The sequence below is a fragment of the Oncorhynchus gorbuscha genome, linkage group LG01 (assembly GCF_021184085.1).
Source record: "Oncorhynchus gorbuscha isolate QuinsamMale2020 ecotype Even-year linkage group LG01, OgorEven_v1.0, whole genome shotgun sequence".
NCBI lineage: Eukaryota > Metazoa > Chordata > Actinopteri > Salmoniformes > Salmonidae > Oncorhynchus > Oncorhynchus gorbuscha.
This window is the reverse complement of record NC_060173.1, coordinates 72,592,328-72,664,416: the sequence shown is the minus strand read 5'-3', so window position 1 is coordinate 72,664,416 and position 72,089 is coordinate 72,592,328. Positions and strand designations below refer to the sequence as shown.

The 72,089-nt window shown below is 44.0% G+C and overlaps 1 protein-coding gene across 2 annotated transcripts; it reads right to left on the bottom strand.

The window, feature by feature from the left end:
* Positions 1–36,520: 36,520 nt before the first annotated feature.
* Positions 36,521–44,698, bottom strand: LOC124041671 (gap junction gamma-1 protein-like). Of its 2 annotated transcripts, none has more exons than XM_046359539.1 (3): positions 44,490–44,698; positions 38,921–40,094; positions 36,521–38,730 (listed from the first exon to the last, which is right to left on the bottom strand). In XM_046359539.1, the coding sequence occupies exons 2-3, from the start codon at positions 40,056–40,058 to the stop codon at positions 38,717–38,719; spliced, it is 1,152 nt and encodes a 383-aa protein (XP_046215495.1). In that variant the 5' UTR covers positions 40,059–40,094; positions 44,490–44,698; the 3' UTR covers positions 36,521–38,716. The 2 variants fall into 2 exon arrangements, with proteins under 2 accessions (XP_046215495.1, XP_046215485.1); XM_046359529.1 differs by having other exon boundaries at positions 44,474–44,694.
* Between the last annotated feature and the right edge of the window lie 27,391 nt (positions 44,699–72,089).

Genomic DNA, 72,089 nt, shown 5'->3' with positions numbered 1-72,089 from the left:
AGATGCTCATTCACATGGGTAACATGTATGTGTACATATACGCTCGCCCACGCAACGTTGCCGGTGTGGTTTGCGTGTTAGGCAACGCGGCAGTGTTAATATGGGTAAAACAGTGATTTACTCACTGAGCTATATGTTCAATTGGATTGACCTCACCACACAGTTAGCTACGCTAGTTGTGGCTAGTCAGCCAGCCAAACTTGTATAGTTAGCGAGCAACTGCTACTTGCTCGCTAACTACACTCTTTTTGTAACGCAGCCGTGCACGTCTCTAGCATCAAAGTGGTGTCCCAGCTGTGTTGCCATTTCACCTATCCACTTCATCAGAATAATATAGCTATTTTCTTACCCACCGTTTCACCGACGTCAGCCCATACCACATCTCCCAACAGTCGAAGTGCATTGCAGACACATTAAACCACAGTACCAACAGGTTGTAAACAGCAAGGAACCCACCCGTGTTAGGTCTAACATGTTTGTAGGTAGGTGGTTACAAATAAACTAAAGCCAGCCCTATAGCTGACACATAAATCAGAAATAACTTAGCTACACATCATTGACACTGATTTCCACAAAGTTCCCACTTTGGATTTCTCACTTCAAGCCCAAATATATCATACTTTGACTAAAATGATGACTTATACTGACTTAAATCGTTGTGCAACATCATGGGTAAGCTTTTGGTGATTTTTTTGCGGGTGTGGCGTGAAAGGCTTTACATTTTGATCGCCCTGTCCCAGCTGGAATCATTCTTCCAGTATCATGTTGCCATTAATGAAGTGAAAATATTCCTGCTCGGTTTGAGGCTATCATTCCGTGTCCCACCCCACACCATTCCTTTACAATAATGTTTTCCTGCTCTAGCATTTTAAGTGGCAAGACCTCTGCCTCTTTCCTGGAAAGGGAGTTTGTGAGACATCCAGCTCTGCACAGGGAGCTAATAGAAACAAACTCTCATACAACCCCTCACTGCTCTGCACACTTATCTTAAAGAGATTGTATAAGATATGTACTACAACTACTACTATTTTGCATGGTTTACCAACTTGAAACCTACAATTCAATAATAGCAACATATTCAATGTAAAAAAAAGAGAAACCAATGTGATATTGGAAGAAAATCATCCTGTCATGTTTTTGCAAAAATTAGGCATCAAGCAATTGATGCCTATGTCAATACACTGCATTCAATGGGAAAAGATGAGAGTCACAGTGTTGACGCTTATGTTAACAGAGTCCAATTAATGGAAAAATATGAAAAGATGAGACTCAGACAGAAAGACATGTCTCTCTATTCTCTCTCTCCCTTCCTCCCCATCTCTCTCTACTTATTTTTGCCTCCCTTTGTCTCTTTCTCTCTATCTCCTCTTTAACCCCCTTCCTCTTCTCTTTCCCTCCCCCTTCTTTCACCCCTCCACCCTCTCTCTCTCTCTCGACTCTCTCTCAACTCTCTCTCTCTCTCTCTCTCTCTCTCTCTCTCTCTCTCTCTCTCTCTCTCTCTCTCTCTCTCTCTCTCTCTCTCTCGACTCTCTCTCTCGACTCTCTCCCTCCCTCCCTCTTCTTTCACCCCTCCACCCTCTTTCTCTCTCTCTCTCTCTCTCTCTCTCTCTCTCTCTCTCTCTCTCTCTCTCTCTCTCTCTCTCTCTCTCTCTCTCTCGACTCTCTCCCTCCTTCACCTTCTCCATTTCTCTCTCCCCTCCCTCACTCTACCCCTTTTCTCTCCATCCCCCATTCTCTCTCCCCCTCCCTCACTCTCCCCCTTTTCTCTCCATCCCCCATTCTCTCTCCTTTCTTATTTTCCTCCCTCCCCCTCTTCTCATCTCTCTTTCCCTCCTCTCTTCCACCTCCACAGAAAGGATATTGACACACAAAGATGTGTCAATTGCATTCAAGGCAAGGAGGTTGGTGATACAGCTGCAATGGGCAGGCAGGCAGGCAGGCAGGCACAGTCTGTGGCGGAGGGAGAGAGATGAGAAGGAGGGAGGGAGGGAAAAAAGGAGCGAGAAAGAATAGTGGGGGGAGAGAGAGAGAAAGAGAAAGTTGAAGGAGGGAGGGGGAACGAGAGAGATGGGAGGAGAGAGAGTCAATAGACAGAGATGTGGGAGAGAGGAGGGAGAGAGAAAGAGAGGAGACAACTTCCTGGACAAAACGTTTCACTGTAATAGTGAAGTTGGTAGTAGAAAACCTAAACCTCTCAGCTTTCCTATCAAAAAAAAATGTCAAGCAGAAAACATAAGAAAATTAACCACTTCTGGAAAAATGGTAAAACACTAAACAAACAACACAAAGAGTTATCTATCCAAAACGGAGATGTAAACAGTTCTCCAAACTGTTTGGCCCTATTTATTTATTTCGTTTTTTTATTTCACCTTTATTTAACCAGGTAAGCCAGTTGAGAACCAGTTCTCATTTACAATTGCTACCTGGCCAAGATAAAGCAAAGCAGTTACACATGGGATAAACAAACGTACAGTCAATAACATAATAGAAAAATATATGTACAGTGTGTGCAAATGTAGTAAGGTTAAGGAGGTAAGGCAATAAATAGGCCATAGTGGAGAAATAATTACAATTTAACATTAACACTGGAGTGATATATGTGAAGATGATGATGTGCAAGTAGAGATACTGGGGTGGAAAAGAGCAAAAAATAAATAACAATATGGGGATGAGGTAGTTGGGTGTGCTATTTACAGATGGGCTGTGTACAGTTACAGTAAGCTGCTCTGACAGCTGATGCTTAAAGTTAGTGAAGGAGATATGTCGCCAGTTTCAGTGATTTTTGCAATTCATCCCAGTCATTGGCAGCACATAACTGGAAGGAAAGGTGGCCAAAGGAGGTGTTGGCTTTGGGGATGACCAGTGAAATATACCTGCTGGAGCGCGTGCTACGGGTGGGTGTTGCTATGGTGACCAGTGAGCTGAGATAAGGCAGGGCTTTACCTAGCAAAGACTTATATATGACCTGGAGCCAGTGGGTTTGGCGACGAATATGTAGCGAGGGCCAGCCAACGAGAACATACAGGGTGCAGTGGTGGGTAGTATATGGGGCTTTGGTGACAAAACGGATGGCACTGTGATAGACTACATCCAATTTGCTGAGTAGAGTGTTGGAGACTATTTTGTAGATGACATCGCCAAAGTCTAAGATCGGTAGAATAGTCAGTTTTACGAGGGTATGTTTGGCAGCATGAGTGAAGGAGGCTTTGTTTGCGAAATAGAAGCCAATTCTAGATTTAATTCTGGATTGGAGATGTTTATTGTGAGTCTGGAGGGAGAGTTTACTGTCTAACCAGACACCTCGGTATTTGTCAGAACCGTCCAGAGTAGTGATGCTGGACGGGCGGGCAGGTGAGGGCAGCGAACGATTGAAGAGCCTGCATTTAGTTTTACTTGCATTTAAGAGCAGTTGGAGGCCAGGGAAGGAGAGTTGTATGTCATTGAAGCTCATCTGGAGGTTAGTTAAAAGAAGGGCCAGAGGTACACAGAATGGTGTCAATAAAGCCCTTTAATTGAAATTGAACTGAGAGATAGGAGGGGAAAGAGATAGAGGTAGGGAGAGAAAGAGAGAGAAGGAGAGAGAGAGAGAGAGAGAGAGAGGGGGGAGAGTGTGGAGGGGGTCAAAGAAAGGAGAGGGAGAGAAAAGAGGAGGGGGTATAAGAAGGAGAGCGAATATGGGAGGGAGAGAGAACTTTTTTTTAAACCTTTGACTGCCATGTATTGACATAAGCTTCAACACTTTTGACACTCATCTTTTCCCATTGAATGCAATGTATTGGCATAAGCGTCAACCCAGTGACACTCATATTTTCTATTGACTGCAACATATTGACATAAGCATCAATTGGTTGACGATCATCTTTTTCCATTGCCACCACAAAGCTTACTGGGAGCACGGCCAGTTGACATAAGCATCAATAGGTGATGGCTAACTTTTAGCAAAAACATGACAGGGTGTTTTGAGGCTGGTAATGGGCTGGAGAAACAGTGGCATGTCCATGAGAAACAGTGTGCTTTGCGTGCTTGTGAAGCAGTTAGCTGTTAGGCAAAGAGGAGTGCCAACTAGGGAGCAATGCTGGCATGTGGCAGTTACATTGAGCATTTTATTAAAACCACAAAACAAGAGCTATTTTCATCTTCCTAGTTGATGCAAGTGTCACACCTGGGGTAGAATGGTGGCAGGTTTTTTTGTGTACAGTTGCCCTGTGTGGCTGCCCTAATGATTTAACATTGTGTCACTGAAGAGCATTCAGGTATTTTCAACCAAAATACTGACCAGTAGAAATGCAAACAAAGTTTGTCAGTGGCATGAATCTATTATCTTAGCCAGGGGAGTTTGAAAAGATCCCTAGAGTTATGAAAACAATTGGGTAAATCTTAAATGTCACAAAATATGACAGGAAGAATAGCACCCAAGATTCTTCATGATACGAAACACTTCCTTACCACAGACTTCCATGTCATATCAGGTAAGAGCACGTTTCCCCTACGTTTTCCAAAGCCAATCTGATAAGAGGTGAATTGCATCTCCCTGGAGCTATGGTGTGTGTGCAGTAATCTGAGCCTTTCCAATCCACAGCACATAATAACTGATGTAACACTGCCACTTACTGGACGACTGATGACAATGACCATAGATGTGAAAAATGCTACAAAGCTTAGCATTTACATCAGAGGAGGTCGGTGGAAGGAGCTATAGGAGGACGGGCTCATTGTAATGGCTGGAAAGGAATCAATGGAACAGAGTCAATAGCGCTGTTTCCGTGTGTTTGGTACCATTCCATTGATACCATTCCAGCCACTACAATGAGCCCATCCTAACATAGCTCCTCCCATCAGCCTCCTCTGCTTTAAATCCCATGTATGATACAAAGTGACGGTGCTGCACTACAAATTGGTGGAGTAGTTAGCCACCATGCCCAAAATAGTGGAGGGTTGCGTGGTTTTCTATTGGGCACGGGAAGGTAGTGCATTTTTCCCTGTTTCAATTCTTTCTTTTTCAGGTTTTACTATACAATTTCTTCCATCCTAGCCTCATTTCCTCATCTACTTGCATGCACCATCTCTATATCAAGGTGTATCCTACCTCGACTACCCTACAACACCACAATGCACAATACAATCCTGTTTTCAAGTGAATACAAAATTCTAGTTTAGGCTGTCATTTGTGTAATGGCGCAAAAGCCCTGTGATTTGAATGTTTCATTCCATTTGGATCAGTTGTGGGTCTACTCTCCACAGTTCAGTAGGTCTAGATAGGGACAGTAGCAGGCCAGTCTGGATGTATTTTTACTTCTGATATTAAGCGCTGTCTGTTGCAGATCATCATTCTCCCAAGTCGTCCTATAATAGTGTGGCAACATATGCTCCCAGCAGGCTCAGTTATTTAGGAAAGTTTAAGGAGCACTCTGCCTACTCTCCAATTTGAGCAGCTATTCCTTGCTCACCTATAGTTGCAGTCAGAAGTTTACATACACTTAGGTTGGAGTCATTAAAACTTGTTTTTCAACCACTCCACAAATTTCTTGATAACAAACTATAGTTTTGGCAAGTCGGTTAGGACATATTCTTTGTGCATGACGCAAGTAATTTTTCCAACAATTGTTAAGACAGATTATTTCACTTATAATTCAGTGTATCACAATTCCGGTGGTTCAGAAGTTTACATACACGAAGTTGACTGCCTTTAAACAGCTTGAAAATTCCAGAAAATGATGTCATGGCTTTAGAAGCTTCTGAAAGGCTAATTGTCATCATTTGAGTCAATTGGAGGTGAACCTGTGGATGTATTTCAAGGCCTACCTTCAAATTCATTGCCTCTTTGCTTGACATCATGGGAATATCAAAAGAAATCAGCCAAGACCTCAGAAAAATAATCGTAGTCCTCCACAAGTATGGTTCATCTTTGGGAGCAATTTCCAAATGCCTGAAGGTACCACTTTCATCTGTACAAACAATAGTATGCAAGTATAAACACCATGGGACCACGCAGCCATCATACCGCTCAGGAAGGAGACGCGTTCTGTCTCCTAGAGATGAACATACTTTGGTGCGAAAAGTGCAAATCAATCCCAGAACAACAGCAAAGGACCTTGTGAAGATGCTGGAGGTACAAAAGTATCTATATCCACAGTAAAACGAGTCCTATATCGACATAACCTGAAAGGCTGCTCAGCAAGGAAGAAGCCACTGCTCCAAAACCGCCATAAAAAAGCTAGACTACGGTTTGCAACTGCACATGGAGAAATGTCCTCTGGTCTGATTAAACAAAAATATAACTGTTTGGCAAGAATGGTGTCGTCGTTATGTTTGGAGGAAAAAGGGGGAGGCTTACTCACAAGGCAGGCAATACGCTCGACCTCATCTTTACTAGATGCTGTTCTTCCACTAACCTCATTGCAACTCCCCTCCAAGTCTCCGACCACTACCTTGTATCCTTTTCCCTCTCGCTCTCATCCAACACTTCCCACACTGCCCCTACTCGGATGGTATCGCGCCGTCCCAACCTTCGCTCTCTCTCCCCCGCTACTCTCTCCTCTTCCATACTATCATCTCTTCCCTCTGCTCAAACCTTCTCCAACCTATCTCCTGATTCTGCCTCCTCAACCCTCCTCTCCTTCCTTTCTGCATCCTTTGACTCTCTATGTCCCCTATCTTCCAGGCCGGCTCAGTCCTCCCCTCCCGCTCCGTGGCTTGACGACTCATTGCGAGCTCACAGAACAGGGCTCCGGGCAGCCGAGCGGAAATGGAGGAAAACTCGCCTCCCTGCGGACCTGGCATCCTTTCACTCCCTCCTCTCTACATTTTCCTCCTCTGTCTCTGCTGCTAAAGCCACTTTCTACCACTCTAAATTTCAAACATCTGCCTCTAACCCTAGGAAGCTCTTTGCCACCTTCTCCTCCCTCCTGAATCCTCCCCCCCCCCCTCCTCCCTCTCTGCAGATGACTTCGTCAACCATTTTGAAAAGAAGGTCGACGACATCCGATCCTCATTTGCTAAGTCAAACGACACCGCTGGTTCTGCTCACACTGCCCTACCCTGTGCTCTGACCTCTTTCTCCCCTCTCTCTCCAGATGAAATCTCGCGTCTTGTGACGGCCGGCCGCCCAACAACCTGCCCGCTCGACCCTATCCCCTCCTCTCTTCTCCAGACCATTTCCGGAGACCTTCTCCCTTACCTCACCTCGCTCATCAACTTATCCCTGACCGCTGGCTACGTCCCTTCCGTCTTCAAGAGAGCGAGAGTTGCACCCCTTCTGAAAAAACCTACACTCGATCCCTCCGATGTTAACAACTACAGACCAGTATCCCTTCTTTCTTTTCTCTCCAAAACTCTTGAACGTGCCGTCCTTGGTCAGCTCTCCCGCTATCTCTCTCAGAATGACCTTCTTGATCCAAATCAGTCAGGTTTCAAGACTAGTCATTCAACTGAGACTGCTCTTCTCTGTATCACGGAGGCGCTCCGCACCGCTAAAGCTAACTCTCTCTCCTCTGCTCTCATCCTTCTAGACCTATCGGCTGCCTTCGATACTGTGAACCATCAGATCCTCCTCTCCACCCTCTCCGAGTTGGGCATCTCCGGCGCGGCCCACGCTTGGATTGCGTCCTACCTGACAGGTCGCTCCTACCAGGTGGCGTGGCGAGAATCTGTCTCCTCATCACGCGCTCTCACCACTGGTGTCCCCCAGGGCTCTGTTCTAGGCCCTCTCATATTCTCGCTATACACCAAGTCACTTGGCTCTGTCATAACCTCACATGGTCTCTCCTATCATTGCTATGCAGACGACACACAATTAATCTTCTCCTTTCCCCCTTCTGATGACCAGGTGGCGAATCGCATCTCTGCATGTCTGGCAGACATATCAGTGTGGATGACGGATCACCACCTCAAGCTGAACTTCGGCAAGACGGAGCTGCTCTTCCTCCCGGGGAAGGACTGCCCGTTCCATGATCTCGCCATCACGGTTGACAACTCCATTGTGTCCTCCTCCCAGAGCGCTAAGAACCTTGGCGTGATCCTGGACAACACCCTGTCGTTCTCAACTAACATCAAGGCGGTGGCCCGTTCCTGTAGGTTCATGCTCTACAACATCCGCAGAGTACGACCCTGCCTCACACAGGAAGCGCGCAGGTCCTAATCCAGGCACTTGTCATCTCCCGTCTGGATTACTGCAACTCGCTGTTGGCTGGGCTCCCTGCCTGTGCCATTAAACCCCTACAACTCATCCAGAACGCCGCAGCCCGTCTAGTGTTCAACCTTCCCAAGTTCTCTCACGTCACCCCACTCCTCCGCTCTCTCCACTGGCTTCCAGTTGAAGCTCGCATCCGCTACAAGACCATGGTGCTTGCCTACGGAGCTGTGAGGGGAACGGCACCTCAGTACCTCCAGGCTCTGATCAGGCCCTACACCCAAATAAGGGCACTGCGTTCATCCACCTCTGACCTGCTCGCCTCCCTACCACTGAGGAAGTACAGTTCCCGCTCAGCCCAGTCAAAACTGTTCGCTGCTCTGGCTCCCCAATGGTGGAACAAACTCCCTCACGACGCCAGGACAGCGGAGTCAATCACCACCTTCCGGAGACACCTGAAACCCCATCTCTTTAAGGAATACTTAGGATAGGATAAAGTAATCCTTCTCACCCCCCCTTAAAATATTTAGATGCACTATTGTAAAGTGGCTGTTCCACTGGATGTCATAAGGTGAATGCACCAATTTGTAAGTCGCTCTGGATAAGAGCGTCTGCTAAATGACTTAAATGTAAATGTAAATGCTTGCAAGCCAAAGAAAACCATCCCAACTGTGAAGCACGGTGGTGGCAGCATCATGTTGTGGGGGTGCTTTGCTGCAGGAGGGACAGGTGCACTTCACAAAATAGATGGCATCATGAGGACGGAACATTATGTGGATATATTGAAGCAACATCTCAACACATCAGTTAAAGCTTGGTCGCAAATGGGTCTTCCAAATGGGTCTTCCAAATGGACAATGACCCCAAGCATACTTCCAAATGGGTCTTCCAAATGGACAATGACCCCAAGCATACTTCCAAATGGACAATGACCCCAAGCATACTTCCAAATGTGTCTTCCAAATGGACAATGACCCCAAGCATACTTCCAAATGTGTCTTCCAATGGACAATGACCCCAAGCATACTTCCAAATGGGTCTTCCAAATGGACAATGTCCCCAAGCATACTTCCAAATGGGTCTTCCAAATGGACAATGATCCCAAGCATACTTCCAAATGGGTCTTCCAAATGGACAATGATCCCAAGCAGGTCTCAAATCAAATCAAATTTTATTGGAGTGGTATTGGAGTGGCCATCACAAGGCCCTGACCTGAATCCTATGGACAATTTGTGGGCAGAACTGAAAAAGTGTGTGCGAGCAAGGAGGCCTACAAACCTGACTCAGTTACATCAGCTCTGTCAGGAGGAATGGGTCAAATTCACCAAACTTATTGTGGGAAGCTTGTGGAAGGCTACCCAAAACATTTAACGCAAGTTAAACAATTTAAAGGCAATGCTATCAAATACTAATTGAGCGTATGTAAACTTCTGACCCACTGGGAATGTGATGAAATTAAACCTGAAATAAATCATTCTCTCTGCTATTATTCTGACATTTCACATTCTTAAAATAAAGTGGTGATCCTAACTGACCTAAGACAGGGAATTTTTGGCTAAGGTGTATGTAAACTTCTGACTTCAACTGTAAATATATATATACATATATATATATATATTTTTTACCCCCTTTTTCTCCCCAATTGTTAGTAGTTACTGTCTTGTCTCATCACTACTCCCGTACGGGCTCGGGAGAGATGAAGGTTGAGAGTCATGCGTCCTCCGGAACCCAACCCAACCAAGCCGCACTGCTTCTTAACACAGCTTGCATCCAACCCGGAAGCCAGCCGCACCAATGTGTTGGAGGAAACACCGTACACCGAGCGACCTGGTCAGCATGCACTGCGCCCGGCCCGCCACAGGAGTCGCTAGTGTGCGATGAGACAAGGATATCCCTACAGGCCAAACCCTCCCGAACCCGGACGACGTTAGGCCAATTGTGCGTCGCCCCATGGCCCTCCCAGTCGCAGCCGGCTGTGACAGAGCCTGAGCTTGAACCCAGAGTCTCTGGTGGCACAGCTTGCACTGCGATGCAGTGCCTTTGACCACTGCGATACCCGGGAGGCCCAAATATTAATACTTTTAAAATGTATTACCTTTTATATGTGGCATAAACACAACCAGTCACAATGTTTTGTTATCATGGGAAAAAATGTTAAGACATCATGGGAAAGCTTGCAGTTTATTAACCTACAGATTAAATAAATGATCAACTTCACAGGGTGCTGAAAGTGCACAGTGATGAGCTTGATGCTCCTTTCAATAAAAATTGAGGGTCTTACGCTGGTGACATGATGATCAATGATTGGCTACCTTTCGACAAATAAAAGTAATCTCTCACTTTTGTTTATAATAATCTCATCATGTATAGGCTATACCCGCACTATATCTATTAGCCGTTGGCTAGAACACACCAGAGTGGGCATATTCGCTACACCTACAGTATGCAGCATTTTTTGTGACAAAACCATCACTAGGCCTAGATGTTGAAAATATGATGGAAACCCATTTATTCAGCACAAGGGAATTTTACTGCAGAAGTCAATTGTGTGTGTGCTACGTATTTACGCACAGACTTTTATCCTAACAAGTCAATTTGATGAAACACAAATCTGTTGTGTTTTTATACCAATTTTTGAATATTCACATGGAAATCTGTTGCCAATTGGATGGTAACCAACTATAGACACATTAAAGACTGGCTCTGTTGCATGGTAACCTAACTATAGACACATTAAAGACTGGCTCTGTTGCATGGTAACCTAACTATAGACACATTAAAGACTGGCTCTGTTGCATGGTAACCTAACTATAGACACATTAAAGACTGGCTCTGTTGCATGGTAACCTAACTATAGACACATTAAAGACTGGCTCTGTTGCATGGTAACCTAACTATAGACACATTAAAGACTGGCTCTGTTGCATGGTAACCTAACTATAGACACATTAAAGACTGGCTCTGTTGCATGGTAACCTAACTATAGACACATTAAAGACTGGCTCTGTTGCATGGTAACCTAACTATAGACACATTAAAGACTGGCTCTGTTGCATGGTAACCTAACTATAGACACATTAAAGACTGGCTCTGTTGCATGGTAACCTAACTATAGACACATTAAAGACTGGCTCTGTTGCATGGTAACCTAACTATAGACACATTAAAGACTGGCTCTGTTGCATGGTAACCTAACTATAGACACATTAAAGACTGGCTCTGTTGCATGGTAACCTAACTATAGACACATTAAAGACTGGCTCTGTTGCATGGTAACCTAACTATAGACACATTAAAGACTGGCTCTGTTGCATGGTAACCTAACTATAGACACATTAAAGACTGGCTCTGTTGCATGGTAACCTAACTATAGACACATTAAAGACTGGCTCTGTGTCATGTTTTGTCTTATATTGTCTTGTCATTTTGCTTTTCCTTCTGTTCGTTTTCCCCCTGCTGGTCTTTTTAGGTTCGTTCCCCTTTTTCTCTCTCCCTTCCTCTCTCTCTTCTCTCTATCGTTCCGTTCCTGCTCCCAGCTGTTCCTATTCCCCTAATCAATCATTTAGTCTTCCCACACCTGTTCCCTATCTTTTCCCCTGATTAGAGTCCCTATTTCTCCCCATGTTTTCCGTTTCTGTCCTGTCGGATCCTTGTATATTGTTCACCGTGCTGTGTCTTTGTATCGCCCTGTCGTGTCGTGTTTCCCTCAGATGCTGCGTGGTGAGCAGGTGTCTGAGTCTGCTACGGTCAAGTGCCTTCCCGAGGCAACCTGCAGTTTATGATCGAGTCTCCAGTCTGTTCTCGTCATTACGAGTGGAATTGTTCTTTATGCTTTATTTACCGCTCCGATTTGTCTAGGAGTATTGAATATTTACTTTACTGGATTAAAGACTCTGTTTTCGCCAAGTCGCTTTTGGGTCCTCATTCACCTGCATAACACTCTGTTGCATGATAACCTAACTATAGACACATTAAAGACTGGCAAGTGCTCTGTTGCATGGTAACCTAACTATAGACACATTAAAGACTGGCAAGTGCTCTGTTGCATGGTAACCTAACTATAGACACATTAAAGACTGGCTCTGTTGCATGGTAACCTAACTATAGACACATTAAAGACTGGCTCTGTTGCATGGTAACCTAACTATAGACACATTAAAGACTGGCTCTGTTGCATGGTAACCTAACTATAGACACATTAAAGACTGGCTCTGTTGCATGGTAACCTAACTATAGACACATTAAAGACTGGCTCTGTTGCATGGTAACCTAACTATAGACACATTAAAGACTGGCTCTGTTGCATGGTAACCTAACTATAGACACATTAAAGACTGGCTCTGTTGCATGGTAACCTAACTATAGACACATTAAAGACTGGCTCTGTTGCATGGTAACCTAACTATAGACACATTAAAGACTGGCTCTGTTGGATGGTAACCTAACTATAGACACATTAAAGACTGGCTCTGTTGGATGGTAACCAACTATAGACACATTAAAGACTGGCTCTGTTGCATGGTAACCTAACTATAGACACATTAAAGACTGGCTCTGTTGCATGGTAACCTAACTATAGACACATTAAAGACTGGCTCTGTTGCATGGTAACCTAACTATAGACACATTAAAGACTGGCTCTGTTGCATGGTAACCTAACTATAGACACATTAAAGACTGGCTCTGTTGGATGGTAACCTAACTATAGACACATTAAAGACTGGCTCTGTTGCATGGTAACCTAACTATAGACACATTAAAGACTGGCTCTGTTGCATGGTAACCTAACTATAGACACATTAAAGACTGGCTCTGTTGCATGGTAACCTAACTATAGACACATTAAAGACTGGCTCTGTTGCATGGTAACCTAACTATAGACACATTAAAGACTGGCTCTGTTGCATGGTAACCTAACTATAGACACATTAAAGACTGGCAAGTGCTCTGTTGCATGGTAACCTAACTATAGACACATTAAAGACTGGCTCTGTTGCATGGTAACCTAACTATAGACACATTAAAGACTGGCTCTGTTGCATGGTAACCTAACTATAGACACATTAAAGACTGGCTCTGTTGCATGGTAACCTAACTATAGACACATTAAAGACTGGCTCTGTTGCATGGTAACCTAACTATAGACACATTAAAGACTGGCAAGTGCTCTGTTGCATGGTAACCTAACTATAGACACATTAAAGACTGGCTCTGTTGCATGGTAACCTAACTATAGACACATTAAAGACTGGCAAGTGCTCTGTTGCATGGTAACCTAACTATAGACACATTAAAGACTGGCAAGTGCTCTGTTGCATGGTAACCTAACTATAGACACATTAAAGACTGGCAAGTGCTCTGTTGCATGGTAACCTAACTATAGACACATTAAAGACTGGCAAGTGCTCTGTTGCATGGTAACCTAACTATAGACACATTAAAGACTGGCAAGTGCTCTGTTGCATGGTAACCTAACTATAGACACATTAAAGACTGGCAAGTGCTCTGTTGCATGGTAACCTAACTATAGACACATTAAAGACTGGCAAGTGCTCTGTTGCATGGTAACCTAACTATAGATGTAAATGTATAGACACATTAAAGACTGGCAAGTGCTCTGTTGCATGGTAACCTAACTATAGACACATTAAAGACTGGCAAGTGCTCTGTTGCATGGTAACCTAACTATAGACACATTAAAGACTGGCAAGTGCTCTGTTGCATGGTAACCTAACTATAGACACATTAAAGACTGGCAAGTGCTCTGTTGCATGGTAACCTAACTATAGACACATTAAAGACTGGCAAGTGCTCTGTTGCATGGTAACCTAACTATAGACACATTAAAGACTGGCAAGTGCTCTGTTGCATGGTAACCTAACTATAGACACATTAAAGACTGGCAAGTGCTCTGTTGCATGGTAACCTAACTATAGACACATTAAAGACTGGCAAGTGCTCTGTTGCATGGTAACCTAACTATAGACACATTAAAGACTGGCAAGTGCTCTGTTGCATGGTAACCTAACTATAGACACATTAAAGACTGGCAAGTGCTCTGTTGCATGGTAACCTAACTATAGACACATTAAAGACTGGCAAGTGCTCTGTTGCATGGTAACCTAACTATAGACACATTAAAGACTGGCAAGTGCTCTGTTGCATGGTAACCTAACTATAGACACATTAAAGACTGGCAAGTGCTCTGTTGCATGGTAACCTAACTATAGACACATTAAAGACTGGCAAGTGCTCTGTTGCATGGTAACCTAACTATAGACACATTAAAGACTGGCAAGTGCTCTGTTGCATGGTAACCTAACTATAGACACATTAAAGACTGGCAAGTGCTCTGTTGCATGGTAACCTAACTATAGACACATTAAAGACTGGCAAGTGCTCTGTTGCATGGTAACCTAACTATAGACACATTAAAGACTGGCAAGTGCTCTGTTGCATGGTAACCTAACTATAGACACATTAAAGACTGGCAAGTGCTCTGTTGCATGGTAACCTAACTATAGACACATTAAAGACTGGCAAGTGCTCTGTTGCATGGTAACCTAACTATAGACACATTAAAGACTGGCAAGTGCTCTGTTGCATGGTAACCTAACTATAGACACATTAAAGACTGGCAAGTGCTCTGTTGCATGCCTGCAAGTCTTATTGAATGTATTCAAACAAGTTACAATTTTGCGACTGTTATATTTTTCACACATCATGATACAAGATTGCGAAAGGAAAATGCACATTTGCGAATTGTACTTTAAACCACAAATCTCAGTGCGACCACGAAATGTAACATAGAGTCTTGTGTATCGACATACAAACGAGCATACTTTAGAAACAAACTTGATCTTTTTTATGTTTGGGGCTGCTGGTCTCACTGAGATTTGTGGTTTAAAGTACAATTCGCAAATGTGGAATTGAATTTCGCAGTCTTGTATCATGATGTGTGAAAAATAGAATGGTCACAAAATTGTAACTTGTTATTTGAATACATTCAATACAACTTGCAGGCATGCAACTCAATTTGAGGAAGAATGTAACTAAATTACTAAACCTGCACCTGGTGTAAAAATACATACAGTTACAACTTGTAACTTGTGCCAAAATGGTTGTAGTTGTAAATCTGGGGTTATCTGTGCTTGTGTCTTCATGCAAGATGGCTCTGGTGTGGGCAGGGCTTTTTCTTCCGACCAATCACGTGAGCGCATTGCCTTTTCTTCTGACCAATCAGGTGAGGGGTTGTCATTCTGCACCTGAGTTTCAACCAATTATGGACATAAACTCTGAATTGCTGATGCTATGTATTACCCATTGAGAGACTTTGAAGCTACCGGTTGGCCATATTGGCACTCCCCAGTGGGAGCAGTCCTCCATAGGAATGAATGGAATTCTACAGTATTTAAATTAATGGGACAAAATTATTAATATTTTCCTTAAAAGTATGTTTTTTTTCATGTTTAACTTACATAATAGAATTTAAAAGTATGCATTAAGGTGTCTGTAATAGAATAAACATGCCAAAAAGTAATGTAGACATTGGCTTCCAAAACCTTTTTTACAATGGAGGAGGTCCAAGATGGCTGCGTGGTGACTTCAATACAGCGCCCCCTGTCAGTCAACTTGGAGACAGATGGGGAAAAAAAGCATGGATGATCAAGATCCATCTCTCCTGCCTCTGCGGAGTTTCTGACATAATAATAAGTATTTTAGTTCATTGGAATGTGAATATGCAACACAAGCAGATTGTGAATGTGGCTACTCGACTTTGTCTCAGGATGGTAAGTTGGTGGTTGAAGATATCCCTCTAGTGGTGTGGGGGCTGTGCTTTGGGAAAGTGGGTGGGGTTATATCCTGCCTGTTTGGCCCTGTCCGGGGGTATCATCAGATGGGGCCACAGTGTCTCCTGACCCCTCCTGTCTCAGCTTCCAGTATTTATGCTGCAGTATTTTGTGTTGGGGTCTAGGGTCAGTCTGTTATATCTGGAGTATTTCTCCTGTCTTATCCGGTGTCCTGTGTGAATTTAAGTATGCTCTCTCTAATTCTTCCTTTCTCTCTTTCTTTCTCTCCCACGGAGGACCTGAGCCTCAGGACTACCTGGCATGATGACTCCTTGCTGTCCCCAGTCTACCTGGTCGTGCTGCTGCTCCAGTTTCAACTATTCTGCCTGCGGCTATGGAACCCTGACCTGTTCACCGGACGTGCTACCTGTCCCAGACCTGCTGTTTTCAATTCTCTAGAGACAGCAGGAGTGGTAGAGATACTCCTAATGATCAGCTATGAAAAGCCAACTGACATTTACTCCTGAGGTGCTGACTTGCAGCACCCTCGACAACTAATGTGATTATTATTATTTGACCATGCTGGTCATTTATGAACATTTGAACATCTTAGCCATGTTCTGTTATAATCTCCACCCGGCACAGCCAGAAGAGGACTGGCCACCCCTCATAGCCTGGTTCCTCTCTAGGTTTCTTCCTAGGTTTTGGCCTTTCTAGGGAGTTTTTCCTAACCACCGTGCTTCTCCACCTGCATTACTAGCTGTTGGTTTTTTTTGGCTGGGTTTCTGTATAGCACTTTGAGATATCAGCTGATGTAAGAAGGGCTATATAAATACATTTGATTTGATTCGTAAATCAAGACCTTTCTTGAGTTGGGCTCTGGGATGGTGCAGCTGTTGAGAATGTGAGTCTATGGTTGTTGTGGGGGAATGGGGTTGAGTGTGTATGAGTGTGTGGGTGTGTGTGTATCCCACAACTGTTGCAAGGGAGTAAAAGATGTTAGGGACAATATAGGATGATTCACAATAATTGTTTGCTAATATAACAATTGCTTGCCATAATGTAATTTTGGAAATGGCGAGACTGCTGAGGTAAAAATCCTTTGCATAAATTGCCTACATTACTTCAGATATTAATAGCTAATTATGGGGGGAAAAAATTAACAGGATAAAAAAAAATATATATATATATATATATATATATATATATATATATATATATATATATATATATATATATATATATATATATATATATATGTATATATATAGATAGATTCTTTTTGAATGGCTATATACAATTGAAGTCGGAAGTTTACATACACTTAGGTTGGAGTCATTAAAAATAGTTTTTCAACCACTCCAACCACTTCAACCACTCTTCTTAACCAATTATAGTTTTGACAAGTCTGTTAGGACATCTACTTCGTGCATTACACAAATCATTTTTCCAACAATTGTTTACAGACAGATTATTTCACTTATAATTCACTGTATCACAATTCCAGTGGGTCAGAAGTTTACATACACTAAGTTGACTGTGCCTTTAAACCGCTTGGAAAATTCCTGAAAATTATGTCATTGCTTTAGAAGCTTCTGATAGGCTAATTGACAACATTTGAGTCAATTGGAGGTGTACCTGTGGATGTATTTCAAGGCCTACCTTCAAACTCAGTGGCTCTTTGCTTGACATCATGGGAAAATCAAAAGAAATCAGCCAAGAACTCAGAAAAACATTGTAGACCTCCACAAGTCTGGTTCATCCTTGGAAGCAATTTCCAAACGCCTGAAGGTACCACGTTCATCTGTACAAACAATAGTACGCACATTCTGTCTCCTAGAGATGAACGTAATTTGGTGCGAAAAGTGCAAATCAATCACAGACCAACAGCAAAGGAACCTTGTGAAGATGCTGGAGGAAACAGGTACAAAAGTATCTATATCCACAGTAAAACAAGTACTATATCGACATAACCTGAAAGGCCCCTCAGCAGAGTAGAAGCCACTGCTCCAAAGCCACCATTAAAAAAGCCAGACAAAGGTTTGCAACTGCACATGTGGACAAATATCGTACTTTTTGGAGGAATGTCCTCTGGTCTGATGAAAGAAAAATAGAACTGCTTGGCCATAATGACCATTGTTTTGTTTGGAGGAAAAAGGGGGAGGCTTGCAAGTCGAAGAACACCATCCCAACCCCGTGAAGCACGGGGTTGCAGCATCATGTTGTGTTGGTGCTTTGCTGCAGGAGGGACTGGTGCACTTCATAAAATAGATAGCATCATGAGGACGGACAATTGTGTGGATATATTGAAGCAACATCTTGGTCGCAAATGGGTCTGGACAATGACCCCAAGCATACTTCCAAAGTTGTGGCAAAATGGCTTAAGGACAACAATGTCAAGGTATTGGAGTGGCCATCACAAAGCCCTGACCTCAATCCTTTAGAGAATTTCTGGGCAGAAGTGAAAAAGCGTGTGCGAGCAAGGAGGCCTACAAACTTGACTCAGTTACACCAGCACTGTCAGGAGGAATGGGCCAAAATTCACCCAACTTATTGTGGGAAGCTTGTGGAAGGCTACCCGTAACATTTGACCCAAGTTAAATAATTTAAAGGCAATGTTACCAAATACTAATTGAGTGTATGTAAACTTCTGACCCACTGGGAATGTGATGAAAAAAAAAACTACATTAAATAAATAATTATCTCTTTTATTATTCTGACATTTCAGAATAAAATAAAATAAAGTGGTGATCCTAACTGACCTAAGACAGGGAATTCTTACGAGGATTAAATGTCAGGAATTGTGAAAAACTGAGTTTAAATGTATTTGGCTAAGGTGTATGTAAAACTTCTGACTTCAACAATCCCTGCTGGAGCGCGTGCTACGGGTGGGTGTTGCTAGAGTGACTTGTGAGCTGAGATAAGGCAGGGCTTTACCTAGCAAAGAATTATAGATGACCTGACGCCAGTGGGTTTGGAGACAAATATGAAGCGAGGTCCAGCCAACGAGAGCAAACAGGTCGCAGTGGTGGGTAGTCTATGGGGCTTTGGTAACAAAACGGATGGCACTGTGATAGACTACATCCAATTTGCTGAGTAGAGTGTTGGATGCTGTTTTTAAATGACATCGCCAAAGTCAGGGTACGGTAAAGATAGTCAGTTTTACGAGGGTATGTTTAGCAGCATGAGTGAAGGAGGCTTTGTTGCGAAACAGGAAGCCGATTCTAGATTAAATTTTTGATTGGAGATATTTAATGTGAGTCTGGAAGGAGAGTTTACAGTCTAACCAGACTATTTGTAGTTGTCCACATATTCCAAGTCAGAACCGGGTGTGGGCAGCGATCGGTTGAAAAGCGTGCATTTAATTTTACTAGCATTTAAGAGCATTGGAGGCCACGGAAGGAGTGTTGTATGGCATTGAAGCTCGTCTGGAGGTTTGTTAACACAGTGTCCAAAGAATGGCCAGATGTATACAGAATGGTTTCGTCTGCGTAGAGGTGGATCAGAGAATCACCAGCAGCAAGAGCGACATCATTGATATACACAGAGAAAAGAGTCGGCCCGAGAATTGAACCCTGTGGCACCTCCATAGAGAATGACACACTGAACTCTATCTGAGAAGTAGTTGGTGAACCAGGCGAGGGAGTCATTTGAGAAACCAAGGCTGTTGAGACTGCCGGTAAAAATGAGGTGATTGACAGTGTCGAAAGCCTTGGCCAGGTCGATGAAGACGGCTGCACAGTACTGACTTTTATTGATGGCGGTTATGATATCGTTCAGGAACTTGAGCGTGGCTGAGGTGCACTCATGACCAGCTCGGAAACCAGATTGCATTGCGGAGAAGGTACGGTGGGATTCAAAATGGTCGGTGATCTATTTATAAACTTGGCTTTCGAAGACTATAGAAAGGCAGGGAATGATGGATATAGATCTATAACAGTTTGGGTCTAGAGTGTCCCTCCTTTGAAGAGGGGGATGACCGCAGCAGCTTTCCAATCTTTAGGGATCTCAGACGATACAAAAGAGAGGTTGAACAGGCTAGTAATAGTGTCACGCTCTGATCGTAGATTGCTTTGTATGTTTCTATTTTTAGTTTGGTCAGGGTGTGATGTGGGTGGGTATTCTATGTTGTAGGTCTAGGTTTTCTTTTTCTGGTTTTGGCCTGGTTTGGTCCTCAATCAGAGGCAGCTGTCATTCGTTGTCTCTGATTGAGAACCATACTTAGACAGCCTGTTTTCCCACTAGGGGTGGTGGGTAGTTGTTTTCTGTGTCTGTTTTTTTCCATACAGAACATTCTCTTATTATTTTTGTTTTTGTGTTCAGTTTAAATAAATACATTATGGACACTTACCACGCTGTGCATTGGTCCGATATTTCATACTCCTCATCAGAGGAAGAAGAAAATCGTTACAGAATCACCCACCAAGAAAGGACCAAGCAGCGTGGTAACGAGAGGCAACGAGATCTGGACTATGAGGCAACTTGAGAGGAGATAGAAAGGTGGTCGGTCGACTCAGGGAGAGTGCTGGAGCCCACCTGGGATTCTCTGGAACAGTGCGAGGAGGGTTACAGGAGAATGGAGTGTGCGACACCAATAAGGCAGCGCAACAGGCACGAGAGGCACACGGGAAGATTGGCAAAGTCAGGTAAGAGACCTGAGCCAACACCCCGTGCTTACCACGGCGAGAAAGTGACCGGGCAGGCACTGTGTTATGCAGTCAAGCGCACAGTGTCCCCAGTGCGCATGCATAGCCCGGTGTGCTACATCGCAGCCCCCCGCAAGTGCCATGCAAGAGTGGACATCCAGCCAGGGTGTTTGGTCTCCGGTACGCCGTTTCGGCCCAGGGTATCCTGCGCCGGCTCTGTGTGCTGTGTTTCCGAGGCGCTGGGAGGGTGCAGTGCGTCCTATGCCTGCGCTCTGCCCGTGCCGGGCAAATGTGGGTATTGAGCCTAAGGGAGAGGTGCGAGTAGTATGCACCAGATATCCAATGCTCACCTACAGCCTGGTTCAACCTGTGCCTGCACTTTGGAGGGTCCGGGCTAAAGGGAGCCTGAAGGAGTGGTGCCAAGGCTGCGCACCAGAGCTCCAGAGCTCCCCTACACCCTGTCGATCTGGTACCTCCTCCACGCACCAGGCCTACTGTAGGTCTCCCCAGCCTGGTGGGTCAGGCTGTCTCTCCGTCTCCTCCCTCCAGGTTCTCCCGTCTGTCCGGAGCTGCCAGAGCCGCCCGTCAGTCAGGAGCTGCCAGAGCCGCCCGTCTGTCAGGAGCTGCCAGAGCCGCCCTTCACTCTGCCGCTGCCAGAGGCACAGCCGGAGTCTCCCGTCTATTCGGGGCACGCTGCAAGGGTCCCCAGTCTGAGATCGGTAGCAAGGGTCGCCACTCCAAAGGCGCCACTTAAGTGGGCCAAGACTATGGTGGAGTGGGGGGGGGGGGGGGGGGGGGTACTGTCACGCCCTGACCGTAGATTGCTTTGTATGTTTCTATTTTTAGTTTGGTCAGGGTGGGATGTGGGTGGGTATTCTAAGTTGTAGGTCTAGGTTTTCTTTTTCTATGTGTTCGGCCTGGTATGGTTCTCAATCAGAGGCAGCTGTCTATCATTGTCTCTGATTGAGAACCATTCTTAGGTAGCCTGTTTTACCCTTTTTGAGTTGGGGGTAATTATTTTCTGGTTAGTGTTTGTTGCACCTGTCAGAACTGTTAATTTATAGTCTTGTTGTTTTTGTTTGTGTATTCATTTTTGATTAAAAGTATTATGGATATGAACCACGCTGCACTTTGGTCCTCTTCACGTTCTTCCACCAACGGAAATCGTTACAAATAGGGGTTGCAACAATTGCGGAGGATCATTTTTGAAAGAGAGGGTCCAGATTGTCTAGCTCAGCTGATTTGTATGGGTCCAGATATTGCAGTCCTGGATTTGGGTGAAGGAGAAGCGGGGGGGGCTTGGGTAAGTTGCTGCGGGGGATGCAGAGCTGTTGGCTGGGGTAGGAGTAGCCAGGTGGAAAGCAAGGCCAGCCGTAGAAAAATGCTTCTTGAAATTCTCGATTATTGTGGATTTATCAGTCGTGACAGTGTTTCCTAGCCTCGGTGCAGTGGGCAGCTGGGAGGAGGTGCTCTTATTCTCCATGGACTTTACAGTGTCCCCAAACCTTTTGTAATTTGTGCTACAGGATGCAAATTTCAGTTTGAAAAAGCTAGCCTTTGCTTTCCTAACTGACTGTGTATATTGGTTCCTAACTTCCCTGAGAAGTTGCATATTGCAGGGGCTATTCGATGCTAATGCAGTACGCCACAGGATGTTTTTGTGCTGGTCAAGGGCAGCCAAGTCTGGAGTGAACCAAGGGCTATATCTGGTCTTAGTTCTACATTTTTTGAACGGGGCATGCTTATTTATGATGGTGAGGAAATAACTTTTAAAGAATAAACAGGCATCCTGTACTGACGAGATGAGGTCAATATCATTCCAGGATACCCGGGGCAGGTCGATTAGAAAGGCCTGTTCGCTAAAGTGTTTTAGGGAGCATTTGACAGTGATGAGGGGTGGTCGTTTGACCGCGGACCCATTACGGACGCAGGCAATGAGGCAGTGATCGCTGAGATCCTGGTTGAAGACAGCAGAGGTGTATTTAGAGGGCAAGTTGGTCAGGATGATATCTATGAGGGTGTTTACAGATTTGGGGTTGTACCTGGTAGGTTCCTTGAGAATTCATGTGAGATTGAGGGCATCTAGCTTAGATTGTAGGATGGCTGCGGTGTTAAGCATATCCCAGTTTAGGATATCCTAAGGGGGGTCGATAGCAAGCGGCAACAGTGAGAGTATTATTTCTGGAAAGGTAGATTTTTAGAAGTAGAAGCTCAAACTGTTTGGGCACAGACCTGGATAGCATGACAAAACTCTGCAGACTATCTCTGCAGTAGATTGCGAACCTGTCCCCTTTGGCAGTTCTATCATGATGTAAAATTTTGTAGTTGGGGATGGATATTTCAGAATTTTTAGTGGCCTTCCTAAGCCAGGATTCAGACATGGCTAGGACATCAGGGTTGGGGGAGTGTGCTAAAGTAGTTTATAAAACAAACTTAGGGAGGAGGCTTCTGATGTTAACATGCATGAAACCAAGGCCTTTACGGTTACAGAAGTCAACAAATGATAGCGCCAGGGGAATGGATGTGGTACTGGGGTCTACAGAGCCTGGGTTAACCTCTACATCACCAGAGGAACAGAGGAGGAGTAGGATAAGGGTACGGCTAAAGGCTAAATGCTATAAGAACTGGTCGTCTTGTGCGTTGGCAACAGAGAATAAAAGGAGCAGATTTCTGGGTGTGGTAGAATAGATTCAGGGCATAATGTACCGACAAGGGTATGGTAGAATGTGAGTACAGTGGAGATAAACCTAGGCGTTGAGTGACGATGAGAGAGGTTTCGTCTCTGGTGGGACCAGTTAAGCCAGGTGAGGTCTCCACATGTGTGGGGGTGGGACAGAAGAGCTATCTAAGGCAAGGTGAGTGGGACTGAAGGCTCTACAGTCAAATAAAACAAAGACTAGCCGAGATGGCAGTAGACAAGGCATATTGACATTAGAGAGAGGCATAAAGCAATCACAAGTGTTGATCGGGAGAGCTAAGACAACAACGGGTAAATGGTAATGAATGAGCAGAGAAGGTCAGTTAGGTACATACAGGACTTGAGTTCGAGGCTGGGCCCGACAGATAAATAAAATGATGTACCGTGCTATTGAAACAGTCCAGGGGACATCAGCTATGTAGCCGAGTGATAATACAGTCCAAAGAACAGCAATAGGTGAGTCAGGGAGCCGTTCAGTAGTCAGTACTGAGCCCACAAATGCTGATGCTCCAGATACTGCCTTTCTTTCAAAAACAAGGAGATTTCAAGGTGACGAAAGGCTCTTCAGAAACGTCAGGTCAGCAGGAACAGTAGACAAGACCTATAGGCAGCAGAGTCTGCTGGAAGACGGAAGGAAACGTCTCGAGTATGGCTTTCAGCCATCTGGATGTGCTCAGGAGAGCAAGAGGGCGACAGCTGAAGAGAAAAATAGGGCAAGGCTCAAGCATGCTGCAAAACAGAGCAAGCGGGCACTTGAAATACTTGTCCAGGCTAAGAAAAACAAGTAGGGACAGCCCCTCTACCCAGCCATTTCCTTCTGTCCAGTTGTTAAGGGATTTTTTAAATCAATAATGACTAATTATGTATACATTTCAATCAGGACTGAATAATCAGAATACACTTATGTTACTGTATATAGATGTATGAATTTTCTTGTAATCCTAGTACTGAATATAATGTGTGTAAATATAATCAAGAATTAGAACAATGACTGTCTGTTCCTTGGTAGAAATGAATGAACTTATTGTCAGACTGGCTCGAATGCTTATCTACACAGGGAGACCTTGGCTCGGTCATAAATTATCTAAATTGGTGGACGAACTATACTGCCATTGTACCAGGGTGGAGAAGAGACGGGACAGTTCGAAAACTAATGACGTCATTTTCAGTTTATAACCTGTGGTAAACTGTATCGTGTTCAGTACTCTCGAGAATAAATGCTACTGATTGATTTTGAGACTGATCTCTGTCCATTTTATGGAAATAAGGGTCTTACAAATTCTTAGGATTGGACAGAGTGTTGAATTGAATTAGTTAAATAAACCATAAAGGAATTTAATTCCTGTAACACCAGTCCTCTCCCTCTGTCTAATAAATCCCTGTTTGTTCTTAGCCTTGGACACAGCAGCATCTCAGAGGCCTGTTTTCTACTTCCATTGACCTTAATTTGATGGACTATGTTTTATGTTAGCAATGAATATATTATTTAAAGTGTTGTAAAAATGTATGTGTGTGTATAGAAAAGGAGAAAGTTCTACTTGGGTTTAACTTTCCCTCTGAAATCTATTACTTTTATTACTATTATTGTCTGTTTATAAAACATTTTTTCTACTTGACTTTTCTGTTCTGTTGGTCAGTACAGCATCACAGCATCACAGCATCACAGCATCACATGTATTGACTCGACTACATCAACCAGTATAAAACTAAGCTTTCTGAATCAACCAAAACACCCCAAAAGTTACTGTATAGGTGGCTCTTACTTTTTGGTGGGTTGAACTTGATATACTGTAACTTGATATACTGTTTGAGTGAGGGGGGGATTATTTAATTTTTTACTCAGTGGACGTTATTTTTGCACACATGTAGCCTTGAGCATTTACATTACATTTACATTTAAGTCATTTAGCAGACGCTCTTATCCAGAGCGACTTACAAATTGGTGCATTCACCTTATGACATCCAGTGGAACAGTCACTTTACAATAGTGCATCTAAATCTTAAAGGGGGGGAGGGGGGGGTGAGAATGATTACTTATCCTATCCTAGGTATTCCTTAAAGAGGTGGGGTTTCAGGTGTCTCCGGAAGGTGGTGATTGACTCCGCTGTCCTGGCGTCGTGAGGAAGTTTGTTCCACCATTGGGGGGGCCAGAGCAGCAAACAGTTTTGACTGGGCTGAGCGGGAACTGTACTTCCTCAGTGGTAGGGAGGCGAGCAGGCCAGAGGTGGATGAACGCAGTGCCCTTGTTTGGGTGTAGGGCCTGATCAGAGCCTGGAGGTACTGAGGTGCCGTTCCCCTCACAGCTCCGTAGGAAAGCACCATGGTCTTGTAGCGGATGCGAGCTTCAACTGGAAGCCAGTGGAGAGAGCGGAGGAGCGGGGTGACGTGAGAGAACTTAGGAAGGTTGAACACCAGACGGGCTGCGGCGTTCTGGATGAGTTGTAGGGGTTTAATGGCACAGGCAGGGAGCCCAGCCAAAAGCGAGTTAAGCACTTGGTCGATGTCTACTATAGTGGCCACTATAATCGTAGCCACTATAATAGTTTCATTCTATTTCTGTGACAGTCAAAACTGTTCGCTGCCCTGGCCCCCCAATGGTGGAACAAACTCCCTCACGACGCCAGGACAGCGGAGTCAATCACCACCTTCCGGAGACACCTGAAACCCCACCTCTTTAAGGAATACCTAGGATAGGTTAAGTAATCCCTCTCACCCCACCCCCCCTAAGTTTTAGATGCACTATTGTTAAGTGACTGTCCCACTGGATGTCATAAGGTGAATGCACCAATTTGTAAGTCGCTCTGGATAAGAGCGTCTGCTAAATGACTTAAATGTAATGTAATGTAAATGTAATTTCTACTTGAAGATGTTTTTTTTCCCAAGTGCAATATTTAGATGTGTGGTCACTAGCGTTCTATTATAAAGGCTGTCATGGCTAACTGTAATATCAATGTATTGTTTATTCTGTGGACTTGAGTGGCATTTATAGTAAAGTCTAGGCAACAAATAATATTGGACTGCTTTCCTAAAACTGTTAATCTATGAGTTAGGTTCACATGAACCCCTTTTACACAGAGACCGATCATGTCGATCATATTCTTTGTTGTTTAATTAGTACACAGTTTATACCTGTATTTCAAGAATGGATCCAGCCTAAAATTAACTAGAAATGAGCATTTTAAAGCGGATATATAGAACCAGTCAAAAGTTTGGGCACACCTCATTCAAGGGTTTTTCTTTATTTCTACTATTTTCTACATTGAGATGAGTTGGACTGCAGAGTGAAGGAAAGGCAGCCAAAAAGTGCTCAGCACGTGGCAACTCCTTCAGAACTGTTGGAAAAGCATTCCTCATTAAGCTGGTTGAGAGAATGCCAAAAGTGTGCAAAGTTGTCATCAGGGCAAAGGGAGGCTACTTTGAAGAATTTCAAATATAAAATATATTTTGATTTGTTTAACACTTGTTTGGTTACTACATGATTCCATGTGTGTTATTTCATAGTTTTGATGTCTACAATGTAGAAAACAGTGTAAATAAAGAATAACCCTTAAATGAGTAGGTGTGTCCATACTTTTGAATAGTCCTGTAAATATATTGTGCAAAAAAGATGTGACACCTTTTTGGGCCCTCACCAGTTTGCGTCCCTGACTGTGGGATCTTATATAGACAGATTTGCCTTTCCAAATCAGGTCCAGTTAACTGAATTTACCACAGGTGGATTCCAATCAAGTTGTAGAAACATCTTAAGGATGATCAATGGAAACAGGATGCACCTGAGCTCAATTTTGAGTCTCATAGCAAAGGGTCCGAATACTATGTAAATAAGGTATTTCAGTTTTTTATTTTCTATTAATTCGCAAACTTTTCTAAAAACCTGTTTTCACTTTGTCATTATGTGGTATTGTGTGTCGATTAATGAGTAAAAAATGTATTTAATATATTTTTGAAAAAGACTGTAATATAACAAAATGAGGAAAAAGTGAAGGGGCCTGAAAACTTTCCGAATTAACTGTATGCAAGCACATTCAGATTGACCACACGGTGGTGCTACAACAGGTACATCTCTATATCTGTTTGGCTCAGTGTTGAAATTGAAAACCTCTGTGGTTATTGTGTTGTGTTGATGTGATTCCCATTTGAGGTCCGGATTGTGATTTCTAGGATGTTTGTGTGGCGTCAAATTCGGACTAATTGTTGTTACTACTTCTTTTGCTCTTTTTTCCAGATTTTCATAGGTACTGTCAGGTGAAACACTTTCACATCCCAGGCTACAGATGGAGAGACGGGTACGTTTGTCATAAGGTGGCTACAGCTTGCACCACACAGAGACGGAGGCAGAAAGGAAAACAGCAAGAAAATGGAGGATAGACCAGAGAGACATACATACATGTACGGGATAAACACTGATTCTTTGCACATTGTCTGGAAATAATGGACAACTTGGTACTGCCCTTGTTTATTAGTTCCAGAACATGTATAGATCGGAGGCATTTATTCCACTTATACCATTGTTGACAAAGAAAACAAGCAAACAATTACTAGTAAAAAATCCATGGTTTCATTGAGATTTACATTTTGATAAGTAAATTCATCCTATTTCATCCTTCCACTAAACCTGGTTCTATCGGTTAGGTTGCTAGAGAAGTGGACTTGTTAGGTGCCGCCAAACGTCAAATCGATAGCTAAAATGCCGGGCAAATGTAGATTCAACCCTGGAACATTTTTGGGATCTTTTATTTCATCTCATGAAAGATGGGACCAACACTTTACTTTGAGCCTTGTATTTATGTTCAGTATAGTTTACCCATCTTTCTTTACAACTACATCACTCTACCCAACCAACCCACACTGTGTAAGGTGCCAAAAAATGTGTCAGACTTTGGCATTGCGAGAATGGGTGAATCGGTCCTGAAGAGCCACATGAAGGGGGAAAGACACAACGTTCCATCCTGGGCTGGCGCCAGTTCTACATTATGTGACTTTTTCTCTGCAAGATCCCCCAAAGCTTTTTTGGCAATAACGATGATTTTTGCGCCCGCGATATTCCACTTTATCAAGCGGCAGCAGTGTTCCTGCTGTTCACATGCCGTTTTCCACACAGCCCACCCGCCCTTCTCCCGACCGGCGACACTAAAGCTGCCATGCCGTTTTCCACACAGCCCACCCGCCCTTCTCCCGACCGGCGACACTAAAGCTGCCATGCCGTTTTCCACACAGCCCACCCGCCCTTCTCCCGACCGGCGACACTAAAGCTGCCAGTCGGAAGCAAGACACTTTTTCGTAGCTATTAAATAGTAGATTCCCAAATGCCCAATAAAAACAGTCATTGAGCTGGAGTAATGCGAATAGGAAATGTGTAGGCATGTCCCAAAACTCTGCTCATCACTACTCAAATGACTAAATCCTTGAAAAGTCCTTGAATTTGACTTGCCACTGTCTGTACGATTCCTGATGCATGCTGCACAGTGCCGGTGGGTGAAAATTGGATAAGTTAAAATACTGTGAGATAATTGTTGCTATTTTTATATGAGAGAACTAGCTGGCTATGTATTTAGAAAAACATATGTGGCTTTGGCTAGCATATAGGTCAGCTGCAACCACTGTAGCTTTGTAGCTAGCAATGGTTTCCTCCATGAACAAAGCAAACTAGCTATCTAGCTACCAACCTTAAACAAATTAAGGCTCAATAACAATAGAGTAAGTAGTGTTGATGATTTTATTGAAATCTTAGAAAACATATGAATTATTCAGTAAATAATCTAGCTAGTCCGGTGGTGGTCTGCACATAGTTTCGTATGCATTCCTGTGCTTTCTCAAGTCCAGCTTTGCGACACTTGCAACCCGGAACTACCAGAACAGCTATGTTAACGATTTTCTGATTTGGTCTATAACAAATAGCGAACTGACTTTTATGCATGCACCCCAAAGCCATAAATCCAACCACGCTCTCACAAGGATACCACTGGGAAGGAGGCATATAAGAGCATGGGAGTACCCTTGTAAGAGAATGGGCTAACTGACCAATAGGAACCTAGAAAGTTATTGATCAGCGGATGCACAAGGGTGAGGTTTATGGCTACTACATGATTGGCTAAGGCCACAATCTATCCATCTCACATGTGGAGGGAGAGAGGTGAGGATGGGTGAGGGCTAGAAGTTGCAGTGCCACAAAACAAATTTAAAAAACAAGATGCATACACTATGCCCACAGTACTCTTTTGTATGTCTGTACTGTTTATATTTAGGTGCAGGAGCTCCACAAAACCTGTACTATTATATAGGAGGGGCAGGCACTCAAGTAGTTGAACATGTTAGGTGTTGGTATTCACTCCTGCCCACGTCAAGCACTGTATAGCCTACATGCATGTGATTGTGTGATTAACTCCCAGCCATATTGTAATAAATCCAATTTCTTGTCCTGGTCTTGTTACTGTTTCATTCTAAATGGCCCTTTCTCTATGTTAATTTTAACCGGCAAAGCCATATAAACAATAACAATCTATTCATCCTTGCCAGTGGCATAGGGCCTACATAAAGCTGTACCAACAGCTGAGGTTTCTTTTCAGCACCTTGGAGTGAATCCTTGCCACTGCTACACCTGGCTATCAGCGGAGCCTTGTCTGGTAGCAGTTCATTCAGCCTCATTTACTGCCTTTTAAAAAAACAGCTGATATGACTGACTTGCTTAAACAAATGTGGTTTCTACTGACAATTGAGATGTACAGACTATGGCATAAGGGGACAACAAGCGGACAAGAGGCAAGCCATAATTTCGATTAAGACATTAATGAGCGAGCTAGGACAGACGTAGTCAATATAACTATTGGATCAGCACTTTTGAAAAGTACAGCGACATAAATCAGAACATTTCCGTTTCTACAGTATTTTCCCTGTTCACCAAGTCAGAACTGTAGGATAAATAAAAGGGGCACATAAGCAGACAATGAAAGCTCTTACAATATTCAATGATGACATTTCTCTAAAACAGGCTATTGACTACATGTGCACCACCAAGTCAGAACAGTAGGCTACTTTTGAAAAGGGGAAAGGGACCAAATTATTAGGGTGAGGCACATGGGCTACTAACAGGTTACTACACAACATAGACTTAGTATTACATTCTTAGCTACAGAATACATATCTCCCTGGCATATTACAGAATTTATGCAGCAACATAAAATACATTTTTGGACTCACTTTGTTGTGTTGGTGTCACTTGAACAGGAAGGTTGAATGGCGGTCCTTCGTGAGCAAATTTTGTCATCAAAGTCTGGCATTCTCTGGATTTATGGTGCTTTCAAGACAACTGGACATTTTGGGGGAAAAACAAGGTTGAATCATGACATCAGTGATCCTCAGGTCAGATCTCAAAAAGATGCCAGAGTTCTCGACTTGGAATTCAGAGTTGGATGACCATTCAAAACATATTTTCCCTGTCGGAGCTAATTTTTTTCCAGAGTTCCAAGTTGTCTTGAACTCACTTAAGTCTGAGATTTCCCAGTTCCGAGTTTCCAGTTCTTTTGAAAGTGACAGAAGTCATGCTGGATTGACAGCTTGGCCAATGTTGAATGTTTATCATTTTAAGAGACCCTTAAACCCAGACTTGGACAACAAAATCCACTCCACTGATTGCTTTGCAAACGCACATTGTTGAATTTGCGATTTACAACATGTTTTGTAATTTTAATGTCCAATGGCCGATGAGCACCAATATATTTTATCTATAATTTCTCTTCATATGACAAGGATTGAAAAGGACTTGTCAGTAGTATATGTACAGCAATAGTTGAATAGGATGGCCTTGACTAAAATACAGTATACACGTATGAAGTGGGGAAAACAGTATGTAAACATTAAAGGGACTCGTGTTCAATTATTAAAGTCACCAGTGTTCCATGCACACTACCATTTAAATGTTTGGGGTCACTTCGAAATGTCCTTGTTTTTTAAAGAAAAGCACATCTTCAGTCCATTAAAATAACATCAAACTGATCATAAATACAGTGTAGACATTGTTAATGTTGTAAATGACTATTGTAGCTGGAAACGTCTGATTTTTTAAATGGAATATCTACATAGGCCCATTATCAGCAACCATCACTTGTGTGTTCCAATGGCATGCTGTGTTAGCTAATCTAAGTTGATCATTTTAAAAGTTGATCATTAGAAAACCCTTTTGCAAATATGTTAGCCCAGCTGAAAACTTGTGTTGATTAAAGAAGCAATTAAACAGACCTTCACTTTGACTAGTTGAGTATCTGGAAAATCAGCATTTGTGGGTTCGATTACACCCTTAAAATGGCCAGAAACAACACTTTCCTCTGAAACTTGTCAGTCTATTCTTGTTCTGAGAAATTGCCAAGAAACTGAAGATCTCATACAACGCTGTGTACTACTCCCTTCACGGAACAGCGCAAACTGTCTCTAACCAGAATAGAAAGTGTGGGAGGCCCTGGTGCACAACTGAGCAAGAGGACAAGTACATTAGTGTCTAGTTTGAGAAACAGACGCCTCACAAGTTCTCAACTGGCAGCTTCATTAAATAGTACCTGCAAGACACCAGTCTCAACGTCAACAGTGAAGAGGATGCTGTTCTCCTGTCCAGTGTCTGTGTTCTTTTGCCCATCTTAATATTTTATTTTTATTGGCCAGTCTGAGATATGGCTTTTTCTTTGCAACTCTGCCTAGAAGGCCAGCATCCTGGAGTTTTTTCTATGGAGTCTCTCCCTACTCAAGTGCATTTGGGATATATAAACTAGAGTCAGAGCATTTGTTCCAAGACCAATGCAGTGTGATCACTGTAAAGCTTTCAGACATGTTTCAAGTGTTTGCAGAAGGGAGAAGCTGAGATGTTGTGAAAAATATCATGTGTTTTTAAAAGTGATGAAAATGTGATTGTGTTGCAATTGTGTTGGGAACCATGAAGCCACGTCTTTGGAATGCCCAACAAGGGTGAATGTTAATGAGGTGGCCAAAGTCAGGGCTATCCAGAGCATTTCATATGCAGCGGCTGTTCAAAGGGTTGAGGGTTCGAATGGTGCTCCTGAAGAGTCCACGGTGGTGGATAGGCCTTCGATGAAGGCTGCGGGGTGTGCTGTTCAACAGCAGGACCCAGATATGCTAAAGGCTAAGAAGGTGGACTTTGTGGCCTTTTATAGCTATGGGGATTAAGGGCACTGACAAGGTGTAGAGCAAGTCCAGGAAAATCAATATTGTGAATGCGGCGGAACGGTTCCTGGGACTGAAAGACTTCTCGGCGGAGGAGTTGCATGGACTATTGTCACAAGCCGTACCACACTCTCAGGGCATAGAGCCTGATAAGGGAGATATAGAGATTTGAAGGAATAAGTGGGTGTTTTGTGGTTTTGTCAATGTGCCTTTTTTTGGTGGATCAAGTTAGGGAAAACTCTCACATGGGTTTTATTTTTACTTGTTGTTTTTTCAACCCCATCCAGTTGGTGGCGGTAATACACCTTTTGGGGTTGTAGTCTGCCATAAAACCCACAGGAAAATAACTATTTTATTTCAGTGCCAAACAATCCATCCCGATAGTGTGTTTGAAGTGGAGGGAGTACAGGGCTTAGCATCTCTCTCTTGAAAAATGTATTTTGGCTTGGAATGTTAAATATTGTCAGAAGGCGTCAGGTTAAGGGAGGATTGACAGAAAAGGAAGAGGAGGTTGAAAATATGTAGGGAGGCAGAGGATGGGTTTGAATCTGTTGAAGCTAGCAATAACAAGGGGGAAGGTATGTTGAGGAAGATTGGTGTCACGTTCACGTTCGGATACCAGTTTGAGTTCTGGAGGTAAAATGAAAGGGGTAGAAAGTGTTGTGAGGAGACTGAGCCTTGCATTGATGGACATGGTTATGATAAAGATAAGTTTGGTCCAGTGGAAGTGAGATTTTTGAGGAGGGTGGAACCAGGCCTTTTGGCTGATTTCAGGTTGGGCGGAAAAGATAGTGGGTGCTGTTGAGTCGTGAAGGTAATCCGAAGTGGACTTGTGATGTTAGTGATTCTTCATATCAGGCTCCGTGCGATGCAACTTGGGTCAAGATCTGTTTTTTGCTTTGCTCTTAGGGACAGGGCACCATTGAAAGGAGTGATTTCTGGGGTAGCATTGAGTGCAGTGGTGGAGCAATTGAAGTTGAAGATTCCTGGAGTTTGTGACGCCTGCCGTTATCCTGTTAGCACAGTGAATTCCTCACAAACGCAACAATTATGGTCATATCGCAGCAGTGTGTAGGCAGGAGATTCCAATATGTGGGAAGTGTGCAGGAGAGCATGGGATAGAGGATTGTGTAGTTTCGGGGGATATAGTTGTATGAGTCAACTGTAGAGGTGCACATGTTCCTGGGTATCGGAAGTATCTGGTGTAAGAGAGGCAGGTTGAGGTGACTATAGAGTCAGAGTAGTGCAGAAGGTGTCATATGCTGAGGCAGTGAATAATGTAGAGGAAGATGGGTGAAGTATTCTGAGAGGATCCCTGTGAATAGTAGATATGTGCCAGCACAGAAGGACAGGCCAATAACTGATACGCTTCAGTAGGGTTGGCTTCTTAGCGTTCGTAGCAATAGATATCAACTGTACTGCAGAAATGGAACGTAAATCACCGAAAATAAATGTTGTGGTGGCAGCTGCAGAGAAGTACTTGGGGGTAGGAGATTTGACTTCAGAAGAGTTACAGGGTGTGTTGAGTGGTAGTGTCCCGTCCTCTCGGGTTGTCGGCCTGTGGTAGAATCAGATAGGGCCTGTGGTAGATTTAGTAGTGGAATAAGGAGATGGGTTTTAATGAGTGTAGAGTAATTTTTTTAAAAATCTTGTTTTTCCCACCTTTCAATTTTGATTCACAAAGTGTAATGGATATATAGTACAGTTCAGTTGGGGGCAGTAATTCAACATATAGGATGCCAACCACCATTAAACCTCACCGAAGAAGAAAAATCCATGCCTTGGAAGAACTCTAGTATTTATCTCTTTTATTTCCTCTATGTGCATGTGTCCAATATGCAACTTGAGTAACCCACCATATATTTCCATTTCCCTTTCTGGTTTGTGTCAATCAAAGTGCATCTGAAGATGCACTGTTTTGAATAGTGGTAGAATGTTTTGATGGTTATGTTGGATATGCCTGGAAATGAATTGACTTTGGAATTGCTTTAGAGGGAATCATTGTTTACGGCATGGAAATAATCGGTTTGATATAATTATGGTTTGGCTACTGGCTATGAGATTGTGTACGACAAGTAATATTTAAGGTATACAATATGATCATGTGCATTCTTTATATGAAATATGCTCATGGAAATGTTTTTCTTAGCACATACAAATCAATGCTGGAAAGAAGAAAATAAATGTGGGCTCATACTCGCTAAACCTGAACATCGTCTTTCTGCCCTATCCTTGTCCTTTAACTGTTTGAGCTCCTACCTCAACCAGTGCATTCTTAAATAGGCAACCTGCCTTAACAGGTAGATATGTAGGGGTAAAGTGTCTAGGCAGATAGTCTGGGTAGGTATCTGGTTAACTATTTAGTCTCATGGCTTGGGGGTAGAAGCTGTTCAGGGTCCTGTTGGCTCCAGACTTGGTGTATCGGTACCGCTTGCCGTGTGGTAAGAGAGACCACTTGGTATAGAGGTCCTGAATGGCAGGGAGCTCGGGCCCAGTGATGTACTGGGCTGTACGTACCCTCTGTAGCACCTTGCAGTCGGATGCCAAGCAGTTGCCATACCAGGCGGTGATGCAGCTATTCAAGATGCTTTCAATGACGTAGTTATAGAACCTTTTGAGGCTCTGAGGGCCCACGGCAAATCTTTTCATCCTCCTGAGGGGAAGAGGCATTGTTGTGCCTTCTTCAAGACTGTTGGAATGTGGACCATGTTAATTCCTTAATGATGTGGACACTTGAGGAACCTGAAGCTCTCGACCTGCTTCACTACAACCCCGTCGAGCCCCATCCTGAATGGGAAATACATTATCAGCATCACAGCAATACAATGCCTTGAAAAAGCATCCCCTTTGCGGCCTCTAATTTTGTTGAAGTTTCCCATTTTGTTGCCTGGCATTTGGGCAAATTCAATTGTCCAAATGTCAAAGGTACTGTACCCATACCTTAATGGTAGCCATACCTTAATGGTAGCCTCACTTTGATAAAGGATGGGAATATCACTGGCCCTTACTCCAATCGACATATGACCCCCTAGAGGAGAGCATAGAAAGGAGAGGGCTGATGTGTTATGAATACTGACCGGATGGCCTTGTGGACTGTCAAGCATACATTTTTAAAAGTATTTCAAAATGTGCTTAAGGCAATAGTGGAGTAAAGAAATCTATACATCTGAAAGAGGAAATGCTGAGCGGTGCAAGATAAGGGGTTTGGGGCCTACTTCCATTAGCTGCTCCAGGAGGGTCTGATAGCAGGACAATGCAGGCTGACTGGACTGGCTAGGTTCACCTGTGGGCAAAAGGTGTTCCCACTTTGAAGTGAGTTACTCCTTGGACGACTGCAGTCAAAGGTATAAATGGGTTTGGAGGTCAAGTCCATCCTTAAGTAGTTGGTCAGAGTAGCAAGTAGCTTAAAGTCATCTGGTTCATCCGCCTGACACCAGCAGTCATAGAGGCACATCAGGTACAGCGAGAGAACCTGCATCGAGTTCTTCAGCTTGGAGGTGGAACTGCACAGTCCAGACAGTAAAGCCTTTCATAGCAATGATATTCACCTGCTTGAACTCTTGAATTATTTATGTAATCGTGCCAGAAAATGCACTTCAACTCTTCAAAGTTACCATTGATAATGGTCTATAACTAGTATACTTTGGACTTGTTGAAACAGTGATTTATTGCTAGGGTTTTGGTTCAATTGCTAAATCCGTAATTGTTTCCTCCATTTGCCCTTAAAGGACAGTACTTGGCAGGTGAATACAATACGGTGGAAGCTCAGACATTAGGAGGTATCATTGGTAAATGTAATTAAATATTTCATTCAAACCAAGCAAACACAAACCCCCATAGGGTGACATTTGCCAATGTCACCAAATTATGATGGCGCAAAACATGTTTGGAACACTGCAGCTAGGAATTGCATCGATGTGATCAAATAAGTACGGCCCCTCACACTAATTACAAAATCAATCCAGCTGCAAATCCTGTGTGAGTGCCAAGATATTTTGATAGCACAATTCAGTGTTATATTGTAGACCGAAAATGTACATACCTAATATACACCAGCCTACACATTGCATTACATACAATTTGCAGATACTCAAGGTAGACATTAATTTATTTGAAAAAGTTTAATAAAAAAAAGTACTAAAGCAAGTATAAAAAAATAGTTTTGAGATGAGTTTACACTTCATGGCACTGCTGTTAGAGTGCACTGACAGCATCAGATCACATTCAAGGCATTGGGTCATTTTAACCTTCAAAAGATAACATGAACGTTTGCATTATAGATGATCATGTTCAAGGCATTGGGTTGTTTTAACTGTTAAAAGATAAAACAGACGGGAGCATGGAGGTCATTCTTAACAGTTTAAGGCTTTTGAATTGGATTTGCATCAGAGTACAGTAACATGCACACAATACAGTTTGTGCATAACCAGATTAATATAGAATCGTTTGTTTAAAAGCTCTGCAAGAACAATTTCCCTAATAATCCTTTTCACGTATGTAACCGGGCTACCTAATGGGACTTAAATAAATGCAGAAAACCATCAAAATAAACATTTGACCATGTTATTTGTGACACCTATTTGATTCTGAGTTCGGACATATAACGTTTGTATGTGAACTATTTCTAAGATGCATACATACCTTCAGTTTTTCCGAACTCACTTGCAGATAAGACATATGCTTACTTCGATTTTAACATTACGCCGATTCAAGATGAGAGTAGTGTTTACATGACTATTGCCATAAGTTGAACATCGAATTATTAGTGTGCATGTAAACGTACTCGCTGCCTCAATGAACACTGAACCGAGCGTAAGATTTTGAAATGTGTAGAGAAGTAACAAAGCCGCAAATATACAGGTCCAAATTTCAGGGGAAACACACAAATGTATAAAAAAATATAACCCCAAGTTGGGGGGGCAATTGGCTTGCCTTCTGAAAATGCTATTTGACCGAAGAAATGCTTAGTTAACCGGACCTGGACCCCCCCCCCCCCCCCCCCCAGCAGGGATCTTCATACTTGTTACTAGTTGGTCACAGTGGCCTTAAAGCAGTGGTATTCAAACATTTTTAGCAGTACCCCATTTCCCCACCCTCACAAAAATGTATTGCAACCCCGAATCTCATGACAACCTTAAAAATGATTTTTTTTGTGAATTTCTCTCTTTACATCAACAAATAACCTTCAATTCATTACATTTCAATCTCTTATCAAAATGAAGAAACCAATAGATACATTTACTGAACACAATGTTTTTTCTAATTATCTTTCTCAAAATGTTTATTGTCCCATACAAAAATGTGTTCAAAAGTATTTAGGCTTGACCACAACTTTGAATACCACTGCCTTAAAGGCTTCATTTGGCACTTCCAAGTGTCAATATCATCCAAACGTTTACCATATAAAACTAAATGAAAGAACCGTATCAAAAAGCATGTGTTACATAAAACATACAGGATAATGTACATGAATTCAAGCATTACCCAGGTTTTTGATCCTTTGGACAAAGGTGCCAGAAAAGGCTTCCAGTTCCCAGACTTGGCATCAGATTTGGGGGGGGTTCATGATCAAAAAGTAAGTTATTTCTGCAAACTACGTATTGCTGTTGGTGTGCTACAACTCGAATATAACAGTTATGACTGGTGGTTAAACACATAGTTTTAACCATTTACTAATTGTAAGCTGTTGCACATGGAAGACAGTTATTCACTGCATAATATCACCAACACCCTCTGAATTGGCCACTTAGTACCTTTTCTTATGCTCAACAGCAGAGAGCCCTGAATATTAACATACCAGTTCAAACACTGACTCACTGTGGTTCCTTATTCCTCACAAAACACACAAAAAAATGTTGACATGGTTTTGTGACACACTTTCCATTCCCTCTTAGACTGGCTGAAATTTAAACTACAGTTTTAGGTTCAAGGCCAACTTGAGATGGACCCCCTCTAGACTCCAGCAAAGAGGAATAACTACAAACTACAAAAGGAAGTTCAACAAAACAGCACAGCTGCCCTGAGATACTAATAGGCATGTTCTGAAAACAGTTGGGTCACTTTGGATCTTCAGACATGGTCAAGTGTAGCTGAGTAGGAAGAGCCTGCTCGTTGAGTTTGGCATGTTTCAGTTGAGCGTTCACTGGCCTCAATACTGAAAGGCAGACCAAATAATCCTTCGAGTCACATATACACAACACCTGTTCCCACACAATGCTCCCTCATACCCCCACTGTCCCAGATGCGAGAATATATCATTAGAGGGCCAGGTGGGCAAATGAAGAAGTTAGGCTCGCAAACCTGAAGGCAAAAGGAGAAAAATGTAATGTCAGTTTCAAGTAGACAATAATTGTACCTCATCCACAACATCCATTAATTGATTCGAACCACTATAGAATGACAATTACATGCAAAATACTACAGAAGTATTAGCTTAAAACCAACATATTATACTTTTTTGTGACGCATGCCAGAGCCCAGATAAACACACCTTTCTCGCAGGTGCTACTCTGCTTCTCCTGGGCAAAGTTGAGGCGGTTCTGCTCCACGGCCGTCCCATTGGACTCGGGGCTGCTGCTCCGCGACGGACTGCGGTTGTCCTCGTTCAGGTGGGCCAGGTCCAGGTGCTGCTGGGCCAGCTTCAGGTGCCTCCTCAGCCTCTCCAGTTCCCGCTGTGAAGTCTCGTCCCCAAACGACTCGCGGCCCGAGTCGCCCAGGTTGTAGTCCAACCGCATGCCCTTGGGGTCCTTCTTCAGAGCTGTGTTGTAGCCCGGAGGAGCTGTGGGGACCTGGTGGCCACATAGTGTGGGACGCTGGCTAGCCAGTTGGTGGGGAATTGGGGGACGAGGGCGGCAGAGACAGTCCCGGATGCCGCTATAGCCCAGGTGGAGGATCTCCAGCAAGGTGAAGAGCAGACAGAGGGCACTCACCCCGTACATGATGAGCAAAAAGATGGTCTTCTCTGTGGGGCGCGACACAAAGCAGTCCACCGTGTGCGGGCAGGGGGAGCGTTTGCACACGTACGAGGGAGACACCTTCAGGCCGTAGAGGATATACTGGCCGAACAGGAAGGAGACCTCGAAAGCAGCACGCGACAACAGCTGGAAGATGTACACCTTCATGAGGCCATTGCGCTTGATGCGCCGGCGCCCGTCATGCTTCTTGTTGGGCTTGTCCTCTTTCTTCTTCTCCTTCTCCACCTCAATCTCCTCCGAGATCATGGGATCCTCCTCACCATTATCCTCCGCCTCCTCGTAGTTCCGGTTGGTCCCTAGGCTCACCATGGGCATTCTCCTACCACGGGGCCTGTATTCCTCATCGTCCATGCGGGCAATCTTGTGCATGGCAAAGCCCAGGTACATGACGGTGGGGGTGGTGATCATGATCACCTGGAACACCCAGAAACGGATGTGTGAGAGCGGCGCAAAAGCGTCGTAGCACACATTTTCACAACCGGGCTGGTGCGTATTGCACACAAACTTGCTCTGTTCATCGTAGTAGATGGATTCGCCTCCTACAGCTGTCAACACAATGCGGAAGACGATGAGCAGCGTGAGCCAGATCTTTCCCACAAAGGTGGAATGGTTGGAGATCTCATCCAAGAGACGCGTCAGGAAACTCCAGCTCATGGTGACTCCGGAGTCGGGGGAGAGGGACACTCAACTCTATATGGGGAATGGGGGGGGAGAGAGAAAAAGTGAGCAAAACAGACTATATCGGCCAACACCATTTTGTGTAGCTCCTGGAAGTACGGCAGTACCTACAATAAACTATGCAATATTCAACTTAAATTTGTATTGAATCATATTTTACTATTTGGATTTCTCAAGTATGGTGTCTAAACCGACTCTATAACGACAACCGCTCAACTGCCAGAAGTGTGCAGCTCATTGCTGAACAAATGACGAGAAGGAGTCCTCCTCAGTCCGAGAGTTTGCAACACGTGTGAGCACCAAAGGCACACACCCCTAAACGATTCCTTTTTTTCTGTGGAATTCAGACCAATTATTGGGTAAGAATAGTTATGTAGAACAAAGACCAGACTGTTTGACAAATTTCCCTCATGGACTGTTCTAGTGGATATAGGAGGCTTGCTTGTCATCAAATATCTCAACACTTTAGGCAAATAATATAGCCTATAAGTTCAGCACAAATCAGTTTCAGTGCCCACAAATACAACAATATTGAAACTGCCCACATAATATGAAGAGAAGACCAGTACATTTACTACACCAACCAACTGAAGTGTGTAGATGTGATATACACATAGGCTACTAATAAAATGATAAAATGGGTCTGTGTGATATATGCCTCTTTTTCCCTTTATCAGTACAGGCCTCTATGAAACAGTGTCATCTCATAAGCTCTATTTGATTGGTAATATTAAAAACGAAAAACCCTAGCAAAATCAGATGGCTCAAGGAATTAAAAGGCCCATAACACGATAGATGAGCAAATGCACCTATATCTTGCCTTAGCTGCAATGTACTACCATCGGGAGACAGATGTGATCCATCAGCAAGATATCACTAATAGCCAGCAGATGGTATTAACATCAATGTAAGCATCTCACAAAGGCAGCCCTCATGAGCTTTTTTTTTTGCTCAGTATGTATAATACCAGTTCTGTCAGCTTTTCCTTCTTGAGATGTCACAAGCTTGGGCAATGATCTCATGAAATGGGCACCAAATACATATTTACTCCAAACTACATCAATGAGCGATGCACAGTACATTTCAGAAACGGATGATTTGGGCATTGTAAATTCTTGACCATAAACTGCCTTAGATAGGGGATTGAGTTTCATCACAGGTAAGTAAGTGGATGCCCAAGCGCATATATAATTTGTATATGAAATAAAACAAGCTACTGCCTACGGGTACATTGGAGTCCATTGGTTTTAGGGTTGGATTTTCAAACACACCCAAAAGCCTAGATGAAAGGTAACTAACCTTAAAAAGGGGCAATATCATTGCTAAACCCATGTTTGTACTTTTAAATGAATGACAAATATGAAACGTAAATGCCTCAAGAGCTTAGTTCAACTGTCCTACCCCATCAGAAAACAAAATATAACCTTGTTTACGCCACTGTTGTCCCTTTTTAATCAAGTTCTGGCCTGGATTAGATCTTATCTGTCGGAAAGATATCAATTCTACTCTGTGGATGGTTTGTCCTTTGACAAAACTGTAAATGTTGGTTTTTCTCAAGACTCCATTTTAGGACCACTATTGTTTTCACTATATAATTTTACCTCTTGGTGATGTCATTCAGAAATATAATGTTAACTTCCACTGCTATGCGGACGACACACAGCTGTACATTTCGATGAAACCTGGTGAAGCCTCAAAATTGCCCTCCCTGGAAGCCTGTGTTTCAGACATAAGGACGTGGATGGCGGCAAATTTTAGATTTTTAAACTCGGACAAAACAGGGATGCTTGTTCTAGGGCCCAAGAACCAAAGAGATATTCCGTTGAATCTGACAATTAATCTTGATGGTTGTACAGTCGTCGCAAAAAAAACTGAAGGACCTCAGCGTTACTCTGGACCCTGATCTCTCTTTTGACGAACATATCAAGAGACTGTTTCAAGGACAGCTTTTTTCCCCCATCTACGTAACACTGCAAAAATCAGAAACTTTCTGTCCAAAAATGGAGCGAAATGTATCCATGCTTTTGTCACTTCTAGGTTAGACTACTGCAATGCTCTACTTTCTAGCTACCTGGATAAAGCACTAAATAAACATCAGTTAGTGCTAAACACTGCTGCTAGACTTGAACCAAAAATTTGATCATATTATTCCAGTGCTTGCCTCTACACTGGCTTCCTGTTAAGGCAAGAGCTGATTAAGGTTTTACTGCTAACCTACAAAACATTCAATTGGCTTAGTCCTACCCATCTTTCCGATTTGGTCTTGCTGTAAATACCTACACATACGCTACGGTCACAAGACACAGGCCTCCTTACTGTCCCTAGAATTCCTAAGCAAACAGCTGGAGGCAGGGCTTTCTCCTACAGAGCTCCATTTTTATGGAATGGTCTGCCTGTCCATGTGAGAGATGCAGACTAGGTCTCAACTTTTAAGTCTTTATTGAAAACTCATCTCTTCAGTAGGTCCTATGATTGAGTGTAGTCTGGCCCAGGAGCGGGAAGGTGAACGGAAAGGCTCTGGAGCAACGAACCGCCCTTGCTGTCTCTGCCTGGCCGGTTCCCCTCTTTCCACTGGGATTTGCCTCTAACCCTATAACAGGGGCTGAGTCACCGGCTTCCTAGTGCTCTTCCATGCTGTTCCTAGGAGGGGTGCATCACTTGAGTGGCATGAGTCACTGACATGATCTTCCTGTCCGGGTTGGCGCCCCCCTTAGGTTGTGTCGTGAGAGATCTCCGTGGGCTATACTCAGCCTTGTCTCAGGATGGGAAGTTGGTGGTTGAAGATATCCCTCTAGTGGTGTGGGGGCTGTGCTTTGGCAAAGTGGGTGGGGTTATATCCTGCCTGTTTGGCCCTGTCCGGGGGTATCGTCAGACAGGGGCCACAGTGTCTCCTGACCCCTCCTGTCTCAGCCACCAGTATTTATGCTGCAGTAGTTTATGTGTCAGGGGGCTAGGGTCAGTCTGTTATATCTGGAGTATTTCTCCTGTCTTATCCGGTGTCCTGTGTGATCTCTCTCTCTCTCCCCCTCTCTCTCTGGATGACCTGAGCCCAAGGACCATGACTCAGGACAACCTGGCTGTCCCCAGTCCACCTGGCCGTGCTGCTGCCCCAGTTTCAAATGTTCTGCCTGGCTATGGAACCCTGACCTGTTCACCGGACGTGCTACCTGTCCCAGACCTGCTGTTTTCAACGATCTCAAGACAGCAGTAGCGGTAGAGATACTCTGAACGATCGGCTATGAATTGCCAACTGACATTTACTCCTGAGGTGCTGACCTGTTGCACCCTCGACAACCACTATTATTATTTGACACTGCTAGTTATCTATGAACGTTTGAACATCTTTGCCATGTTCTGTTATAATCTCCACCCGGCACAGCCAGAAGAGGACTGGCCACCCCTCATAGCCTGGTTCCTCTCTAGGCTTCTTCCTAGGTTCTGGCCTTTCTAGGGAGTTTTTCCTAGACACCATGCTTCTACACCTGCATTGCTTGCTGTTTGAGGTTTTAGGCTGAGTTTCTGTACAGCACTTTGTGACATCAGCTGATGTAGGAAGGGCTTTATAAATACATTTGATTGATTGTTTACAGACGATGTAATTGAAAACAAACATTACTAGCCTCAACCTAGTTCAAACTATCATTTTGATATTATGGGTGGCCCAGTCTATGAATTTGTGAGTGAGTCGATCTCTCCAGCCCCATCCAGATGCTATTTACATTGAAAAAAAAGTGGCGAATTAGGGGCTTTGTTGTTTCAACTGCATATTTGCCTCTTTAATATCTCATAGAAAACGTACAAATTCCAGGCACGTTCCAACTGTTAGAGCGGTCTAACCTGAATGTACAGGGTGGTGGGGAGGACAAGTAGCAGGCTGCTCGCAGGGCGAAGAACCGGCCTCTAGTGGCTCTATAAGTACATTTATGCTATTTTGTCTTTAAATCGGCTAACCAGACTACCTCATGTACACGTAAAGTTGCCAGCCAGAGAAAAACTATTACATACGGCTGTAGAAAATGGGTTCATTAGAAATCTATGTTCATACGGTGCCCTCGTGCTGCGTTTGAAAGCTTCCATCACCTTCATCCCCTCGCACGAAGGAACAAGCTAGCATAAATCAAGATATCAATTAGCTAACTACATATTTAGCTACCTATTTCTCTCTGGTAACACTTAGCCAATCAGTCAATTGTTTGGTATCTAAACTAGACAGAGAGGATAGCTACTTACATCAAATATTGAACGCAAAGAGCCAAGTTAGCTAGGAGAGAAACAATTGCTTAAAGCAGCCAGCTAACGTTAGCGCACAACACTCAGAAACACACAAAAAATATCCTAAACACGAACTAACGCTCAGTTTTGTTGGTTGACATATCTGTTATTAATCTTACCTCGAATCCTACTTACTCCGTTTCTAAAGTCCTTGAATTTTGCCTGTAGGCTATGCCTGAAAAAATGTTCCTCAAATGTCTGGTCACTTTTCTCTCCACTATAGAAAAAAGGCTTCACTTTATTACCCGCATTCGAAAAATACGGGGGAGAGACAGACAAAGAACATCCCTAAATCCCGATTTTCTCCTCCCCTACGCGCGTATGCACCCCACCCCCCTCTCCGAGACCTTCTTGTGAAATCTGAGACAAGGATCAACGTCGACACTCTTCATCCTCGGAACCGGAGTATTTGTTTTTCCATACAATGCGATACACACAGCTGTGTGCTAACAACAGTCAACCACCAAAACAACAAAATGAACATCCGAACATACTTTTGAACCTTCTTTAGCTTATGTTGCAGATAACTGAAAAATATACCAAAATACATTCATACACCAAAACAAGGTTACTCTAAAGTCCAAAATAAACAATAAAAATAGAAATTGCAAATGGAAAGAAATAGCTGTCACTTTGTGCAAAGATTCTCAATTGCAAATGAAGACGGCAGTATTATTTCTCAAAAAATGATGTCCCTCTCTCTCCTGAGTTCCATAGACAGACTATGGCTGGGCGTAATGCAATGTTCATTTGTTCTCACTATAAACTGTTTACGATATTAATAAGAACATCAACAACTATAACATCTACAATGTAGAGTTTGTACGCACAACTGTTCTAATGAAATGTATGCATGCACCCTTATAATAGAGATTTAAGAAAATTGCTATTTATTTATTACTGTAAGATTTCAGTTAGCACAACTAGGCAACTGTCGCAGTATGTCTATGATAATTCTTATGATTTACAGTCTGCTGAGTTTTAATTGCATGTTGGTGTGGTGGGAATTTGAAAATGGTGCTACAACCTTCATTGTTGTGGGATGTGCCCCCAGCTGTTATGTGGCACATACACCCCCCCCCCCCCCCCCCCCCCCCTTCCGATTGTAGCGGGCGTTCGGAAGTAGTTATTATTTCAAACCTTTCCTCCTTCTCGACACTTTCTTTGGCAAGATGGGGATGAGAATCCTTCCTCCCAGACTAGCTTCCATATACAGTACATTTGTATCATCCATTGTCATCAGTTGGCACACGCAGGAAGTACATCAAAGGCACTCCCGTCTTCTGTAAGGGTCTTTTCATCCACACAACGATGCCTGTCATGTTTGTCATTTATTGTCATGTCTTGTCCCTGTGCTCCCCATGCTATTCGTTTCCCTCTGCTGGTCTTGTTTGGTTCTTTCCCTCCTATCCCTCTCTCTCCCCCTCCCTCTCTCACTCTCTCGCTCTCTCTTCTCTCTGTCGTTCCGTTCCTGCTCCCAGCTGTTCCTATTCCCCTAATCATCATTTAGTCTTCCCACACCTGTTCCCGATCCTTTCCCCTGATTAGATTCCCTATTTATTCCTTTGTAATCCGTTCCTGTTCCGTCGGTTCCTTATATTGTATTCACCATGCTGTGATTGCGTTTCGCCCTGTCCTGTCGTGTTTTTTGCCGTGATTGTGTATCACCCTGTTCTGTCGTGTTTTGTGCCTTCATCAGACGCTGCGTGTGAGCAGGTGTCTCAGTCGACTACGGCCTGCGCCTACCCGAAGCGACCTGCAGTCTGTGGCCGCTTCTCCTGTTGTTTTCCCCTCTACAAATCTAGAGGATGTCAGTTATTCCGTTTTGAACATTATTAAACTCTGTTTCTGTTAAGTCGCTTTTGGGTCCTCTTTTACCTGCATGACAGAAGGAACCGACCAAGGAATGGACCCAGCGACTTCAGACGCTCGTTACACTGCCGTCGAGTTCCAAGGAGCCATGCTCGGCAGACACGAGCAGGAATTGTCTGCTGCTCGCCATGCCGTGGAGAACCTGGCCGCTCAGGTTTCCGACCTCTCTGGACAGTTCCAGAGTCTACGTCTCGTGCCACCTGTTACTCCCTGGCCTGCCGAGCCTCCAGAACCCAGGGTTAATAACCCACCTTGCTACTCCGGGCAGCCCACTGAGTGCCGCTCCTTTCTCACGCAGTGTGAGATTGTGTTCTCTCTCCAACCCCACACATACTCTAGAGAGAGAGCTCGGGTTGCTTACGTCATTTCACTCCTTACTGGCCGGGCTCGAGAATGGGGCACAGCTATCTGGGAGGCAAGGGCTGATTGCTCTAACAGATTCCAGAACTTTAAAGAGGAGATGATTCGGGTTTTTGACCGTTCAGTTTTTGGTGAGGAGGCTTCTAGGGCCCTGGCTTCCTTATGCCAAGGTGAACGGTCCATAACGGATTATTCCATTGAGTTTCGCACTCTTGCTGCCTCTAGTGAGTGGAACGAGCCGGCGCTGCTCGCTCGTTTTCTGGAGGGACTCCACGCAGCGGTTAAGGATGAGATTCTCTCCCGGGAGGTTCCTTCAGATGTGGACTCTTTGATTGCTCTCGCCATCCGCATAGAACGACGGGTAGATCTTCGTCACCGGGCTCGTGGAAGAGAGCTCGCATCAACGGTGTTTCCCTGCTCCGCATCGCAACCATCTCCCTCCTCTGGCTTTGAGACTGAGCCCATGCAGCTGGGAGGGATTCGCATCTCGAATAAGGAGAGGGAACGGAGGATCACCAACCGCCTGTGCCTCTATTGCGGAGTTGCTGGACATTTTGTTAATTCATGTCCAGTAAGAGGCCAGAGCCCATCAGTAAGCGGAGGGCTACTGGTGAGCGCTACTACTCAGTCCTCTTCATCTAGATCTTGTACTACTATGTCGGTCCATCTACGCTGGACCGGTTCGGGTGCTACATGCAGTGCCTTGATTGACTCTGGGGCTGAAGGTTGTTTCATGGACGAAGCATGGGTTCGGAAACATAACATTCCTTTCAGACCGTTAGACAAGCCTACGCCCATGTTTGCCTTAGATGGTAGTCATCTTCCCAGTATCAAATTTGAGACACTACCTTTAACTCTCACAGTATCTGGTAACCACAGTGAGACTATTTCTTTTTTGATTTTCCGTTCACCGTTTACACCTGTTGTTTTGGGTCATCCCTGGCTAGTATGTCATAATCCTTCTATTAATTGGTCTAGTAATTCTATCCTATCCTGGAACGTTTCTTGTCATGTGAAGTGTTTAATGTCTGCCATCCCTCCCGTTTCTTCTCTCCCTACTTCTCAGGAGGAACCTGGCGATTTGACAGGAGTGCCGGAGGAATATCATGATCTGCGCACGGTCTTCAGTCGGTCCCGAGCCAACTCCCTTCCTCCTCACCGGTCGTATGATTGTAGTATTGATCTCCTTCCAGGGACCACGCCTCCTCGAGGTAGACTATACTCTCTGTCGGCTCCCGAACGTAAGGCTCTCGAGGATTATTTGTCTGTGTCTCTTGACGCCGGTACCATAGTGCCTTCTTCTTCTCCGGCCGGGGCGGGGTTCTTTTTGTTAAGAAGAAGGACGGTACTCTGCGCCCCTGCGTGGATTATCGAGGGCTGAATGACATAACGGTTAAGAATCGTTATCCGCTTCCCCTTATGTCATCAGCCTTCGAGATTCTGCAGGGAGCCAGGTGCTTTACTAAGTTGGACCTTCGTAACGCTTACCATCTCGTGCGCATCAGAGAGGGGGACGAGTGGAAAACGGCGTTTAACACTCCGTTAGGGCATTTTGAGTACCGGGTTCTGCCGTTCGGTCTCGCCAATGCGCCAGCTGTTTTTCAGGCATTAGTTAATGATGTTCTGAGAGACATGCTGAACATTTTTGTTTTTGTCTATCTTGACGATATCCTGATTTTTTCTCCGTCACTCGAGATTCATGTTCAGCACGTTCGACGTGTTCTACAGCGCCTTTTAGAGAATTGTCTCTACGTAAAGGCTGAGAAGTGCTCTTTTCATGTCTCCTCCGTTACCTTTCTCGGTTCCGTTATTTCCGCTGAAGGCATTCAGATGGATTCCGCTAAGGTCCAAGCTGTCAGTGATTGGCCCGTTCCAAGGTCACGTGTCGAGTTGCAGCGCTTTTTAGGTTTCGCTAATTTCTATCGGCGTTTCATTCGTAATTTCGGTCAAGTTGCTGCCCCTCTCACAGCTCTTACTTCTGTCAAGACGTGTTTTAAGTGGTCCGGTTCCGCCCAGGGAGCTTTTGATCTTCTAAAAGAACGTTTTACGTCCGCTCCTATCCTCGTTACTCCTGACGTCACTAGACAATTTATTGTCGAGGTTGACGCTTCAGAGGTAGGCGTGGGAGCCATTCTATCCCAGCGCTTCCAGTCTGACGATAAGGTTCATCCTTGCGCTTATTTTTCTCATCGCCTGTCGCCATCTGAGCGCAACTATGATGTGGGTAACCGTGAACTGCTCGCCATCCGCTTAGCCCTAGGCGAATGGCGACAGTGGTTGGAGGGGGCGACCGTTCCTTTTGTCGTTTGGACAGACCATAAGAACCTTGAGTACATCCGTTCTGCCAAACGACTTAATGCCCGTCAAGCTCGTTGGGCGTTGTTTTTCGCTCGTTTCGAGTTTGTGATTTCTTACCGTCCGGGTAGCAAGAACACCAAGCCTGATGCCTTATCCCGTCTGTTTAGTTCTTCTGTGGCTTCTACTGATCTCGAGGGGATTCTTCCTTATGGGCGTGTTGTCGGGTTGACAGTCTGGGGAATTGAAAGACAGGTTAAGCAAGCACTCACGCACACTGCGTCGCCGCGCGCTTGTCCTAGTAACCTCCTTTTCGTTCCTGTTTCCACTGTCTGGCTGTTCTTCAGTGGGCTCACTCTGCCAAGTTAGCTGGTCATCCCGGTGTTCGAGGCACTCTTGCGTCTATTCGCCAGCGCTTTTGGTGGCCGACTCAGGAGCGTGACACGCGCCGTTTCGTGGCTGCGTGTTCAGACTGCGCGCAGAAGAAGTCTGGTAATTTTTTTTCTGCTTCTGCTCCTGGTCTTGCTGGGTCTCAGTCTGTTCCCTGCCATCGCATCTCTCCTGTTCTTGTCCCTGCCCTTGCTGTGTCTCAGTCTGTCCCTAGTTCTCATTTTTTTTTTTTAGAGTAGTACCCTAGTTTCCCTTTTTATCGTTTTTCGTTACGGTCCTGAGGAGAGGAGTTGGGTTCTTTCTCGGGACGTGCTGGACCGTTTGATCTATGATTTCCTCCGTTGCTGCCAGTGTTCCTCCTCGAGAGCGCCAGGAGGCGCTCGGTGAGTGGGGGGGTACTGTCATGTTTGTCATTTATTGTCATGTCTTGTCCCTGTGCTCCCCATGCTATTCGTTTCCCTCTGCTGGTCTTGTTTGGTTCTTTCCCTCCTATCCCTCTCTCTCCCCCTCCCTCTCTCACTCTCTCGCTCTCTCTTCTCTCTGTCGTTCCGTTCCTGCTCCCAGCTGTTCCTATTCCCCTAATCATCATTTAGTCTTCCCACACCTGTTCCCGATCCTTTCCCCTGATTAGATTCCCTATTTATTCCTTTGTAATCCGTTCCTGTTCCGTCGGTTCCTTATATTGTATTCACCATGCTGTGATTGCGTTTCGCCCTGTCCTGTCGTGTTTTTTGCCGTGATTGTGTATCACCCTGTTCTGTCGTGTTTTGTGCCTTCATCAGACGCTGCGTGTGAGCAGGTGTCTCAGTCGACTACGGCCTGCGCCTACCCGAAGCGACCTGCAGTCTGTGGCCGCTTCTCCTGTTGTTTTCCCCTCTACAAATCTAGAGGATGTCAGTTATTCCGTTTTGAACATTATTAAACTCTGTTTCTGTTAAGTCGCTTTTGGGTCCTCTTTTACCTGCATGACAATGCCATCAACTAGACATCATTCCACTAGGGTACATTCTGCATGTTTCACTGTTAGATTATTTCATCAATCTCAGAGGGTAGCCAGTCAGCCAGTCAATGATCGTGGTCATTGTTCTTCCTGTATTCACAGAAATTCAAGCAACATCGCTAAACAATTGGCAAGTAAGCAGATGTATTGTGTTCAACAAATTTCTTGCGAAAAGACTAGATGATTGTGGATGACCGAGTTTTATTGTCTGGCCAGGGCAGTTTACCACTCAAAGCACATCATACTGCTCTTCACTGCAAACAGGTCAGATGGAATGTGCTCCCCTTCCCTCTTCTTGGGGAGATTTCACAAGCGTGCTTTCATTCATGGATTTCATTGTGTGGTCCCCTCGTCAACTAGACTTACAAGCTTCCTTTTCACCACAGAGGCATAAACTCTAAACAGCAGGAAACCAAAACGTAGTGGTTATTCAAGTTGCTTGACAATAGTGTGCTGTTAAGATTTCCTTTGTGCCCTGGATTGCAGCTTGCTTCTTCCCAAAAGCCATAGGGCGGCGCACAATTGGCTCAGCGTCGTTTGGGTTTGGCGGGAGTAAGCGGACATTGTAAATAAAAATGTTTTCATAACAGACTTGCCTAGTTAAATAAAGGTTAAATAAAACAATGTTTACTCTGATCACATTTCTCCAGAATGGAACGTCCATCGTGCTACAACTGTTTGCGTAATATGACCAAACTCTATGTATAAGTGCTTTGTCCAACAGTTGCTTATTCCATTTGTGCCACTGTGAGTGACCTGTGTAGGCTAGTGGTTGAATCATCCCCTCGTGATGTTTGTCTTCCTCGATGCCACATACTCCCTGCTTTTGAGAAAGGTCAAAACTGGCTTTTGCCTGAATATTTTCGTTCTGCCATGAGTTTACCCATTAAGGAGTTATCGCCAGCTCTTTTGTCAGTGTAATAGGCAGAGGAAGAAGGAATGGGGGAGTGAGTCAGAGAAAATTAGAAATGAGACACATGGTTCCACACCATACTTTGGAGCACAGTACAAATAAAACATTTTTTTAAAGCATATCACAACGAAGAAGTGGAAAATCACCTTGGGAACTCACCACTTTAAAATAATGGAATATTCAGCTACATTGCAAACTGATATCTGATATTCCCCACCAATTCCACCCCTGGTTGTACTTAATCATTTTAAATACGAATTGACACAGAAAAACTCACACCTACATACAGTATGTGCCATCAGCATTAACTCAAAATCCATCCCCACCCTCTTCCTCAAAGAAAAGGTGGCTGTGCCTGTTTAAGTCACGAGGCAACAAATCTGTGGATGTGGAATTGCACTACAATGCCCTCAGGAACTCTATAGCTTTTCTCTGTCCAAGCCCTTAGTCATGCTGATGTGCTTTGAGGCAGTTGAATTATTAGAGTCTGGCTCACTCCCCCACTGATTGTAATGTTCCCCTCACATTCTTGAGGGGGATCTCCATACCAATACATTGGCTCACAATAGACCATGACATTTGTAAGACGTTGGATCAATTGTCGTGCTGTTGTTTGCAAGACTCTTTACACTTACAGATCCAGAGGTAATGGACATACACGTGATGCTACTGTGTCCTGTTTGGGAGGTGGCATGCATGGTTCACGTTTGCGTTCCAAAACAAACATTTTTGCGGGTTGGGTTCAGTTTGAATAATTACAAGAATGTCATCTTAACACTTTTTATTAATACTCTTTTGGTGTTTATGGAGCTTTATGGAGCCGTTCGCCATTACTACACGGAATATATCCCTGATTGATGCTTGCAACTCTGCTGTCCGTGTGTTTTTGATCATGTCTATTTGCTGTGTTGTTTTATAGGGTCTTTGATGTTGTCATTTCGGTTGATGATGTTTATAACTGGATGGGCTATGAAACAATAAAATGTCTATCTGTGGTTCCGTCAGACGGATTGCTTTCAATAAACATATTTTTCATTCACAGAAATCATATTGTTTGTGTTGTGACATACATTCATAGCCACCCCAATGCCTCAGCCAAATGCAAAACACTTGTATCATAAACATGCTCAATCCCACTTGAAAATCCCATTCATGAAATTCTGCTGCATATCGAAGGAGGTGTGATTATTAGTTGCACCTGTTAGTTTTTGGCAATTCCATTACTGAGCATACAGTAATTAAGTTCAGCAGTAAATTTTCTCTGCATTTTTACTACTTCATTCACAGTTTGGGGAAGTGAAGCCAGGTGCCAGTAAGCCTAATGCTTCCCATCTGTGTTTGTGGGCCGTTGTAGCCTAATGTAGTACCTTGGAGCTCTGTTTACTACTGATTGAAGGCTAAATTACTTCATAAAACAGTCGCACACTGCTGTGTAAAGCCTCAAGCCCTAAGGTCACTTATAAGGGGCACATTTACATATGTAAAACAATAATTGCATTGACTGTTGGGAGGAACAGTGGCTGAGCTGAAGGCAGTGTCGTAGGAATACAAACAGACATCTTGCACTGAAATTGTCATTTTGGTAAGTTTTTGTAACTTTTTGCATGCTGTACAGTAATCTCCTTTTTGTTGACATCTGAGGCATTTTGTCTTTTTATAATTATAGAGTAAATAGTGTAGTTTGTTTGGTGGATAGTGTAGTTTGTTTGGTGGGCTCTTTTTAAGGCGAAACAAACTTTAGAACGCAATAGGATGCAAATGGGGACACTGCCCTGCAGTCATGCACACCCCACTACTGGGGAGACAAGGCAACCGATTCCCATTACTAGTAGCACCTCAGCTCAGTGTATTGGGTCAGGGGGGTCGGGACACACAGGTTGGCCTGGTGGGCTTTTGAGGGTTTAAGACATCAGCATGCTTCAGTTCGGCTGGCGCATAGCCAAACTTGGCTAGCCGAACCGAACACGTATGCTCGCATATTCCTTTAAAAGACCTTCGCTTGAAAAACTAGAAAAAGCGGCAATAGTCCTGTTTGTCCATTTTGAGACGCCGTAGCCAAAAAATAGTAATTTATTTTGATGTTTTTGCCAGAGACCTTAGTCACGCAATTTTATATTTAATTTTCAAAGAAAAAATGTGCATGAAAACGTGTTGCCTCTCATTGAATGTCCCTACTGTTGACCAATCACCGAAGAAGGGGTGTAGACTTTGACTCCGAACTTCGGCTTGCTTCAGACATTTTTTTGTGTGCCCGAACAGCTGAAAAAACCCATACCGAAGTCCAAAACGAACAAAAACATCACAAAATGTCAACATAATATATGCACAAACTGTTTCGGCTGGGAAGTATGCAGACACCTTTAGGGGGATGGGTGGGCACCTAGGCAGGCTTTGTGAGGGGGATGTGTGGGTGTTGGTGGTAGTCAGTGGGGGGGCACCTAGGCAGGTTTTGTGAGGGGGATGTGGGGGTGTTGGTGGTAGTCAGTGGGGGGGACCTAGTGTCATGTTTTGTCTTATATTGTCTTGTCATTTTGCTTTCCCTTCTGTTCGTTTTCCCCCTGCTGGTCTTTTTAGGTTCGTTCCCTTTTTTCTCTCTCCCTCCCTCTCTCTCTTCTCTCTATCGTTCCGTTCCTGCTCCCAGCTGTTCCTATTCCCCTAATCAATCATTTAGTCTTTCCACACCTGTCCCCTATCTTTTCCCCTGATTAGAGTCCCTATTTCTCCCCTTGTTTTCCGTTTCTGTCCTGTCGGATCCTTGTATATTGTTCACCGTGCTGTGTCTTTGTATCGCCCTGTCGTGTCGTGTTTCCCTCAGATGCTGCGTGGTGAGCAGGTGTCTGAGTCTGCTACGGTCAAGTGCCTTCCCGAGGCAACCTACAGTTTATGATCGAGTCTCCAGTCTGTTCTCGTCTTTACGAGTGGAATTGTTTTTTATGCTTTATTTACCGCTCCGATTTGTCTAGGAGTATTGCATATTTCCTTTACTGGATTAAAGACTCTGTTTTCGCCAAGTCGCTTTTGGGTCCTCATTCACCTGCATAACAGAAGGATCCGACCAAAGAATGGACCCAGCGACTACAGACGCTCGTAACACTGCCGTCGAGATCCAAGGAGCCATGCTCGGCAGACACGAGCAGGAATTGTCTGCTGCTCGTCATGCCGTGGAGAACCTGGCCGCTCAGGTTTCCGACCTCTCTGGACAGTTCCAGAGTCTTCGTCTCGTGCCACCTGTTACTTCCTGGTCTGCCGAGCCTCCGGAACCTAGGGTTAATAACCCACCTTGTTACTCCGGGCAGCCCACGGAGTGCCGCTCCTTTCTCACCCAGTGTGATATTGTGTTCTCTCTCCAACCCAACACATACTCTAGAGAGAGAGCTCGGGTTGCTTACGTCATATCACTCCTTACTGGCCGGGCTCGAGAGTGGGGCACAGCTATCTGGGAGGCAAGGGCTGATTGTTCTAACAATTACCAGAACTTTAAAGAGGAGATGATTCGGGTTTTTGACCGTTCAGTTTTTGGTAGGGAGGCTTCTAGGGCCCTGGCTTCCCTATGCCAAGGTGATCGATCCATAACGGATTACTCTATAGAGTTTCGCACTCTTGCTGCCTCTAGTGACTGGAACGAGCCGGCGCTGCTCGCTCGTTTTCTGGAGGGACTCCACGCTGTGGTTAAAGATGAGATTCTCTCCCGGGAGGTTCCTTCCAGTGTGGACTCTTTGATTGCTCTCGCCATCCGCATAGAACGACGGGTAGATCTTCGTCACCAAGCTCGTGGAAGAGAGCTCGCGTCAACGGTGTTTCCCTGCTCCGCATCGCAACCATCTCCCTCCTCTGGCTCAGAGACTGAGCCCATGCAGCTGGGAGGTATTCGCATCTCGACTAAGGAGAGGGAACGGAGGATCACCAACCGCCTGTGCCTCTATTGCGGACTTGCTGGACATTTTGTCAATTCATGTCCAGTAAAAGCCAGAGCTCATCAGTAAGCGGAGGGCTACTGGTGAGCGCTACTACTCAGGTCTCTCCATCTAGATCCTGTACTACTATGTCGGTCCATCTACGCTGGACCGGTTCGGTGCTACATGCAGTGCCTTGATAGACTCTGGGGCTGAGGGTTGTTTCATGGACGAAGCATGGGCTCGGAAACATGACATTCCTTTCAGACAGTTAGACAAGCCTACGCCCATGTTCGCCTTAGATGGTAGTCATCTTCCCAGTATCAGATTTGAGACATTACCTTTAACCCTCACAGTATCTGGTAACCACAGTGAGACTATTTCTTTTTTGATTTTTCGTTCACCTTTTACACCTGTTGTTTTGGGTCATCCCTGGCTAGTATGTCATAATCCTTCTATTAATTGGTCTAGTAATTCTATCCTATCCTGGAACGTTTCTTGTCATGTGAAGTGTTTAATGTCTGCCATCCCTCCCATTTCTTCTGTCCCCACTTCTCAGGAGGAACCTGGCGATTTGACAGGAGTGCCGGAGGAATATCATGATTTGCGCACGGTCTTCAGTCGGTCCCGAGCCAACTCCCTTCCTCCTCACCGGTCGTATGATTGTAGTATTGATCTCCTTCCGGGGACCACTCCTCCTCGGGGTAGACTATACACTCTGTCGGCTCCCGAACGTAAGGCTCTCGAGGATTATTTGTCTGTGTCTCTTGACGCCGGTACCATAGTGCCTTCTTCCTCTCCGGCCGGGGCGGGGGTTTTTTTGTTAAGAAAAAGGACGGTACTCTGCGCCCCTGCGTGGATTATCGAGGGCTGAATGACATAACGGTTAAGAATCGTTATCCGCTTCCCCTTATGTCATCAGCCTTCGAGATTCTGCAGGGAGCCAGGTGCTTTACTAAGTTGGACCTTCGTAACGCTTACCATCTCGTGCGCATCAGAGAGGGGGACGAGTGGAAAACGGCGTTTAACACTCCGTTAGGGCATTTTGAGTACCGGGTTCTGCCGTTTGGTCTCGCCAATGCGCCAGCTGTTTTTCAGGCATTAGTTAATGATGTTCTGAGAGACATGCTGAACATCTTTGTTTTTGTCTACCTTGACGATATCCTGATTTTTTCACCGTCACTCGAGATTCATGTTCAGCACGTTCGACGTGTTCTCCAGCGCCTTTTAGAGAATTGTCTCTACGTGAAGGCTGAGAAGTGCTCTTTTCATGTCTCCTCCGTTACTTTTCTCGGTTCCGTTATTTCCGCTGAAGGCATTCAGATGGATTCCGCTAAGGTCCAAGCTGTCAGTGAGTGGCCCGTTCCAAGGTCATGTGTCGAGTTGCAGCGCTTTCTAGGTTTCGCTAATTTCTATCGGCGTTTCATTCGTAATTTCGGTCAAGTTGCTGCCCCTCTCACAGCTCTTACTTCTGTCAAGACGTGTTTTAAGTGGTCCGGTTCCGCCCAGGGAGCTTTTGATCTTCTAAAAGAACGTTTTACGTCCGCTCCTATCCTCGTTACTCCTGACGTCACTAGACAATTCATTGTCGAGGTTGACGCTTCAGAGGTAGGCGTGGGAGCCATTCTATCCCAGCGCTTCCAGTCTGACGATAAGGTTCATCCTTGCGCTTATTTTTCTCATCGCCTGTCGCCATCTGAACGCAACTATGATGTGGGTAACCGCGAACTGCTCGCCATCCGCTTAGCCCTAGGCGAATGGCGACAGTGGTTGGAGGGGGCGACCGTTCCTTTTGTCGTTTGGACAGACCATAAGAACCTTGAGTACATCCGTTCTGCCAAACGACTTAATGCTCGTCAAGCTCGTTGGGCGTTGTTTTTCGCTCGTTTCGAGTTTGTGATTTCTTACCGTCCGGGTAGCAAGAACACCAAGCCTGATGCCTTATCCCGTCTTTTTAGTTCTTCTGTGGCTTCTACTGATCCCGAGGGGATTCTTCCTTATGGGCGTGTTGTCGGGTTGACAGTCTGGGGAATTGAAAGACAGGTTAAGCAAGCACTCACGCACACTGCGTCGCCGCGCGCTTGTCCTAGTAACCTTTTCGTTCCTGTTTCCACTCGTCTGGCTGTTCTTCAGTGGGCTCACTCTGCCAAGTTAGCTGGTCATCCCGGCGTTCGAGGCACTCTTGCTTCTATTCGCCAGCGCTTTTGGTGGCCGACTCAGGAGCGTGACACGCGCCGTTTCGTGGCTGCTTGTTCGGACTGCGAGCAGACTAAGTCAGGTAACTCTCCTCCTGCCGGTCGTCTCAGACCGCTTCCCATTCCTTCTCGACCATGGTCTCACATCGCCCTAGACTTCATTACCGGTCTGCCTTTGTCTGCGGGGAAGACTGTGATTCTTACGGTTGTCGATAGGTTCTCTAAGGCGGCACATTTCATTCCCCTCGCTAAACTTCCCTCCGCTAAGGAGACGGCACAAATCATCATCGAGAATGTGTTCAGAATTCATGGCCTCCCGTTAGACGCCGTTTCAGACAGAGGCCCGCAATTCACGTCACAGTTTTGGAGGGAGTTCTGTCGTTTGATTGGTGCGTCCGTCAGTCTCTCTTCCGGGTTTCATCCCCAGTCTAACGGTCAAGCAGAGAGGGCCAATCAGACGATTGGTCGCATACTACGCAGCCTTTCTTTCAGAAACCCTGCGTCTTGGGCAGAACAGCTCCCCTGGGCAGAATACGCTCACAACTCGCTTCCTTCGTCTGCTACCGGGTTATCTCCGTTTCAGAGTAGTCTGGGTTACCAGCCTCCTCTGTTCTCATCCCAGCTTGCCGAGTCCAGCGTTCCCTCCGCTCAAGCGTTCGTCCAACGTTGTGAGCGCACCTGGAGGAGGGTGAGGTCTGCACTTTGCCGTTACAGGGCACAGACTGTGAGAGCCGCCAATAAACGTAGGATTAAGAGTCCTAGGTATTGTTGCGGCCAGAGAGTGTGGCTTTCCACTCGCAACCTTCCTCTTACGACAGCTTCTCGTAAGTTGACTCTGCGGTTCATTGGTCCGTTCCGTGTCTCCCAGGTCGTCAATCCTGTCGCTGTGCGACTGCTTCTTCCGCGACATCTTCGTCGCGTCCATCCTGTCTTCCATGTCTCCTGTGTCAAGCCCTTTCTTCGCACCCCCGTTCGTCTTCCCCCCTCCCGTCCTTGTCGAGAGCGCACCTATTTACATGGTACGTAGGATCATGGACATGCGTTCTCGGGGACGGGGTCACCAATACTTAGTGGATTGGGAGGGTTACGGTCCTGAGGAGAGGAGTTGGGTCCCGTCTCGGGACGTGCTGGACCGTTCGCTGATTGATGATTTCCTCCGTTGCCGCCAGGATTCCTCCTCGAGTGCGCCAGGAGGCGCTCGGTGAGTGGGGGGGTACTGTCATGTTTTGTCTTATATTGTCTTGTCATTTTGCTTTCCCTTCTGTTCGTTTTCCCCCTGCTGGTCTTTTTAGGTTCGTTCCCTTTTTTCTCTCTCCCTCCCTCTCTCTCTTCTCTCTATCGTTCCGTTCCTGCTCCCAGCTGTTCCTATTCCCCTAATCAATCATTTAGTCTTTCCACACCTGTCCCCTATCTTTTCCCCTGATTAGAGTCCCTATTTCTCCCCTTGTTTTCCGTTTCTATCCTGTCGGATCCTTGTATATTGTTCACCGTGCTGTGTCTTTGTATCGCCCTGTCGTGTCGTGTTTCACTCAGATGCTGCGTGGTGAGCAGGTGTCTGAGTCTGCTACGGTCAAGTGCCTTCCCGAGGCAACCTACAGTTTATGATCGAGTCTCCAGTCTGTTCTCGTCTTTACGAGTGGAATTGTTTTTTATGCTTTATTTACCGCTCCGATTTGTCTAGGAGTATTGCATATTTCCTTTACTGGATTAAAGACTCTGTTTTCGTCAAGTCGCTTTTGGGTCCTCATTCACCTGCATAACACCTAGGCAGGCTTTGTGAGGGGGGATGGGGGTGTTGGTGGTAGTCAGCGGGGGGAGGGGGTGATGTTTCTACTATTTCAGTCCAGGCTCCTCTGCATCGTCACCGTGTGCACGCAGGCTTGCAAGCACACACACACACACACACACACACACACACACACACACACACACACACACACACACACACACACACACACACACACACACACACACACACACACACACACACACACACACACACACACACACACACACACACACACACACACACACACACACACCAACCATTGTAGGGTTACACTCGGAATAGTGCATGGTGGGGCACACAAAAGAACACACAACCCATATAGGAAAGAGGGGTACTGGGTTGCCATGGAAACAGACGGCTCTACCCCGGAACAGATGGTAGGTGAGGGGGATCAGGTTGGTTAAAGTGGCGGCAGCTAAAGATGATTATTTTCTCCCTAATCTTGAGCTTTTAAGTTGGAATTTCTTTAAAGTGTGCCTGCCAAAAACATATGGTAGTCATACAGTAGTTCACTGAAATTACAAGAGGATCCTAATTTGCTGTTGATAATACATGATAATCCTAATTGACAATAATGTTGTTGATTGACCCAGGCAGCTTTTCAGTGCATATGTCACTCTGACCTGGAACAAGAGACTGGAACTGGAACAAGAGACTTGAGAATGATTTGTCCTGACCCCAATATGAAAGTATTGCAGGCGACATGGACACTTGGCAATTTGTATTTGTTATTTAACCTTTATTTAACTAGGCAAGTCAGTTAAGAACAAATTCTTATTTACAATGACCGCCTACCTCGGCCAAACCTTAACCCGGACGACGTTGTGCCAATTGTGCGCTGCCCTATGGGGCTCCCAATCACAGCCGGTTGTGATACAGCCTGGAATCGAACCAGGTTCTGTAATGACAACTCTGACACTGAGACGGAGTGCCTTAGACCTCTGCTTTAGTTGCCCTACCCTCTGCTCTGACATATAGGCCCCCCTAATGAACTGTATGTTATTTATAGATTTAGTAACGGTTACTTGTTTTTTCTTTAACCTATTGTGTCTTTACTTCAGATCACCCTCACACAACACAAACATGGTTGTGAAGAACAAGGACAGCTACTATTGGAATGGAGTAGCCTAAACTTCAAGGATCCGAAAACTTGGGACACCCTCACCCACTAGATCCCCCTCTAGATCCCATCTGGCCTCAGATGAGCTTTGTAGAATCACTGCTTTACAAACAGCACTCCCCCAGTAGCTACTCCTACAGAAGCTAGTTTGTGTACTTTCTAATGTTTGCTAACTCCCTCAACACGGTCACCCTTCATAGGGTGGAAACATAACTTTAAACCTGTGTTTAACGTATATATACACTATATATGCAAAAGTATGTGGACACCCCTTCAAATGACTGGATTTGGCTATGTCAACCACACCCGTTGCTGACAGGTGTATCAAATTGAGCACACAGCCATGCAATCGCCATAGACAAACATTGGCAGTATAATGGCCTTACTGAAGAGCTCAGTGACTTTCAACGTCGCACCGCACCGTCATAGTATGCCACCTTTCCAACAAGTCAGTTTGTCAAATTTCTGCCATGCTAGAGCTGCCCCGGTCAACTGTAAGTGCTGTTAATGTGAAGTGGATCATTGTAGGAGCAACAATGGCTCAGCTGCTAAGTGGTAGGCCACACAAGCTCACAGAACAGGACCGCTGAGTGCTGAAGCGCGTGGTACGTAAAAATTGTCTGTCCTTGGTTGCAACACTCTCTACCGACTTCCAAACTGCCTCTGGAAGCAACGTCAGGACAATGACTGTTAGTCGGGAGCTTCTTGAAATGGGTGTCCATGGACAAGCAGCCACACACAAGCCTATGGTCAACATGAGCAATGCCAGGCGTCGGGTGGAGTGCTGTAAAGCTCGCCTCCATTGGAGTCTGGAGATGTGGAAAGGCGTTCTCTGGAGTTATGAATCACGGTTCACCATCTGGCAGTGGGTTTGGCGCATGCCAGGAGATGAATTGGAATGCCGACTGCGAGCCAGGCCTAAACGCCCAACCTGACCTCACTATTGCTCTTGTCGCTGAATGGAAGTAAGTCCCCACAGCAATGTTCCAACATCTAGTGGAAAGCCTTCCCAGAAGAGTGAAGGCTGTTATAGCAGCTAAGGGGGGACCAGCCCATGATTTTGGAATGAGGCGTTTGACGAGTAGTTGTCCACATACTTTTGATAATGTAGTGTATCTCCAATTTCAATATGAGTAGAGATTAATATCACAATGAGGTTGCTAATTCAACAATTTTTTATAACCATGTGCTCGGGCAGCTTATTAAATTCATGATTTAACATTTTCAGCAGATGACAAATATATACTTGTTTTTGTGACCTTGTATTCTACCTTTTCAGAGCCTTGGTGTATTTTTAGCTAAATAAATCTTTTGTTTTGCTGAACATGATTGAGGTTGGGTCAGTCTAAATAGTTTTGAAGAAGTGAGTAAAGTTTTGAGAAATGTGCTCGAGCGTTGGAGAAAAACGTCAGCATGACAGAGACATAAAAATAATGTGAGGCTTGGCTGCCTTGGTGTACTGGGACAGATAGTGGTGAATTATGCCAAAGAACTACATCAGCCCACGTATGTTGGAATTACATTTCACAATGAACAATGAGATGGTCGAAAAGCAATGAGATGGTCGAAAAACACAATTAAGCGAGAATGGGTGAACACATCACATCTGTTCTCAGAATAGTGAATAATGAGGAAACTCACAGATGGGTAATCACTCACTTTCCTTTACATGCTGAGGAGAGGACAGGGGTGTGAAATTAATTAACTGTAAGCTTTGGTTATGTGGTTATTTATACAGTACCAGTCAAAAGTTTTAGAACACCTCCTCATTCAAGGGTTTTTCTTTATTTTTACTGTTCTCTACATTGTTGAACAATAGTGAAGACGTCAAAACTATGAAAAAACACATGGAATCATGTAGTAACCAAATAAGTGTTAAACAAATAAAAATATCTTTGAGATTCTTCAAATAGCCACCCTTTGCCTTGGTGACAGATTTGCACACTCTTGGCATTCTCTCAACCAGCTTCATGAAGAGCATTTCAGTCACCTGGAAAGCATTTCGATTCACAGGTGTGCCTTCTTAAAAGTTCATTTGTGTAATTTCTTTCCTTCTTAATGCATTTGAGCCAATCAGTTGTGTTGTGACAAGGTAGAGGGGGTATGTATACAGAAGATAGCCCTATTTGGTAAAAGACCAAGTGCATATTATGGCAAGAACAGCTCAAATAAGCAAATAGAAATGACAGTCCATCATTACATTAAGACATGAAAGTCAGTCAATATGGAACATTTCAAGAGCTTTGAAAGTGTATTCAAGTGCAGTCACAAAAACCATGAAGCGCTATGATGAAACTGGCTCTCATGAGGACCACCACAGGAATGGAAGACCCAGAGTTACCTCTGCTGCATAGGATAAGTTCATTTGATTAACAAACACATCTCAAAATCAACTGTTCAGAGGAGACTGGTCGAATTGCTGCAAAGAATCCACTACTAAAGGACACCAGTAATAAGAAGAGACTTGCTTGGACCAAGAAACACCAGTGGAAATTTGTCCTTTGGTCTGGAGTCCAAATGTGAGATTTTTGGTTCCAACCCGCCGTGTCTTTGTGAGATGCGGTTTGGGTGAACGGATGATCTCTGCACGTGTATTTCCCACCATAAAGGTAAAGGCTGCTTCGACATGTTGTCTCGTGGTTCCAATGAAGTAGTTAGATGTGCTCAGAGACAATAGTTGCGGTTGTGATTAGATATAATAATCACAGTATAGTCTGAATGTAATTTCTATTGCCACCTCAGGAATGCAGCGCAATATTCCATTGTTAGAATGTTCCTGCTTCTGTCTGCTTCTCTGTCCATCATCATTTAGGAGCTTTGCATCGCCTGGCTTGGTAGAGATGTTTTCCCCAGACTCCTGGAGAGATAACAACCACCACACGTTCTAGGTCCTTCAGTAGTCCTTCCTTATGAATGTGACACACTTAGTCTGAGTCAAAAATGGCATCCTATTCCCTATATAGTGCAAAACCTTTGGGAATAAGGTGTAATTTGGGATGCATACTTATTATTATTATTAGTACCCTTTGCCTTGATGACAGCTTTGCACATGCTTGGCATTCTCTCAACCAGCTTCACCTGGAATGCTTTTCTAACAGTCTTGAAGGAGTTCCCACATATTCTGAGCACTTGTTGGCTGCTTTCCTCCACTCTGCGATCCAACTCATCCCAAACCATCTCAATTGGGTTGTGGTTGGGTGATTGCGGAGGCTAGGTCATCTGATGGAGCACTCCATCTCCATCCTTCTTGGTCAAATAGCCCTTACACAGCCTGGAGGTTTGTTGGGTCATTGTCCATTTAGCCACTTTGAACAATCTAAAACATAAAATATATTTTGATTTGTTTAACACTTTTTTGGTTACTACATGATTCCATAGAGTTGAAGTCGGAAGTTTACATACACTTAGGATGGAGTCATTAAAACTTGTTTTTCAACCAATCCACAAATATCTTGTGAACAAACTATAGTTTTGGCAAGTCGGTTAGGACATCTACTTTGTGCATGACACAAGTCATTTTTCCAACAATTGTTTTACAGACATATTATTTCACTTATAATTCACTGTATCACAATTCCAGTGGGTCAGAAGTTTACATACACTAAGTTGACTGTGCCTTTAAACCGCTTGGAAAATTCCAGAAAATGACATTTCTTTAGATGTTTCTGATAGGCTAATTTACATCATTTTAGTCAATTGTAGGTGTACCTGTGGATGTATCTCAAGGCCTACCTTCAAACTCAGTGCCTCTTTGCTTGACATCATGGGAAAATCAAAAGAAATCAGCCAAGACCTGGTTCATCCTTGGGAACAATTTCCAACCCCCTGAAGGTACCACATTCATCTGTACAAACAATAGTACGCAAGTATAAACACCATGGGATCACGCAGCCGTCATACCACTCAGGAAGGAGACGCGTTCTGTCTCCTAGAGATGAGCGTACTTTGGTGTGAAAAGTTCAAATCAATCCCAAACAACAGCAAAGGAACTTATGAAGATGCTGGAGGAAACAGGTACAGAAGTATCTATATCCACAGTAAAACTAGTCCTATATCGACATAACCTGAAATTCAGACTACGGTTTGCAACTGCACATGGGGACAAAGATCATACCTTTGGAGAAATGTAATTCTAGGTCCTTCAGTAGTCCTTCCTTATGAATGTGGGTTGTGGTCTGTTGAAACAAAAATTAACTGTTTGGCCATAATGACCATCGTTATGTTTGGAGGAAAAAGGGGGAGGCTTTGATGCTTGCAAGCTTCATGAGGACGGACAATTATGTGGATATATTGAAGCAACATCTCAAGACATCAGTCAGGAAGTTAAAGCTTGGTCGCAAATGGGTCTTCCAAATGGACATTGACCCCAAGCATACTTCCAAAGTTGTACCAAAATGGCTTAAGGACAACAAAGTCAAGGTATTGGAGTGGCCATCACAAAGCCCTGACCTCAATCCTATAGAACATTTGTGGGCAGAACAGAAAAAGTGTGTGCAAGCAAGGAGGCCTATAAACCTGACTCAGTTACACCAGCTCTGTCAGGAGGAGTGGGAGAAATTCACTTAACTTATTGTGGGAAGCTTGTGGAAGGCTACCCGAAACGTTTGACCCAAATTAAACAATTGAAAGGAAATGCTACCATATACTAATTGAGTGTATGTAAACTTCTGACCCACTGGGAATGTGACAAAATAAATAAAAGCTGAATCCTTCTCTTCCTTTTATTCCGACATTTCACATTCTTAAAATAAATTGGTGATCCTAACTGACCTAAACCCGGAATTTTTACTTGTATTGCGAAAAACTGAGTTTAAATGTATTTGACTAATGTTTATGTAAACTTCCGACTTCAACTGTATGTTTTTTCATAGTTTTTATTTCTTCGCTATTATTCTACAATGTAGAAAATAGTACAAATAAAGAAAAACCCTTGAATGAGTAGGTGTTCTAAAACTTTTGACTTGTAGTTAATCTCTCTGTGTGTCTAAGTAATTTAGGCAATCCATATCCCGGGGCGGCAGCGTAGCCTAGTGGTTAAAGCGTTGGACTAGTAACCGGAAGGTTGCGAGTTCAAACCCCTGAGCTGACAAGGTACAAATCTGTCGTTCTGTCCCCTGAACAGGCAGTTAACCCACTGTTCCCAGGCCGTCATTGAAAATAAGAATGTGTTCTTAACTGACTTGCCTGGTTAAATAAAGGTAAAAAATAAAAATAATCACCCTCGGAGAGTGGGGTTATGGTGAGAAAATCAGCCATTTTTGACTGTGACCCTGGAGCAATAAAGGCTAAGTGCCTTGCTCAAGGTCAGATCAGCATATTTTTTACCTTGTTGGCACAGGGATTTGAACTAGAAACCTTTCGGTTACTGGCCCAAATCTCCATCCGCTAGGCTACCTGCGGGTGGTCGAAAGTTTAGAGGGGATGTTCTCTCCTGCATCTGGCGTGTGTCTATTCCATCTGGCTCTCCCCTCATACCTAGGCAGTGGTATTGTTAACGGAGGGGCTCAGAGTGGCTCAGAGAAGCTTATAGTTACATCACAGTGCATACAGTAGGTCAGGTAAACCTTTGCCCCAGAATCTCCAAAAACACAATACTCAAAAATCAGTTTACAACCATTATTTTGGTGTGAGTCAACTTACAGTGGTAGAAATGTCTTCCCTAACAAATGAGACAGCAATATTAGTCATGCGTTGTTGATGTGTAGCTCGGAGTAGGAATTGTCTAAATGCCTTGGAAAGAGAGAGCATGACTAGCTGTGTTTGTGTGGAAACATTGATGGTTTCTATCTGGCCAATGACAGGGTGTGTGGGAGGGGGCGTTTGGGCTGGGGTTGAAACTTACTAGTGCCATTTTAGAAGGGCGGTTTAGCAGTGTAAATAAAAAATGACGACGTAGACAGCAATTAGCATCTGTATCAACTTCTGTTTTATATTTTATAACAAACAAAAATGGTTATATTTGACTTAAAATTCTAAGTAAGAACTTTGACAATGCAATATGGATTGAATCAAAATATACTGTCTATTGCGCTTTCTTAAAAGCTCCTTGATTTCTCACCTCATCAGCTAACACCATTGTGGTGCATCAACTATATTTCCTGCATATTGTTTTGCAATAAAATGTGTTGGCCCCAAGTCAATCAATTGTTGATGAAGGTAACCCACACTGGGGTTTAACCAGCCCTATCTGACCCCGCCAGCTGTTTCTTTCACAAATATTGTAATTGGATATTGATGCGAAACCACACCTGTACTTCAAATACAGCATTCATTAATATTATATGGGAACCTGTCGTGTGGTTAAATTTGATCGGTTTGTTGTCACTCATATCATGAAAGGTTGAACAAACAGATCTCACGATAGCTGCTCATCATCAACTGGTTTGAATGTGAAAAGCACTCGTACATTTAGAGGTTGCTTGTACACTGCCCTTGCAAGTGATAACTTGTTTATTGTGCTAAAGTTTCTGCCTTTTTCTGACTTTGGTCACATTGTGCAAGACTCCCTTTTCACAGTGCTTATCTGACAGAAGGCAGCCATTCTGTCCATTCTTGGAACCCAAAGGCGCTCACTGACATTGGTCATGAGAAATCCATAAATAATGTCAGTGCCGGACTTTTGTGTTTGAGGGGTTCCACTCAGGACCGCTACCCCCTATTCCATGCAGTGATGGAAAAAGTACTGAATTGCCATACTTGTGTTAAAGTAATGACACCATAATAGAAAATGAAATCAAATGTACAGTATTTATACAGCACTTTTTACATAAGCAGATGTGACAAAGTGCTTATACAGCAACCCAAAAACCCCAAAGCAAGCCTAAAACCCCAAACAGCAAGCACTGCACATGTAGAAGCACGGTAGCTAGGAGATTATAAGAGTAGATTATAAGAGTACATGGCCATTAAGGCCAGATCTTTCTTTAAGATGTTCAAATGTTCATAGATGACCAGCAGGGTCAAATAATAATCACAGCGGTTGTAGAGGGTGCAACAGGTCAGGAGGAGTAAATGTCAGTTGGCTTTTCATAACCAAGCATTCATAGGTTGCGGTAGAGCGGTACAGTAGTTGCGGTAGAGAGAGGGATAGGCAGTAGAAAACAGAAACAGTATATTTGACCTCTCAGCTTCCCTATCATAAATTAAAATAAAATGTGATTTGATCAAATCTAAAAATTTCTAACAAAAAAACGAATAAAATGAACAGCAATGACAAATGGTTTGATAAAGAATGCAAAAACCTAAGAAATAAATTGTGAAACCTATCCAGTCAAAAACACAGAGACCCAGAAAACATGAGTCTATGCCATCACTATGGTGAATCTGTCATGATTTCCGCCAAAGTCGGAAGCCTCCTTGTTCCATTTGTTTCATCTTGTTCCCTGCACACATGGTTTACATTCCTTAATCACACTGCATGTATTTATTCCTCTGTTCCCCCCCCCATGTCTTTGTGTGGAATTGTTTTTGTTACGTGTTTCATGTTACGCGCCAGGCTGGTTTTCCCCCTGAATTCCGTGGTATTTCACAAAGGATGTTTAATTGTTAAACATTTGCTTATTTTTGTGACTGTTTCGCACTTTGCACTTTATCCCTTTGGCTGGAGGTTTTGTGTGAACTGATAAAATATACAGACAACAAATTCTAATTGGCTATACTTAAACTCTTTAACGTCATCCTTAGCTCTGGCATCTTCTCCAATATTTGGAACCAAGGACTGATCACCCCAATCCACAAAAGTGAAGACACATTTCACCCCAATAATTACCGTGGAATAGGGTATCAAAAGCAACCTTGGGAAAATACTCTGCATTATCATTAACAGCAGACTCGTACATTTCCTCATTGAAAACAATGTGCAAAAATGTCAAATTGGCTTTTTACCAAATTACCGTAAGACAGACCACGTATTCACCCTTCCACACTGTGCAAACAAAAAAGCTATTTGGCCCTAAGCAGAGAGTACACCTGACCACTGTGACTGACCCAAACATATGGAAAGCTTTGACTATGTACAGACTCAGTGAGCAAGGTTGCCGTAGGCAGACCCGGCTCTCAAGAGAAGACAGGCTATGTGCACACTGACCACAAAACGAGGTGGAAACTGAGCTTCACTTCCTAGCCTCCTGCCAAATGTATGACCATATTAGAGACACATATTTCCCTCAGATTACACAGATCCACAAAGAATTCGAAAACAAACCCAATTTTGATAAACTCCCATATCTACTGTGTGAAATACCACATTGTGCCATGACAGCAGCAAGATTTGGGAAATCAGTGAAGAACAAACACCATTGTAAATACAACCCATATTTATGTTTATGTATTTTCCCTTTTGTACATTAACTATTTGTGCATCGTTACTATTTGTGCATCGTTATTTGTTTTCATCGACACCGTGGCCCCGTCCAACGATACCCCCAGACAGGGCCAACCAGGCAGGATATAACCCCACACGTTTTGCCAAAGCACAACCCCCACCACAAGATGGATATCAACAGACCACCATGGGCTGAGTATAGCCCATGAAGATATCCTCCACCTCAGGAGGAGGACAGGAAGATCACGTCATTGACTCAACCCACTCAAGTGACGCACCCCTCCTAGGGAAGGCATGGAAGAGCACCAGTAAACCAGTGACTCAGTAATAGGGTTAGAGGCAGAGAATCCCAGTGGAGAGAGCGGAGCAGGCCAGGCAGAGACGGCAAGGGCGGTTCATCACTCCAGTGCCTTGCCATTCATCTTCGCACCCCTGGACCAGACTACACTTAAAATTACTCAAGAAAAAGGGAAAGTCACCCAGTAAAATACTACTTGAGTAAAAGTGTTTGGTTTGAAATATACTTAAGTATTGAACGTAAATGTAATTGCTAAATATACTGTAGTATCAAAAGTAAAAGTATAAATAATTTAATTTTCCTTATATTAAGCAAACCAGACGTCACTATTTTCAAGTTTTTATTTATTTACGGATAGCCAGGGGCACACTCCAACACTCAGACATCATTTAAAAACAAAGCATTTATGTTTAGTGAGTCTGCCAGATCAGAGGTAGTATGGATGACCAGGGATGTTCTCTTGATAAGTGCGTGAATTGGACCATTTTCCTGTCAAAATGTAATGAGTATTTGGGGTTTCTGGGAAAATGTATGGAATAAGAAGTACATTATTTTCTTTAGGAATGTAGTGAAGTAAAATTAAAAGTTGTCAAAAATATAAATAGAAAGGATATTTTTCACATTCCTAGGCAAGTGCGCATATGAGCTAAGTAGAGCGACCTATCCACTAGATTTAGAGTTATTAGGCAAGTTTAGTTGGAATGATACAAACCTTAGAATGTCTTAGAAATAAAAACATATATGGGCTGCATGATTTTGCTATATTGATCATTTGGAAAAAGTCGCAAAAGAAACTATCACTCGGTTCCTTGCCTCAGGCTTCACATGCTGTGCTGTTCTCTCAAGTGATAATATTCTCGCCCATCAGACTATTCTCAGTTGAATCTCGTCTTTACAAATAAATGAAATTGGTTTAAATTTAGAATGGGCCATAATCACATGGGCAGAAACAGGGGCAGGGGAAAAAAGACATGTAATCCGTATGCACTTGAATAGCAAATGGAGGCTTGAGATCATATATAGGCCTATGCATAAGCTCTAATATGCGTATGAGTCTTCCACTGTACCTGCAACGTCCTAAATGCTTTGAATTAATCATCGCCTTAATCTATTTCGTTGGGTTTGCCTTTGAAACAAGATCCACAACAACTATGTTTTCCACTCAGTTTCAACCTGTTGTTGAACTTCTTTCCTCAAATTGATCAAACGCAGTGAGGTCAAACATTGTAGCCCGATGGTGAGTTTGGAAAGCACCAATACTGTTTTGATGATAAGTGTTTGATGTGATTTTCAATTGCATTGATGTCAGAGTGATTCGAGGGACAATGGAGCGAGTAGGGTAGGCCTACTATCAACACATCAGCGCCATTCGTGTGCAGAGCGAGGAGATTGGAGGAGATTACGGTGACTCAACTGGCACATGGAATTTGACTGCGGTCGTGACTGCCGGTATGGCAGTAACACAGTCACTGCAACAGCCCTAACTTTACACCCAACAAAGCCTTCCATGGAGGTCAACCTCTCCATACAGCCCTAAACCCCTATCATTGCGGGCGACTTCACAGCGCCATTTACAGCACAATGAGATCAGTGGCGGGATGCATGCCAGCAAAGCCCCTACACAACACTAAACAATACATTCATTGCACCATAACAGTGACAAACGGTGCCCACAAACTGCGATTTCCAGATGTTTTTAGTGCGGCAGAAGTCTTGCTGGATTGACAGCATGGCCCATGTTGAATGTTTATCCTTTTAAGCTTGGAAAAGAAACACTTATACCCAGACTTGGACCACACACCCACTCCACTGAATAGCAGGCTAGTGATTGCTTTGAAATGCTTGCAGTTAGCCACTAATTCCTTCCAAACCAATCATTGTTGAATTTGTGATTTCCTTCTTGTTGTGTAATGTTTACAAGTTTTATCTAAAATGTCTCTTATTTATTTATCTTTATACAAGAAGGATTTAAAATGATTGTTACAACTGACTGGAACAGATGGATTGTGCTGATGGAGCTGAATGCCTGTGCCCCTGTGGTTGTTCTCTACTGGCTGCCTCTGCAGAACTGGTGCAGCAACTGCAGAATTGCCTACGCCACCTGTTATAAAAACTGGCACAAAGGGAAGAGGAACTTTACTTTTCAGCTCTTTGTGGAACAGCTGGTGACTTGAATTAGCCAAGAACAAGATTTCACTTGGTGTTTGCACTCTCAGGACAAATTTGCAGTCTACAAATTATTTGTAATTATGATCCACCATCCACGGCTGAATCTAGTTGATAATCCCTGGCCTATACGTTCTCTCCCAGACTCATGTATATAAAGTTTGGAGCATAGCATAAGGTAACCAGTCCACCCAGTATGCATAATAATACAGTCCACCCTCAAAGGTGATTACTAGAGTTTGTTTAAATCAAAATCAAATCAAATCAAATTTATTTATATAGCCCTTCGTACATCAGCTGATATCTCAAAGTGCTGTACAGAAACCCAGCCTAAAACCCCAAACAGCAAACAATGCAGGTGTAAAAGCATTTTGGAGAATGCATAGTGCCAACTGCATTTTGGAGAATCCTATAGGATAGACCAATTAAACATGTTTTTTTATATTTTACTGTGCGGTAGGCTATTAGGCTACAGTATGTATTGTATAACAGCACAATAATTATTTTAATTCAGGCTTTTTTTCCGGTTTGAGATCATATATAGGCCTATGCATAAGCTCTAATATGATTGCACTCTCAGGACAAATCTACGGGTTGCAATGTGTCACCCCATATAAAAGTATTGTGGGGAGGCAGGTAGACTAGTGGTTAGAGCGTTGGACTAGTAACTGGAAGGTTGCAAGATCGAATCCCCGAATCCCCGAGCTGTCAAGGTCCAAATCTGTCATTCTGTCCCTGAACAAGGCAGTTAACCCACTGTTCCTAGGCCTGGTATGTACAATGACACTTGGTAAAAGGTTTTACTTGTAATACTACATCCCAACTCTTCCTTATATGAATTTCTTAGTGTTCAAATTACACAATGTTCTTCAATCTTTCAATCTGGTTGGCATGAACTGAACTTAAGTGGTGTCGCAATGGCTTAAGATAGGTCCATACATGGCTTTGCCAGTATGAGAGAATTGTGAAATGAAACAAAATCTGTGATTGTGACAGACTGGGCCTGAAGTATGTTCTTTTGAGATACAGTATCCACTTTAGCATGCATTTTTGGGAAAGCCTTGTGTGCCAGATACTGACAGGCTGAGCTGACATCTCATGATTGGGCTGGCAGCTGCATG

Coding starts and splice junctions, on each gene's coding strand:
- LOC124041671 (XM_046359539.1), bottom strand. CDS start 40,058: ATGAGCTGGAGTTTCCTGACGCGTCTCTTGGATGAGATCTCCAACCAT.